We start from the raw sequence: 72,089 nt of genomic DNA on the forward strand, positions 1-72,089 counted from the left end.
ACAGCAAAAGCATCAGTAAATATCAGTAAATATCAGAACCAACAGCAATTATCAGTAACAGCAGTAAAATTATCAGTAAATATCAGCAATTCTCAGCACTAACAGTACAATATCAGTAAATATCAGAAATTATCAGTAAAAAATTGCACTTTCAGTACTTTTTAGAGCCAGTAGTGATCATACGCGATGTGTTATTATATCCCTGTTAGTAAGACATAAATAAACTGAAAAAAAAAAATTAGGAAAGACACTGTTGCTTATTCTTGTGAATCAGTTGGTGGTCATGGATTTCTCAAACTATATTTTCCTTATCTAATAGAAGCTACAAATTAAGTTATAAAAAAGGCTAGTAGTTCAATGAAGCTACCAATAATGTTAAAGAATAAGCGAAATACTCAAGAGAACGTATAGCTGAATGACTGATAGACTCAAGTAACCTATTTTTTTTATTCAGTTAGATAATGTATAAGTATTTTACTCTTACTTTAAAACTTTTTTTTTAAATCTAAGTTAAGTTAAGTTAAGTTAGTATTGTTGAGACGGTTTTAATCGGATCGGTCAATTTTCCGTGGGGATGTGCACGTTTAAGGAATTATGAAAGAAACTTTTTATGCATTGACTGATAAATGTAACGCGTATAAAATAAAATTAAATTCCCAAATGTTATGATTCAATTTTTTTTTTCATTTCGTAAATATAAACTTCTATGATTTTTTTAGTTGCTTCTTTTTTGACGTTTTGAATTGTGTGCTTATTATTGGAAGACGTGTTATTATAATTGGAACACTGCATGGTAAATAAACTTTGTCAGTGTTCTTAGAATACAAGGACGTCCACATGCACATGTGTATTAATGACATGAAAGCTGGGACATAAAAATGTACGGTGGCAAACAAACACGGGGTGGATACCAATCGTAAGCTAGCTTCATATTGCAGCGATGATTTTGTTTTTATTAAACTGTATGTTTGTTTTTGAATTTTTCTGTTCTTTGTCTTGTTTTATCCCCGTAAAACAGACACCTGAATACAAAGCTTGTCAGCATTTTAAAAACAAAATACATGCACAACTTCACTATTAAAATGAATCACTGACTTACTAAAACTAGCTCCTGACAAATAGTACAAAAGGGTAAATGAAAAAAAATATGAACTAGATGCTGTCATTAGACAGTAATACCCGCACCATGTGTTTGCCCCTAAATAACACTGTTTTGTACCAGTTTAATTAAAAATGAAGGCTATATGCAAGCTCCGGTAATACAATTAAAATTTATAATTTTCATAACTGAAGGATGAGATCATTTCCCATATGATAATTCACATCGTGACATGAGCAGCACTTTATGTGCAATTTGGGGTAGAACTGTTTGCAGTGAATTTTCAGTTAATCAATAATCTTAACATTTTATGTCATAGAAAGTATAATGGTCTACATAATTAGTACAAACAAAATTAAAAATTAAATTATGCCCCTTCCCCGTGGCGGTTGCCGGTTTTAGATTTGCTTCTCTGTGCCTACATGAACATCATCGTGTGTACAGATATAGAGAAGGGGTGGGAGTGAGGGGTCCAGACCCCCCCCCCCCCCCTCCCCATTAAAATTCATTTATATCAATTGTAAAATTACCAAAAATACACCTTGGACCACAATGCTCTTACAGACATGTAAACGCTCGAACCCATTGCACTTCAATGTTAGGTAACATTTTTTGGGGGGTAGATATTTAATCAATATTTGATATACTTTATTGTTTATCTCAATAGAAAGTATACATGAACATCACAATATGCAGGTGTCCTGCACCACCTTAAAGCTGTTATTTACCTAATAAAATAGTGCAAGTGGATTTGAAGAATAGGTCATAAAATACATGCATGTTACAAATGAATTATCTTTGTCTGAAGTTACGTACACAACACTGGTCTGCATGTCTCATTAGCGGGTACTAGTTTTACCCAGTTCTTCGATTAGATGGGTTCACGTGTATATATACATGGGTGTTGCTAAAACGCGGAACGGAAAACGGAATGGAAGGTAAAACGGAAAATCTTATCTAATGTTATTTACCTCATAGATTTGTTAATCATGCTAAAACGATATACTTTATGTACCTTTTTAATTTTTTTTGAAAGATTAGCAATATTAGATTATTTATTCAAGAATATTTATTTCCTCAAAATTAACAGTACATGCATTGGCCACTATATTCTGTCCCAAAATATCCTCGATTCACTTTTTGCTGTATATTTATATATACCTTAGGGTTCAAGCAATTCTCTTTTAGAAGCATTAAACATTCTCATTATTCTTTCTTTAAAACGTCCCTTTTAGCTTATCAGCTGGTATAAATACACGGCTAAAAATAAAGAAGTCTACGGGGTTTTGCATTTCAACAGACCCGGATGATAGTGTTGAAAAATTGTGCAAGGTCTTCTGAGTGACTTCCAAATGGAGAAAAGATGTCAACATTTTCCATTATAAATCGTCCAAATGTGCTGCATGAATATTTTGGGATCGACAGACTATAGTCCCAATATATAATCGGAAAATCAAACCAGGCGACGTCTAGAGCTCTCTATTCGGATCATATGTATACATATAGCTGCTGGAATAAACAACTGCTTAGTAATACAAACATTAACAAAATTGCATTGCTAAAAATACTAGTTTCATAAATTACTAGTTTCACAAATTACCGGGTATTTTAGTGTTTACTGTATTTTAAATTTTAATGTCGTCAGTCCAACGGGTTTTTTTCTTCCATCTCAATGATACTGTATCGTCTGTATGATAAAAGATCGTCTAGAACACCGAAAATTCAATTTTGATTAAGTATATACATGTACATCATATTTGAAATATAAAAATACTCAAAACACGCATAAAACGCTTTCACTAACTGCGCACGTTACGCTGATATGCCAGCAATACCATATAAGAAAAATAAGTAAAAAGTTATAGCTAATTTGCTCGTTTAATCATGTTAATGTTTCACAATTCGTATACATTTGATTTTTCTGTTTCCGTACTCAACTAAAGCCGAATGAATACAATACTATAATTGATATACATTCATATGAATATTAATAAGATAACAAAATGTTGATAATCATTCATTAGATATAAATAAAAGATACAAAGTAAATCGTTTCTGGCCAGTCTATACCCTTTTTAAGCGATAAACGTGATGATATTTTCCATTCCGTTCCGCTTTCCGTTCCGTTTTCCGTTCCACGTTTTAGCAACACCCATACATACATGTCTGTGTTTTCCGTATGCAGAAAAGGATTAGTTAAGATCAGCTAAAGGAATTCATTATTGTGTTTTAATTGGATTATCATTATGATGTTGACCAATTTAGGTAAGCATAATACATGTAGTTGCAGTAGCACAATATAATGAGATGCCAGCATACATATATAAGTTCTACTTTCACTTTCTAAATTTATGTGATCTCCCTTTGACAGCATACTGTATCATCACCTTTTAATATATTTAAATAAGCTTATCATCGTTACCTATCCTATCGCATTTGTAAAGTTTCTGTCATTTTTGTTGCAAAAGTTTTTTTTTTTCATTTGTCAGACTGCATGCACTATTGAGTTGACCCCATATTGACCCTGTATAAACAATTTCTTATTAAATTTGTGTATTACATGTAAGTATGTGTAGACACGTATCATTTGTATATGAGTTATAATAGGAGGGAAGGAGTATATTTCTTTCTTAATGTATTATAATGCATCAAATACAATGTAGGTCATGACCTTATGGGACTGTTCTGACCCCACGAAACAGGAAAATACAAAATATCTTCTAATGTCATTATGATGCAGCAAATGGTGTAAAGTACATTAATGACCCCTAGGGGTTGTCCTAGCCTAATGATGTCACTGCTTTGTTTAGGAGACTTTACAATTGCCCCAAATAGGCGAATACACATGGAAGTGATGCATATAACATTTTGTTTATAAATCTTAAAAATTGAATTAAGCAATTTCCAAAATGTTAATGTGAATCACGAGAGAAAAAGCAATCAAGAAATGATTTAAAATTTGCTACTGTACACATGTAAGAATGTATTAAGAAGACTGAATCTTTATAACCTGGTTAGATTGGGGGGGGGGGGGGGGGGTGAATGTGGAGTATAAACATTTATAATTTGAATCATTTATTGTTATTATTTTTAACTTGTCAATGAATACTACTTATTGATCCCAAGGTAGAAATATGACCTCTGATCTCAATAGATCATTTGTCAATTATGCAAAGTGTAATATATATTTTTTTTAAGAATAACATTTTTTACCAGTTTATAAAAGTTTTTAGACACCCAAATTATATTTTGATTTTAACAGATCATTCGACAAGGGGGGGGGGGGGGGGGAGAACAGTTTATATTTGCTTTTGTTTGGGAGTGGGGGTTCCAAGTCATATATTTGACAATTTTTTAATGTAATTTAAAATAAGACTAAGCCATACTACAGTCATGAACATGAATAGAATACAACAAAACACAAACTAATACATGTACATGTATATATACATAGGAAGTATTACAAAACAGATGATTGATCTATATCTGGGTTCTTAAATTGAATCATATATCATGTACGTATTATATTATTGTTTGTTTGTTCAAGGTATTTAAGATGGTATGTAGGTCATGACCCCAAGTGCTCTTCCTCATATTATTAAAAATCATAAAAACCATTGAGATCCCCACCTTAATCCAAAGATATTATTCCTCCTTAGGTCATGCAGGCGCATCAGATCATTATGGCATGTAAGTCATGACCCTAAGGGGTCATCCTGACCCCCTTAGAATCAGAAATTGTCAATTATCTTTAAATTATTGATGTTTGATGATCCTATCTCTATTTAATCTTTATTATTAAGTCTCCCGAATGAAATTTGGAGACTTATTGTTTTTGTACGGTTCTTAATACATGTATTATTATTCTTTATCTTCTTTTTCTTCTTTCCCGCTCTGAACTTGTTTCTCGGAGATGGCTGAACAGAATTGTACAAAACTCTAGGATATGATAGGCCTGCATATGTAGTTGTGCACCCTGGTTTGATTTTTCTCATTTTGGGGGGTCTAACATTGAACCTTGTAGGAAGAATCGTAGACTCAATTGTACATGGTAACTTGAAAACGGACAAAGATACTAATATAGGGTTTTCATAATCATATATTGGCTGTTACTGGCAATATATAGGGTTTATTAGATCTCACCCCTGGGGTCATCCCCACCCCCAAAAATTTGAAATTACCATATATCTCAGAAACTGTTATAATCATGACCCCTAAACCATATATATTCATGTTTCTGATGTCAAGGGGCATCAAATGTTATGTAGGTCATGGGCCCTGTGGGTGGTCCTGACCCCCTCAAACAGCAAGTCCTTTAATATCTTCAAAACAGTTGATATCCCCACCCTTAAACCATATACATGTATATTCTTGTTCCTTGTGTCAAGGGGCATCAAACGGTATGTAGGTCATGTGCCCCGGGGGTGGTCATGACCCCCCTTGAACAGGAAGTGCACGAATATCTCGAAAACGGTTGAGATCCCCACCCCTTAACCATATATATTCTTGATCCTTAAAGGGAATCAAAAGGTATGTACCGGTAGGTAATGGGCCTCAGGGTTAAATTTAATTTTTCAAAACCGTAATGCACATCTATGGAACAGTTCCTATCATATCCCAAGATATGATGTGTCTATCCATTAAATCATAAAAGGAGTTCTAGGATCTATGTATTTTTGAAGTGATAAACGTCAATTTCTGCTACTTTTTGACTCCCTGAATGAAATTCAAATTTTGAAAACCTTACTGCACATCTATAGGACAGCCCCAATTATATCCCAAAAGATGACGTAGCTACTCCAAAAGTTGTAAGAGGAGTTCTGGGAACCATATTTTTTTTTGGCCAAAAAACGTCATTTTTTGTTGCCCACTGATCCCCTTTACAAAAAAAAATTCTGGAACCTGAATACGCCTCAATATGACACCCCCAATCATATTCTAGAAGATCATTTGGCTACTGCCAAAAAAAATGACGTTTTTGAAACCATTTTTAGCCATTAAATGACCCCCAGGACAAAATTGAAAATTCCGAAACCTTATTGCGCATCTATAGGATACCCTAAAACATATTCCAAAAGATGATTTGTCTACTGTTGAAAATGTAGGAGGAGTTCGAGGAAGAAGGTTTTTGTGAAAAAACGTCATTTTTTACCAATAATTGACCCCCAGGACTAACAGAGAATTTTTGAAACCTTTTTACAAAACAACATGATACCCCAAATCAAACTCCAAGAGTTCAGTTTGCTGGTTTATAAGATGTAAGAGCAGTTTGAGAAAGTAAAACGTGACAGACGGACGGACGGACGGACGGAACAGGGTAACAACAATATACCCGAACTTTCTTTAGAAAGTCCGGGGATAATAAATTGAATTTCAAATTCTATTCCAGCGTTTTCTCCGGCTCAATGAAATAAAAAAAAATAGAGAAATGAAAAAGAACCATACCTACTCGGCCAATAATCAGATGTTTTCTGATGTCCTGGACCTCTTCCTTCAGCCTTGACATGAATTTGGTTTGCTCATCATATTCTTCGTTGTAATGAACCTTTTTGTTTTCAAAATAGTGTTTATTTACTCACACAGAACCTCCGTCAAGTAATTCAAAGGAGGCGCATAAACTGTTAAATTATTAAACAGAATGACGAGTGAAAATCTTAAAACATGTAAATCAACTAGGAAATGTATCAACATTCTACTTATAATCGATCCATTAAAGATACGCACTACTTCTTTTCTTTTTGATTGTAAATTGTTTAATTTTAAATATTTTTTATGTATAAAGTAACCCAATCTAACTTAAATTCCAGTGGTTTATTTATCATTTGATAACATTTTTATTTGACAAAGTGGACAGATACATGTACATGTACATACGTCATATAAAATCACGATGACTAATTAGTTTTGGTTTCAATTTCAGAATTCAAGTGTACGGATACATACGTTATATAAAACACGATGACTAATTAGTTTTGGTTTCAATTTCGGAATCAAGAGTACGGATATATATACGTTATATAAAACACGATGACTAATTAGTTTTGGTTTCAATTTCGGAATCAAGAGTACGGATATATATACGTTATATAAAACACGATGACTAATTAGTTTTGGTTTCAATTTCGGAATTCAAGTGTTCGGAAACATACGTTATATAAACGTGATGACTAAATAGTTTTGGTTTTATTTTCAGAATTTGAATGGAAAATAAAACGAAAAAGAGCCAAAAAATGTTGGATAAGTACGGTGTTACTAGGTAATAAATACATACGAGTTCTCACGTACATTTAATCAAAGCATCTGGATTATGTTGTTTGTCTCGAAACTTATTCATGAAATTGTAGCCTTTGCTTTTTTCCCTGTTATTGACAACACACATAAAACAACCTGATTTGTGTTATATATATATATGAATATATAAATATATATATATATATATATATATATATATATATATATATATATATATATAAAACACAAATCAGGTTGTTTTATGTGTGTTGTCAATATTATTGATTATTATTTTATTGATATATAAATATCTTTTAACTGATAGCTTTTTATGACATATTTATAAGTACTACGCATTAGGTTGTTTTATGTGTGTTGTCAATAACACTCTATCTGTTATGAAAATAACTACATAAAGTATGCAGGTACTTTCGATTTACCCATTTTTGTATTGACCTACAACTGCACTGTGCAATATATTATCCTTTACTTAATAATTTTTCTGATATTAACATCACTTGTATACATATTGCACACTTACATTAACTTTGCGCTAGTATTCAATATAGATAAAACTGGACTTTGATTGAAATACTTATTTTTAATACAACATTTAGCTTTTACATTACTTATATTACTAATAAATTTTTTTAATATAAAACATGTTTTTACGTAAATAAATACATATTATTACAGAGCAAATACTTATGTAGCCCAATTATCACTTAAAAGTTTATACTTACTAACTTACCCACTTTAGGACTGAAGAAAATATTTCCTGTAATGGAAGACTGATTTGTAATGCAGGGGTTTTTTAAATGAGGTAAATACAGCTTTTGTAATGGTTGGCCGAATTGGAATGTAATGGGTTTAAAAACTAGGCACATTACAGCTATCTAAACTTAGAGGTATGGAAAAAACCTTTATAATTAGGTAACAAATGAATGTGAAGTGTTATATAAATATACATGTTTGGGAACAATTTAGGACATTAATCGAAAGAAACGTCCACTCTAATAAAATTCTACTACTTGAACATTTTTTCGAACACCCAGATTATGAAAATTTTCTTAGATAGTTATGTCGACGACGATAAATCACATCTTCTATGATCAGTTTTGAAAAAATGCAATATTGCCTAGAGAAAAAAACCCCCAAATTTTGGATTTAAATTCAATTTGGCTAACTGTGAAAAAAACTACTGTAGTAAATTGTTAAATCCTGATGCTATTTGACATCAAAAGTACCTCTGCATTTACATGCACGGTAGCTCAAATGTATATGCACTATACCGAGTGTTTCTTAAAGTTTGTTAAAATTAGGTATTACAACAGTCAATGACAAGCATAGAGTTTGTAGTGTACATTTGGTGTAAATCAGGTAATAGTAGGTACAATACTAAAAAACAACCAAAAAACAAGCGGCCAATACGCCTTAACGGTCACCTGAGTATCATAGCCCATAAGAAAAAATTGTGAAGGAGTCTCATAATTAAGGATGATTATTTAATCATTTAATTGAGTTTCCTCCCTGCCTGAATTCTTTTGGAAAGACTTTAAATCATAGAGTTTAGCACAAGACCAATCGCTCGTATCAGAGTATATGACTAACTATTGAAAAGGCACACAGCTTCCATACAAAGTATTTATTTGCCGGGTATTTTAACTTTTAAAATAGTTGTTATGTTAAAATGTTTTCATAAATAAACTAAAACAAGGTGGTTAGTATACCACTTACTGCTTTACTATTAACAAGTCTACTTGTTCATTTTAAGAAATTTAAAAACTGTTTTTGTTTTAAATGATGAATTTACTTGTATAACTATTTTGATCATACAACTTTATATTTATTATATTTAATGATTGATTACTAAATATGAACAAGCAAAGGAAGATAACTCCATTTTGAAGAGGCAAGAGAGCTCAACTATTTGTTATAATCCTCTTCCCTGAACTCCTTTCAAATGCTTTGAAATTCACAACACCATATCAATAACTCAGATGGACAGCTTTATTATTTTTCTTTTCTGGACATATGAATTAGCTCTTTTTTTCACTGAAATTCCCGAGCAGAATAAAATAAGACAAATACATACACTCCTACCAAGCCATAACCCTTGCCTTACATGCAGGTGACAAAAAATATTATTCAAGACGAAAGGATGATTTTTTTCTAAATATGCAGTTTTTATTCTGTTCTCTGTCTGTATAGAATAAGATTTTTAAACATTATATATATTAACACTATATGGCCATATTGCCCCCCCCCCACCCCCGACGACCTGAACCCCTGACCCAGGGGCCATGAATTTCACATTATAGGTAGAGTAGTTTGTGGACATTATAACCATGTATTCAGTTTTTCTCCACATGTGTGGGAGTAAAGAACAAGATTCTAAGAATTAATACATTTTTCCTACTCTGGAATCATTGGATTTCATGGTGGCTCCATTTTCGTGGAAATTGTGGATAACTCTCATCAATGATTTAACATCTCCCACGAATTCATAAACTAGGGTTATAAAGTCATATCCCTCTTGTATGTATACGAAAATACACGAAATCACGTCCCCACGAACCTGTAAAATTTAAGCAATCCACGAAAATTTGCCCCCACGAATTTTAATGATTCCACAGTATAAAGCTTAATTTGCCATGACTTAGGGCCTAAACCCATGTCCCTGAGGTCATGAAGTTTACAATTTAAGCAGAGAAGTACGTGGACATCAAAGCCATGCACTCAGTTTTATTCAAATATATATTGGAATAGAGAAAAAGATTGTCTAAGATTTAATACATTTTCACTATATGCCCAAAGTGGCTCCACTCTATAGCCTGAACACCTGACCAAGGGGCCATGAATTTCTGAATACATGGTTATGATATCCATGAAGCCCTCTAATATATATATATATATATATATATATATATATATATATATATATATATATATATATATATATATATATATATTGCACACTTACATTAACTTTCACTACTGAATTCAAAATCCACTGTATATTCGCTGTACCCTACTGTAACTCCACTGTACACCCACTGTACAGAGCTACTGTACCACACTGTATCCCACTGTATCCCACTGTACAGAGCCACTATAGGCCACTATACTCCACTGTACCTCACTGTACCTACCCACTGACCAGCACTGTACCTCACTGTACACCACTGTACGGGGCACTGACCAACACTGTACACCCACTGTACAGAGCTACTGTACCACCCTGTATCCCACTGTACCCCACTGTACAGAGCCACTATAGGCCACTGTAGGCCACTAAACTCCACTGTACCTCACTGTACCTACCCACTGACCAGCACTGTACACCACTGTACGGGGCACTGACCAGCACTGTACCCTACTCTACACCACTGTACAGGGTACTGACAAACACTGTACACCACTCTAACCCACTGTACCTATTTTTTAAGTTAGTTATATGTTTGAACAATGAATTGAATATTTACTTTATTTGAAACTTAATCTGGATTTGTTTTGATTCTTTCCTATTGCTTACAAGAGAGAAAATGGGCTTCTATTTCTTTAAGTTCATATATAATTACATGCGCGGTCAGATTTTTTTCAGGGAAAGGGCAGGGATATCATCGATTGGATGGCTGTATAATGTAAGTTTTAAAAAATTGAATTATCCTCTGACCCCCCCCCCCCCCATCCTTTGATCCGTGCATGTATCTCAGAATCCAATTATCATGCAAAATATAGCAACCTATCCAATTAAGAGATATATTTCAGTATCAATGTTTAGTAACTAAATATTTAGTTGTTTTTTTTTACAATGAATTTATCAATTTTATCAATAGTGTCAAATAAATATTAGTTTACATGTAACATTAAAGTTTTAAAATTCAGATGAATTAAAACTATGCATTTCATTTTATAGATAGTTTTATGTTCACTGAATTTTAAAATTGTACTGTAACATAATATATGTAGAGGAGGGACAATTTTTTCAACTATAAAAAATATCAACCATATTGCTCAACATATTGATTTTTTTTTAAAAGGGAAAATATAACTGGTCTGGACTTTAAAATGTCTTTGAAGTTTTACTTCACAGGAAGATCAGTGAGGCAGTGTCTGAGTATAATATACATACTTTCAGTAGATCAAAAGGTATGAATGTCGCAATATTCAACCTTGTAAATTGTCAGTCTGACACCTTGTGCAATATATTATGTAATTCCCTTATAGGGGTATTTGTGGTCTTTAGAGTATTAAATCCAGTTGAAATCTATATTTTTAAAAATATAACATGTATGAATAAACGAAATTATCTTTACATTTATCATTTTAGATGCGTTTTTTTTATTATTTAAATCAAGTCGGATATTAAACATTTATAAATTCCCCCTCCCCCAGCAGTCGCTGATATCAAAATAAGTATAGTGTTAAATCAAAAATGAAATGTGGTGATAACGAACAGTGTTCAAATAATATTTCACTCTGTTACGGTACTTTAAATTATATACTTTTGAATTTGAACACTGTTCGTTATCACCACATGCCATACATCTACATGTATCTTCTCTTGCACAGCAAATAATGTTGCCATGATATAGTTACAAAGTTTCAATAAGAAAAAATATATCCTCTCTCTCTCTCTCTCTCTCTCTCTCTCTCTCTCTCTCTCTCTCTCTGTAATGTTGTAACTATCCTCAAAAATGCTTATGGACCAAATTCAGAAAGGCATAAAAAACCCAGTATTTTTGCTGCATCACAATTTAAATTTAGCATCTCTTCAATTATCAGCGACACCTCAATTATTAGGCAAACATATTTATTTTCTCTTTCCGTAACATGTGAATTGTGTACAGGTTGGATAAATAAGAAAAATATTTTTTATTATTTAGTAATTGAAAATACGCAAATAATATTTGAATCATGTTAAATGTTTATGACCTATTAAATTCCACGAAGATAAATGAGCATGCAGCACAAATCATGCATATAAAATTTTCTTTTTAAAACAAACTTATGAGCTATTAAAGCTGTATTTACTGGTTATACAGACAATTGGAACTTGTTCCACGAAAACGTCGATCAATTGAGAACGAACTGCATTAGTTGTCATTGTATAATGGCTGCCACTTTAACTGATCGTATGGTTTTCTTACATTATTATATTTGTTAAAATTTACGTCTTAAACAATGTCAAGTGCTAAACACAATGTACCGAGTTAAATTTTTGGGGGGCAGAACTAAATGTAGTTGTAGTTTACTTTTTTTTTATTGTGCTTTACACACTTACAGACGGCATGTAACATTTCCGTATAAAATCGCTTCGTGTTGTCTTTAGAACAATAAAATATTCAAACAAATACCAATTCTAAATAATTATTTATACCTTGTGTAATATTTGATTCCTGTGTTAAGTGATTAACAGCGTTCACGACCGCATGCGGATAGACTTCCAGCCTCGGAGGCTTTTACACCTCTAGAAATTACGCCCTGCCCTCACCTGAGATTTACCACCTGGTAAAAATGTTCGGCCTTTAAATGATTTTTCGTTTTTTTCCCTTCATTAACAGCAACCAGTATATTGGTATATTGAATCATAGCAAAAACGATAATTTCTATCATCTATATTCTCTCTCTCTTTTTCTCTCTCTCTCTCTCTCTCTCTCTCTCTCTCTCTCTCTCTCTCTCTCTCTCTCTCTCTCTCTCTCATGAATTTTCTAGTGCTAAAAATTGAGGCCCGGAGTCAGAAAGGAATAAGCACGTTAAAATCCCCTTACGGCATCACAACCGCCAGTTCCAGCATATATTTTATTATGAACTTTTCTACGACTACATATGATACCATGATAAGTGATATACATGTAATCTCTCTCTCTCTCTCTCTCTCTCTCTCTCTGTTTAAAATTTAAAATGCATTCTGCAGTATATTTTATTTTGTAAAATTAAAACTCAACATTTGCTATGAATTTTTAAATATTTTAATCAAAAGAAATCAACTAATGACCTAGAAACTCTCACGCTTTATTCCCACTTTCTTCAATATGTACCTGTGTAGTCAAGCGCGCAGTCATGATACTCGGACATGTGAACACGAACATGAATATATTTTGTGGATTCAGTGTTTAATTAACTGTTTTTCAATGGGTTAAAGACAGCTCATGAGACACAGAGAATTAACAACCCGATCATTTAAACAAGGGCTTGTCGTATATCATCAATAAGGAATGATCATGTACCTTGCTGGTGGGGGGTGGGGTATTTTCCAATGACTGACAGAATAAACATACTGACATGCACTTTTTTTAATAATCAGATTCAACATGTAAAATTCAGAACTTTCACCTGATAGCTTGGGAAATTATCATAATTTTGTGACCGTAACACCCAATAACTTACAATAGACGTTAATAAATAAAACATCCTAAAAAAAAATGATGACCTGTTGCATTCTTCTGTCTCGTTGTATCTAGACGAGTATGCATAATGTTAATGCTATATACAGCATAGTAAAAATAAATATTGAAGAAAAAAATATACTGAATATTTTAAAATCCGATTTTTTCTCAACTAAATAGTACAGTGGCGTACAGTGGGGTACAGTGATGGTCAGTGCCCGGTACAGTGGCGTACAGTGGGGTACAGTGATGGTCAGTGCCCGGTACAGTGGCGCACAGTGGGGTACAGTGCTGGTCAGTGCCCTGTACAGTGGCGTACAGAGGAAGTCAGTAGGACTGTGCAGTGGTGTACAGTGGGATACAGTGTTGATCAGTAGAAATCAGTGAGATACAGTCAATGTACAGTTGATGTCAGACAATGTCAGTCAATTTTTGGGAATATCAGTGGATTTTGAATTAGTAGTGTTTGTGCTAGTATGCTTAAATTACTTATTTTCAATACAACATTTAGCTTTTACATTACTTACTAGTAAAATTTCTTACATAAACCTATATAAACATGTTTTTAAGTAAATAAATACATATAATTACAGAGCAAATCGATACTTATGTAGCCCAATTACCACTTCAAACAAAACAAGAGGCCCATGGGCCACATCGCTCACCTGAGGAACAATAGGTATGATAAAATCAGCTTAATGGAGTCATAATACAAACTATCTGGACAATGTACAATAATACATGTTGATCCTGTATAAATAAAATCCATTTTCCCCTGGATATTCTTATGTTTATAATCATTAGTCCCTTTTCTAACAGGACGAATTTATAGTCATATCATATGTTGAGTATTGCAGTTCTCATAAAGATCCTTAACAATTGTTTATATATGGGATATAAACGTACATAAACTCTGAACCTTCTTGTGAGGCCAAAGAATTGTCCTGGGGCCAAAGGCTTAACAATTATTAAGAATCATCTGGCTGATTAGTTTCTGAGAAGAAGATTTTTAAAGATTTACCATATATATTCCTTTGTTAAACTTTGAACCCCCATTGTGGCCCCACCCTACCCCTGGGGATCATGATTTTCACAACTTTGAATTTACACTACCTGAGGATGCTTCCACACAAGTTTCAGCTTTCCTAGTTGATTAGTTTCTGAGAAGAAGATTTTTAAAGATTTACCATATATATTCCTATGTAAAACTTTGACCTTCCATTGTGGCCCCACCCTACCCCCGGGGGTCATGATTTTCACAACTATGAATCTACACTACCTGATGATGCTTCCACACAAGTGTCAGCTTTACTAGCTGATTAGTTTCTGAGAAAAAGATTTTTAAAGATTTACTCTATATATTCCTATGTAAAACTTCGATCCCCCATTGTGGCCCCACCCTACCCCCGGGGTCATGATTTTCACAACTTTGAATCTACACTACCTGAGGATGCTTCCACACAAGTGTCAGCTTTCCTGGCTGATTAGTTTCTGAGAAGAAGATTTTTAAAGATTTACTCTATATATTCCTATGTAATAAAACTTCGACACCTCATTGTGGCCCCACCCTACCCCTGGGGATCATGAATTTCACAACTATGAATTTACACTACCTGAGGATGCTTCCACACAAGTTTCAGCTTTCCTGGCTGATTTGTTTCTGAAAGGAAGATTTTTAAAGATTTACTTTATATATTCCTATATTAAACTTCGACACCCCATTGTGGCCCAACCCTACCCCCGGGGGTCATGATTTTCACAACTGTGAATTTACACTACCTGAGGATGCTTCCATACAAGTTTCAGTATTCCTGGTCTTATGGTTCATGAGAAGACGATTTTTAAATATTTACTCTATATATTCCTTTGTTAAATTTCGACCCCCAATTGTGGCCCCACCCTACCCCCGGGGTTCATGATTTTCACAAATTAGAATTTAAACTACCTGAGGATGCTTTCACACAAGTTTCAGCTTTCCTGGTCTTATGGTTCATGAGTAGAAGATTTTTAAAGATTTACTCTATAGATTCCTATGTAAAACTTTGACCCCCCATTGTGGCCCCACCCTACCTTCGGGGGTCATGATTTTCACAACTGTGAATTTACACTACCTGAGGATGCTTCCACACAAGTTTCAGCTTTCCTGGTCTTATGGTTCATGAGGAGAAGATTTTCAAAGATTTACTCTGTATATTCCTATGTAAAACTTCGACCTCCCATTGTGGCCCCACCCTACCCCCAGGGGTCATGATTTTCACAAATTAGAATCTACACTACCAGATGATGCTTCCACACAAGTTTCAGCTTTCCTGGTCTTATGGTTCATGAGAAGAAGATTTTTGAAAATTTCTCGAAAATTTTCATAAATTCCTAATTATCCCCCTTTGCAAAAGGGCGTGATCCTTAATTTTCACAAATTTAAATCCCCTTAAGCTAAGGATGCTTTGTGCCAAGTTTGGTTGAAATTGGCCCAGTGGTTCTTGAGAAGATGTTGAAAATGTGAAAAGTTTACAGACAGACAGACAGACGGACAGACGGACGGACAGACAGACAGACAGACGGACGACAGACAAAATGTGATCAGAATAGCTCACTTGAGCTTTCAGCTCGGTGAGCTAATAAAGATTACTAAATTACCCACAAAAAGGTCTTTAGGACTGAAGAAAATATTTCTTGTAATGGTAGACTGAATCGGAATGCAGGGGCTTTAAAATTAGGTATATACAGCTTTTGTAATGGTAGGCCGAATCGGAATGAAATTGGTTTAAAAACTAGGTACATAACAGCTATCTAAACTTTAATATATGGAAAAAACTTTATAATTAGGTAACGAATGAATGTGAAGTGTTTCATAAATATACATGTATGGGAACAATTTAGGACATTAATCGAAAGAAATGTCCACTCTAATTAAATTATATCTACTAAAACATTTTTCGAACACCCAGATTATGAAAATTTTCCTAGATAGTTTTACATAATCTAAAAGTGTTTAATATGATAAGACACATAAATTTATTTAAAAACTTTTTTTCACATATGATAGTATAGGTTATCATTGTCGACCAACACAAATTACATCTTTTATGATTAATTTTGAAAAAATACAATATTTCCTAGAGAATAAAGCCAAATTTTGGATTTGATTTGGCTAGCTGTGAAAACAACTTCTGTAGTGAACTAAATACGACCTCGTTACGAGTTGGTCTTCCGTCCAATTTTTTATTATTAATTTAAATGATACCATGACCTATCGATACAATTTCAAAATTAACACCCCACCCCCGAAATTTTAAGATAGTAAATAAAAATCCCTAATTACGTCAAACATGGACCTGACGATGACTTCTTCAAAATGATATTGTAGCGATCAACAACTTTGATTCTATAATGCATAACAAAATATTTATCGTTTTAAAGTTATTCGTAATAGACTTGGTCCCTAAATAAAAGGAAAAACCAGCCCCCTTTTCTTGATTTTGTTGGATAGAACTTTTGATCTACTACTTTTGCTCTATATGTCTTAACAAAATATCAACCGATAAAAAGATACTGATCAAAACGTATGAAAATTTTGATTCAAAACATGTACCCCATTTTCGTGTGGAAGCGAGCTCTAAGGAATAGCGCCACTTGTGCAAAACACCTATATAGTGCACAACTTCAAACCATGGTCTACCAATCCTGAAAATTTCAAAGTTATATCTTTAATGGTTCCTTAGATCAGCTTTGCACAAAATTAGTTGTAAACAATTACAAAATCTACCGTTAATCCAGACCGGATGTGACGACGACAAAAACATATAAAATTCAGATAATGTCCCATCATCTGTGAAAAAATTGTTGAGATCGGTAGAGTAGTTTTCGAGAAATCGCTTGCACAAAATTTAAAAATATATATAACTAGACACGATCTCGTTACGAGTAACGAGTATGTCTTCTGTTCAATTTTCAAACGATACGATTAAAATATCAATAACATTTCAGAATTCCCCCTCAAATACTCCTTTTCAGATAATGTATACGATTGTCAATATCCTTTAGAGTGCTTAAAGTAGTCCGAGTATCGCACTACGTCATAATACGGGTTTTACATTATTGGTTCGACTTTTACAAAGCGTTTTTGATACCCGGTATTGATTTTGCTCTACATCGCTGTTGTAAACAATGGCAATAATAAGCAATTAGAACGGTAATAAATGTTTTCTATGAGAGATAGAAATGATTCATGTTGAGAAACTCGATTCTGTTAAAGTAAAATGAAAAACGAAGTTTCTGAATAACCAGGATCTCAGGTATGCTTATATCTTCTTTGTTTTGACCCCCCCCCCCCCCGAATTTTTCTTTTTCTTTTACTAAAACCGGTTTTAATTTACAGACAGGAGCTATTTCGAATTTAATTAATCGTCAATTAATTCATGTTTAAATGATATCTAACATTGTTGACAGATCTAGGCAGAAAACTGTAGCAAAATGTGATTTTTACGGATTTTTTCGTCAGGGTCTACTTGGTTTAGAGCTTATAGCGTGAAAAGTAATCCGTCAACATATAATTTATTTTACCAAATCTTTTTTCTAAGATATCAATTTATAGAATAAACACCATGAATTTAAGTTTGAGTCCATGAAATAGTAAAAAAAATTACCAAACGCGATACTAGCATTGCATTTTATAAATTCTATTTTGATACATAAGGTCCATAAAGCGTACTTACTTACAAAAATTAGCGCAAAATTATTGATGAGATAGGGCTTAAATAAATATTTATACTCTATTTTGTATGTTCAGTTCTAATTTTCCAAAAATTGGTATTTTTTAAAGGAAAAACGGACGTCTGGCAAATTTCATAATTGTCAATAATTTTCGCAAGGGGGTACACCCGTCTGAGAGGTGATAACAAACAAACTAGCATGTAAACATACATATTTTCTTTTGTATATGTATTGCTAGAATGTATATTTATCATTTAAAGCTAAGCTTTTAATGATTGAGCCCATTTAGTGCCGAGTATAGGACTACCTTAACAAAGTCTTTTGCTTTTTCACATATTGCACATTAAAGATTTAAGAGTTTAGTCCCCTAAAATCCATAATTATGTCATCAATGGGTGTGGCAATGCGTTTTACAAACTGATATTGTTACGATCAACAACTTTGTTTCTGTAGTGCATTACAAAATCTTTTTCATTTTTAACTTATGTGAAAAGGACTTTACGAGTGAATTGGCCCCTAATGTAAGAGGCCAGCCCCTTTTTCTTGAGTTTAATCAAAAGGTCTCACAAATACTAACAATTTTTATTCTTAGACGTATTTAAAATTGTTGATCATTTTTGAGATACCGATGATTGAATATTTTAGGGGCCAATCCTCTAGATCCTTAATGGGGATAGACATTCATTTGGTGTTTTGATTGATGGAATCAATTAGAATTATCAATGCAAGCATTTTCTCTTCTACAAAGCTTAACAAAATATGTCTCCTTCTCTAGATATATTGCGTCAAATTTTAAGTACGTTGGCCCCTAAAAATCCCAAATTACGTAATAAATGGGCGTTGCAATGATTTTTCCTCATATATATATTGTAACGATCAACAACTTTGCTTCTGTAATGCATTACACAATCTTTATCATTTTTAAGTTATTTATAATAGAGTTTAAGAGTGTCTTGGCCCCTCATTTAAGGGGCTAGTCCCTTTTTCTTGAGTTTAATCGAAAGGTGTTACATATTCTAACATTTTCTGTTCTTTTAACTATTTGAAATTGTTGATCATTTTTGAGATACACATGATTGAATATTTTAGGGGCCAGCCCTCTAGATCCTTAATGGGGCCAGAGATTGTTGTTTTTTGGATTGAATGAATCGATGAGAATTATCAATGCAAGCATTTTCTCTTCCACAAACCTTAACAAAATATGTTTCCTTCTTTAGATATATTGCGTCAAATGTTAAGTACTTTGGCCCCTAAAATCCCTAATTACGTAATAAATGGGCGTGACAATGATTTCTCTTGATTGATATTATTACGATCAACAACTTTGCTTCTAAAATGCATTACAAAATCTTTATCGTTTTTAAGTAATTTGTATTAGAGTTTACAAGTGTTTTGGCCCCTAAAAAAAGGGACCAGCTCCTTTTTCTTCAATTTGTTGAAAAGAACTTTTGACTATCTACGACTTTTGTTATATATGTTTTAACAAAATATTAACTGATTAAAAGATACAGATCGAAATGTATGAAAATTTTGATGCAAATTTCGTATCCAATTTTTGAGCCTAGTCGAGCTCAGGGAAATGGCGCCACTGGCGCCAAAAAACTACTTCGGCACAACTACAAACTATGGTCTACCTATCCTGAAAATAAAATAATTATATCTCTGATAGTCTCTGAGTTTATGTATGCCCAAAATTTTGAAAAAAAGGTTTGAATTGGTGCATGACATGGAGGTTTTGATGGAAAAATCGCTTCCGGTTTTATAATGAAATGTGGATCCTTCTGTCAGATATGGGCATGTACTACATCTGGGTTAGTCGCATTTTGAAGTTGCTCCAACTTATGCCACACTTGTCCTAGGCTATTTAAAAGAAAAAGTTTATTCAAACATTCAAGACAGATTTGATCACGACTATGAAACCTTCATAAGAAAGTCATGGACACGTTATTTGGACGATTTTTTTATTTTATGGGACAACAGTGAAAATCGGTTAACTGAGTTTAATATCCTCAACACTTTGAGCACTACTCTGAAATTCACTATGGAATCGGTCTATAATATGCTACCCTTCCTTGACGTTATGGTACTTAAAAAAGAAGACCAAATAATAACGGATGTATTCTACAAAGTAACGGATACAAAGCAGTATCTTTTATTTGACTTGTGCCACCCTAGACACACTAGGAATAATATTCCATACAATTTATCAAGGCAATAATCTCCGATACAGATATCTTAGACTTTCTTCTCACAGAATTACAAGATTTACTATTTCAAAGAAATTATCCCATACAACTGATTCAAACCGGAATTAACAAAGCCAAATATCATGAACGAAAGGATTTACTTTTAGTTAAAATTAAACCCGTCAAAAATGTTATACCCTACGTTTCTACGCACAACCCTCGAAATCTAGAAGTGTTCAACATCATTAGAAATAACCTACCTATCCTAGAGGAGGATCCAGACATGAAGAAAATATTAAATACTTCACAGATTATCACAAGTAAACGACAAAGCCCTTCTCTTAAATGTATTCTTACCAGAGCATCGTTTTCTAGTAAAATCCAGGAACCAGCCATCATAAAAAATGCGACAAACCAAGATGTAGTACATGCCCATATCTGACAGAAGGATCCACATTTCATTTTAAAACCGGAAGCGATTTTTCCATCAAAACCTCCATGTCATGCACCAATTCAAACCTTATCTATGTCTTACGTTGCGCTGGTTGCGGTGAAAATTATATTGGTCAGACAGGAGACACATTGAGACACAGGATGACCGTGCACCGACAAGAAATCAGGGAACCTAAATATTAATGTACGTTCGTCAGTGAACATATAAGGACATGTGCCAGGAAAATTTTTTTACCGTTTTTCCTTTTTACAAGTTTCTGAGGGATACCACAGAAAAAGAACGTGAGGCAAACGAAAAACTGGTTATCAACAAATATAGACCTGTTTTAAATGCCTAATAATTATATAATGTATCAGATAAAAACTGTTCCCACAATAATTTTATAAATTTCTATTATTTGTATGCAGAATTTTATTTTCCCGTACTTAATGAATATCTTTATATTATGACGTCATAATCAATTCGGCTACATAACGTAACATAATACTAGCATTTTATGACGTCAAAATATGAAATATGTATTCGTATGTATGTGTATTTGTGTAACTTAGCAACATGTTGTCAAACTTCAGGCCCCGGGGCCACGAACGTCTTGAGTCGAACTCAACGGTCTTTTTCTACTCAAATCTGAGAATTTTCTCAAATCTCTTGAGTTTCACTCAAGAAAGTGTGCCACGAAAATAGAGTCTCACTCAAGCTGAGAAAAGTCTTGAGTTTTTCTCAAAATATCTGAGATTGCTTAGCACCTGTCTCAAGCGTTTCACTCAGCATTCAAAATGGCTGCCAGACGTATCCTTCTGTGGAATATGATGCGAGTTCCGAGGCGAACAGTGCGAGACCGTAGCAATCCCTTAGAGCTTTTGTCTGAGGATGAAATTTTCATGAGATATCGCTTTAGATCCGCCACGATCTTCTTCATTTGTAGCTTGATTTCGGACACCATCAGCCACCAGACGCAACGAAGCTGTCCCTTACCACCCCTTCTACAAGTCTTGGCAGCTCTGCGGTTTTATGCCACTGGGTCTTTCTACCAGCTGATCGGAGATTCCCTCTGTGTATCCAAATCAGCTGTTGGACGTGCAGTTCGAGCAGTTACCTCCCTTTTATCTGCTTTATCTGCTAGATTTATAAAGTTCCCTTCACAAAACGACATTTCATCTATAAGAACCAAATTCTATCAATTGGCTGGTAAGATTAATTACATTAATTGAATTAAACTCATTCCATCAATACAGAAAATCATATCTTACCATCGTTTAGGGCCGTTCCTAGAGCGAGCGTCTTGTTTTGTTTTTTCCAAGGGAGGTCACTCTAAATAAATACGTAAAGTATGGAAAGGCCATAGGACAATTATTAAATTTTTTAAGGCTATGAATTTGATAAATATTATACAACACTATATTTTAAACGACCTTATATATGCAGAGAGGGCTGCAGGAAAACATCTACCCATTGATATTATATTATAGTCTCTCACCTTTAGCCTTATTAGCATATTTTGTCAAAATAAATATAAGATAATTCATAAGAGAAAATAATGAATAAAGTGTGGTTTTATCGAATATAAACGTTTTAGAAAACTTGAGCACAGAAGAAACCAAGCTGCGTATTTTTAATTTTACTGGGAATGTTTTTCATATTTGTGAAAAAGAAAATCGGAATGTGTGAATGTAAATTTAAAGTTATAAATTCATATTATTAAATGGTTTCCAAATGTGGTATGCTGTGTCGATGGGACTTTAATTCGTATTCGATGTCCTGTGCAAAACGAGGCAGAGTTTGTTTGCAGGAAAGGATATTATGCTCTAAATGTCCAGGTCATACATGCAATAATTTCCAACACATATATGAAATTCATTCTCTCTCTCTCTCTCTCTCTCTCTCTCTCTCTCTCTCTCTCTCTCTCTCTCTCTCTCTAACAGATTTGACATATCGTTATGAAAATGAATTTATCATTATTCTAATATCCAATCCTAAAGCCATCCTAACTATGGTATAACTATCCTCATTAAATGAGTATAAATTGTAGATGGCTTGCGATGCTACATATCGTTTTGTAAATTGCGTTGCAAAATGGCCCGGAAGTGTACACGATTCCCGTGTATTTAAGGAATCCTCACTAGCCAGAATATTTGAGACTAGTAAGTATATAAATTCAAAAATCAATTTCTTTCATAAAAACAAGAATTTAAAAGGATGACAAATAAAATATACATGCCTATATATTTTTCATACTTAGATGCGCGCACAGGTTTGATCTTAGGTGATTCTGGTTATGCCCTGAAAAGATATTTGATGGTACCCTATGACTCCATCAAACAGAGCCGAAGAAAACTTCAATAGTGCATTGTGTCGTACAAGGGTAACGATTGAGCAAGCGTTCGGTATCCTCAAGAGGCGATTTCCTTGTCTTCAAATAGGTAATATGCTCAAATGCTTAGAAAATTAGCATGTTATTTACATGTACATGTATATGTACTCATAATACTTTTTCAAGTACAAGTCTCTTACTTTTTGACTTTGTTTTATTTGTATTTAAAGGATTACGAGTTCAGCCAGAACAAGCTTGTTCTATTGTGGTGGCCTGTGTTGTGCTGCACAATCTGGGCATTGAGCGACAGGACATCGTTGACATCCCACCGGTTAACAGACAGATAGTGGACGAGGTCGCATTGCCAGCTGTGAACGGAGGTCGGAATGAAGGAAAGGCAGTGCGGGACCATATTGCACAGACCTTTTTTGCAAATTGATCAACTGGTAATTATCTTAATAGAAAACACACACCGATAAATTCAGAAATTAGATAATTTATTGTTCACTGATTAATTTCTCCTTCTTTAACTTCAGAAGATGAATTTCTTCTTTCAGTTTCTCCTTCTTTAATTCCATGATTTCCATATCCATCTTTTCCATTTCCTTCACCAGTAGCTGTTTTTGTAGATCCACCAAACTTTGCTTTTTGCTGGATGTAGATTGACCACCATGACTCACAGTCGGGGTTTTGCGAGCCGGAACGGTGGTGCTCAGAGATGATGACGTTGACTGGTGGCACTCCACGCTCGACTCGAAGTCCATTACATCTGAATAAAAAGCAATCTTATGCAATAGAACACTAGCGTTTAATGTCATTTTTTGTGGGTTTTTTTTTTTTTTTTTTTTTTTTTTTACAGTTGACATGAATACATTAAGCACTTGGTAAATCGCCATATTAGTTCCGATCGCTCCTCAGCTGCCACGTACTAGAGAACTGTAGCAATATTAACGTTTATTTAAAAATAACTCACAATTTTTTTTTAAATGCTACAGAACGGGGTTGTGCTGAACATTCACGTACATGTATTTATCGCTCAAATGTATTCGTTATTCGTAACTTTGTCGTAAGCAAATTGAAATTGTCGCGTAAAATTAACGCATGTAAATGTTGAAATATGTAATGGCTTATTAATCAGATTAAAATTTAATTTCCGAATCATTACAAACGTAGATAGATGTTACGTTATTCATCGGTAAAACGATCTTTAAGATTATTGATAACTTAAAGTGAATTATTCACAGAATTTAAAACGTGCAATGCAATCAAACAAATATTTCTATCGTATCAACCGCATAAAAAATATGTTAAGTACATTAAACCAGTATTGTATAACGTTTTCTTTTTGTTTCTAAATATAATTAAAAAGATTGTACGTGAAAAGAACAAAATAAATTAATATACGCAGCTTATTTACCACAGGGGGTATTTACCACAAACTGTTTAAAATTATAGTATCATACATAATTGAAGTAGACTAATAGATTGTGAACAGTAAATTTTGCGCTTTATTCTTCTTTAATTTGTTAAGTTAGGTCGTGTCTTTATCAAACAATGATTCTGACTGCTTTAAAATCATAATATTTTATTGGCTGTTGACCAAAAAAGATTTGTGACCATCCAATGAAAAAAATACACAGAGTTTGATTGACAGGTTAGCCAGCTGCAGGTGTTACCCGATGTCCGAGTTAATGTGTAAATTAAAAAGAAACTACTTGCTTAGTACGACATGACAGTATCACTTAGTGTTGATTTTTTGTAAAAAAAAAAAAAAAAAAAAAAAAAAAAAAAAAAGATAAACATACATAGGCGTAACTATAGAAATAGAAAACTAATATTATGGCGGTAGTGGAGATAAAACGGATATAATGGGTATTCATACATTTATTTTAGCTTTAAAGTTGCACCTATGTATACCTCCAGTATCAATGCCAGAGTCGAGACCCTGAAGTGAAGGTCGACCGTCCATTGAGTCGATGACGGCTCGTTCTATGGGGGTGGGGGACTGGGGTTTCGGTCCTCCACCGGTTTTAGGCCTCTTCATCTGTGAAATTTTATCCTTAGCTGTACATTAAAAAAGTATCAATTAGGTTATCGCTCCAAACTTTCTTTCATTTTTTATGACATAAATCAAACTTAACACGCAATAAAATGATTCTATAAATATTACCTCTGCATTTCAAATTTGCATACTGTTTTCCAGCTTCTTTTCCTGTTCGGACATAAACACCAACTCTGAAATTATAGTTTTTAGATTTATTTTAAACTTAAGATTGACCATTGGCATTTTTTCTTACTTTAATAAAAATCATGCGCAACGAAAAAAAAAAATGAAAGAATTCAGAAAACGTTTAACGAGATACTTTGAGATTTAATACATGTAACTACAGTAACATACGTGTAGCATATTATTCTATACAGTATATACAATGGTATAATATTCACTAGTTATTTATTCCTTAAGCTTAATTGCTTATAAAAGCAAATTGTTTTTAATGCATTTGAAAATGACGAACCGAAATCTACGCAATTCAAACAATTTAACGTTAGCGGGCCATGTACATATATCTGCATGTACCTTTACACCCGCATTAAACCCCAAAAAAGAACATTTTATTGTTCTGAGATTAGGGTTTTTTAAACCATAATTAAAGTTTTGAATTAATTGTTAACGTGTTAACATGGTTATGTTTAAAAATTCAATGTCATTATTTTTTGTTTGTAAAACAGGGTTACCGCTTTTCAAAATAGAAAGTTATTCAATGTATTGATTCTTAAATGCTTAAAATTTATTAAACGTACTGGGAAACCGCTTTTGCCACATCTTCCCATGCTGTCTCCCGTTCTTTTTTCCCTCTACCACACCCCTTAAACTTTCCAAATAAAGACTTAATTCTCCTTTTTGGTTACTTCTTCCAAGAGAACACTCTGTTCGAGATCTGTCCATGTTGGTTTCCTTTTCCGGGTACTGGAGACGAGCGGCGGCGATATCGTACAAACAGTTTCTTCTGTATCTGCGATGCTAACATTCGGCATAAGAATATCGTACAGTATGTCGACTTCGTCCATTTTGACAATACAGGCGTCCCATACAGACGATTTTTAAACGTCATCAAAACATAAAATGACGTCACAATCGATATATTTCATACAGTGAAACAAAAAATGAAAGCAAATAAGATAAGGAATGATTTTATTATTCAGTTACATATTTTTTTTCATGCATGACCGCTTATGTCATTAAAAATTATCTGAGTTCTATACAGAGTTTTGTCACTCAGTTGAGTTGAGTTACTTTCGTGTTCGTGGCACACTTTTTTGAGTCAAAACTCAGTAGAGTAAAATAAATTTTACTCTACTCAGATTTGAGTTGAGTAAAATACAACGTTCGTGGCCCCGGGGCCTGATGATTTAAAATGAAACTAGTTGAGTTTATTTCGGTGTTGTGATTTTTTCATATATTTAAGCATTGAATCGTTATTTTTTGAAAGATATAGTCTCATAACTGCAGCGGTGTGTGCATACAAATTGAGTAACGAGCGTTTTTTTCTGGTTGTTCTGAGTATATTCTGTGGTATTTTCTTTGCTTCTTCTATGGTCGAATCTATTAGTTTGTCAGGATAATTTTGAGCATTTAGATACCTTTTCAATTCCATCAATCTTTGGTTTTTTTCTTCACTTACAATAGTGCAAATTCTTCTTGATAAATTGTAAGGGATATTTTTTTTGGTGTGTGTAGGGTGACATGATTTAAAATTTTAATACTGATGAGTGTCAGTGGTTTTGTAATAAACATCTGTTGAAATTTTTGATTTGTTTTTTAAAACCATAATATCCAGAAAAGAAATATAGCAATCACTGAATTCCATGGGGAATTGAATATTTGGATTGAAAGCATTAGAAAAACTATGAAATTCATGAAGATCTTCCTCGGATTCTTCCCAGAAAATAAAGCAGTCATCTAAATATCGTTTCAAAGAATGTGTAAGGTGTTCACTAATTTGTTTGTCTATTTCCTTTTTAACTTTTTGATACACAATTTCATCAAAATATCAAATTACTAAAGTACTTTAGGTGGGCGCCATTTTTATCCTCATTGCAGTTCCCTTGATTTGTTTGTAAAAATCTCCATCATAATTAAATGTATTGTTTTCTGAAATAAACTGTATTGAATCTAAAATGAAGTCTGGTGAAAAGTCTCTCGGAATAAGCTATGGGTGTTTTTCTATCCAAAATTGTATAGCTTGTTATCCAAAATCATGTGGAATATTTGTATATAAAACAGAAACATCAAATGTTTCAAGACGAGAATTTGGGTCTGTTGTTTCAGGAATTTTGTTGAGGAAATCCAAGCTATCCCGAATGTAACTAGAGACCTTTTCACATATAGTATTTAGTAAAATGTCCACACAATTGCTTAGACTATGTGTTGGGCATGATGGGCCTGCAACAGTTGGTCGAAGTTTCAGATCCAAGGGTTCAGTAGTAGTAATATATGCTCGATTCTGATCTTTAATAGCGGTTTTAATATGATTACTTTTATGTATTTTAGGAAGTTCAAATAAAAAATACTAGTTTTCATTTCAAAATTTGTAAGATAGCCAGCTTCTTATCTTTCAATAAATTTTCATGTTTTTTGCATAGGCGTTTCAAATCTCTCATGCTTTTCTTGTCGGGAATTTCTGTTAATTTTACATAAAAGTTTTCGTCACTTAGCTGTTGAAGAACAAGGGTTTTGTAAAAATTTTGTTCATACACAAAATTGCTCCTCCTTTATCAGCTTCTTTGAGAATGATTGTATCGTCATTTTGTAAGTTATGCAGAGCTTTCTTCTGTTTAAATGATGTTTTACATGATTTCTGTTTTTTAATGATTATTTTGTAGTTTTAGAGACTGTATATATATACAATGGGTAAAATCTGACACAGTAGAACTGGAAACATTGGTAGAGTGGGTTCAAAGCATCAAATGTATATTAAAATCTCGTATTTAACGACTGAGGTCACATGAAAACCACCTACATGTATCCTTCTGATTGCAGTAAAGCAGAAGTGAGAAAAGAACTAGACAGATTGCACGATCAGTATGCACTTGTCCTTGCTGATAAGGCAAGTAACAACATAGTCTTTGTTTGTAAAGCACATTATATTAATTGCATTTTCAAAGAACTAGGTTTTGATTCTACACATGGTAATCCTACTTACACTCATAGTAGCTTTTCCAAGCAGGAAATACTTCAAAACCAAAAATTTGTCATGGATATCTTTAATATCCCTAATACACAAAATAAATTTGATTTACCATATTTGTACTGGATTCCAAAGTTTCACAAAAGTCCTTACAAACAGAGATATATAGCAGGTTTCAGTAAGTGTTCTACCAAACCTCTCTTTACTCCTTACTAAAATTCTTACAGAAGTGAAGGAGAAACTTCAAGAGTACTGCACTCTAAAGACTGTAAAGAATTAATAGAGGTCACAAAATCTTATCAAAATCAATAGCATCAGCACGTACAATTTCAACGATTTTTAGACAAATTAAAATCTAGGCTTTTTGATATCATCGACGTTGTTTCTTCAATAAAATAGAGGTCGTAAAAATGCTTACCTTGTCATTGGAAACCTAAAAGAAATATTTTGTTGAAAACCATTTTGATTGCACATACAAGTACTCTGAAGTTGACATTAAAAAGATGATTGGGTTGCTGATAGACAACATCTATGTAGTTCCTATTTTATGTTTTGATTATTTGTGTATATTTCTTTATTCCTACTTGAAGAAGAAATTATATTAAATGATCAAATATGATTAACTAACGGGTAATTAACTAAAGCTTTTAAAAAGATATTAACTAGTTCTACAAATTATACAACTGAAAAAAAATTAACTTAGCACATATCTGAATGAAAAAAATAAATATGTGTAATGCACGGAATGTAAAGTAACGTCTTGACTTTCTCCCAGTTATAAAGGATATAATATATATACAATAAAGCATGCTGAAGTTTATTGTCTTCTGAATTTATAAGTTGTTTTATTGTTGTAATTGTCCCTTTAATTTCTTTCATTGCGTGATCAAGAAAATACATGTAATTACAAGGAACTGATTGCGCTATGTATAGCTGTCAGTACATATATATACAACACATACTAAACTTCAGAAGATCAAGCCTCTTCAATTAACCATTTCAACAGGGATAATGATCTGGGGAAAAAATGGAAGTAAAATGGTGAACTTAGCAAAGGCAGTTCAGTTTCAATGCCATTTTTTAAAATAAATGATGAATCAATGTAAAGAAATGGCCATATTAAAACTGTTGTCCCTGAAAATGGCTAATTAATGGTTTCAATCAATGGTTTGAGAAAGTTGACTCCAGAAAAAAATGAAAATAAATGGTTAATAAATGAAAAATCAAGGAAAAATAAATGAGAAATGGTAAATAAATGGAAAATTGACCATTTTTTGACTAAGGGTCATCACTTGGTGTTCGTCTTGAAATTCTGTTAACCACAAGTCTGTGTCTTTTAGATATGGCAAATCTTTCGGTCCTTTTTTGCTATGCGAGGACAAAGGAGGCACTTGTAGGATTTTTTACCAGGCACCTGTAGCAAAATAATTGATAAACTAATAAGACTATTCAAAGACTACATGTACATGTATATACTTATTTATTTTGGACGTTTCCTTCTTCCATATATAATTCTTTTTTTTTTTAGTTATTATAAGTAAGACTTCTTTTTTGTTATTACTGGTAATAGCGGAGATAAATGTGACAAAAATTAGTTATGCACAAACAGACACACAAGGGCAAAACAGCCAAATTATACTTTTTATCTCCTTCAAAGCAGGGGTATAAATAACAATACACATGTACACACACTGTATGCTGTATATACCATATCACTACTGAATATTATTGAGTAGATGCAAAGACTGATTAAATACCTTTAACTCTTATCAAATCAAACATCACTAAAGTCATACTCTGTAAAAGCTTTCCTTTTCAAAGAGGCCACGAAGATCCACCACATAGCATGATGCTATAAGTATTTGCAGTTACGAAGATATTCTGAAAAAAATTGTGTAAGAAGTAAGGCATATTAGATTTTACAGTACAGTTTGTAATTTAAAGTTCTGTTGTAACATTACCTTATGAATCCAGTTAGAGTCAGGCTTATTAAATGAAATTTGTAACTCTAAATAGATTAAATGGAAAGTGTATTGATTATGGTGCATTTATCAGTAAATAATTTCATAAAAAAGAAGTAAATACCAGGGATTCTGCACATTCTTATATTACAGAAACTTTATATTATTCATATGTTAACATTAAAATTATCAATTTAAAGAATATCAATTTCTAATACTAGTATATCAGGAAAAAAAATTAGGTTATCAAAGTTTATTTAAGGTCAAGATCTAGTAAATGATTCCAGAGTGTCTTTTTGGTGCTAGAACCATTATAACGTCACAATTGATTTCATGAATCTTTTCCCGTATTTTAGGGCTTTAAAGGTAGAAAATAAAACAATATTTTGATCTTCTATATTTAATCACGGGGAAAGTAATCCCGATATCTATGTTCAATTTGACATCATTTTAAGAGGAGGTCAAGAGCTTGTTTTTTGCCGTTTTTGGAGAGACTGTAGGCATTCTAAATATATTTCATTGGTCAAAAATGGACACAACTCCAATATTTATTCCTAAATTCCTTCATATTTCATTGAACATGAGAGTTTAAAACATGATTTTTCATCGTGACTACCAAAAATTTAAGCCCCAGTACACCCTATGAAATAAAGATATTGTTATGAAGCATCATTACAAGAATTTATATCTTGAATTTCATAAACTTGTAGGCATCTTTCATTTATTAGATCTTGACCTTAACACGTTTTAGAATTTTGGATGAAGCATTATACATGTGTACATGTGTAATGTATATCAAAATTTGTACATGCACACAAACATTATACAAGCCTAATATTTAAATTAAAAAAATAAATTTAAAAAATAATAATAAAGAGAACCATACACATTTCATATCAAGTTCAAAATTAATTTGAATAATCTTTATCACTTTGTTTAACAATGTTTGATAAAAAAAGCAATTTGATAAAATGTTTTAAAAATGGAAATAAAAGTTTTATTTTAAAAGACCATTGGATTTGTAGATTTATAATTTTTTTTAATATCGTAAATAATATTAATTATTCACTTATTTTCCACATAGAAAATATAATTTCATAGTTAATTCAGGTGTAAATAAATGCAATATCCACCATTGCAATTTTGTTAGATTTGTCCCCCTTGTCGCTATTCAGAAAAGTGAAGTCAATTCTTTACGAACGGTTTTTTTATAATAACTAGCTAAACTATTTAACAACAATGACTATTGATAGTATTAAATCACCTTTCAAAATAATAAAACTACCTATCTGTTCATCAAGTAGTTTTATTCTACGTGATTCAACTACATATTCCTTAAACACCCATTGACATACTTTCAAGTCGAATTCTCCGATTGTAAACAAACTGTGAACGATTTCTCTATGAAAGTAAACAACACCGTCAATTTAATATGCACATACTTTTTTATCATTAACCCCTTTTATATGCCTACTGTACATTAAAAACACCACAGTTGCATTACCCTTGAGAATTACTCATAAAAATGATAAACTACTTGTATGCATGGTTATTATAGAAAGTTTTCAAACTTTAGAAAAAAGAGATACAAGTGTGAAAAAGACGTTTAAACTAAAGTTTTGTAAATACTTACACATGATATTGTAGCAAAATGATATCAAGATAACTCATATGAAGACATCAACACTCATCATGCTGATCAGTTCACAACAAGCTGACATACGACAATTTCTCCTCTTCCCGCGATAAGTCAAACGGTATTATTTCGAAGACCGCACATTCCTTGCTGATATTTTTTTTTCGTTGAATAAAATTTCTTTTGACTTTTTCTTTTAATTACATATAGAATATGTATCAGCAAGGAATGCACTATATAAGAAAAAAATGTCTCTAATGTTAAAAAAACCGGAATTAAATAACCGGGAAAACTACAAACAGATAGATAGATAGATAGATAGATAGATAGATAGATAGATAGATATATAGGTTTGACTTTTGTTATGTACATCCTATGTCCGGTTAGACCAAAAGTTAATACACATACGACTAGGGCAAGTGTCAGGGTTGACAATGGTTGGTAGATTGTTGTAATAAAATGCACTTCATTTTTCACCCAGTGAATAGGCCATATTTGGAAGAAAATGGTTTAAGTTCCTTTAAAACATTATATGGTTTTGGCTCTGCTCCGTAGTCAAAACCCCTATCCCGGCGAATAAAATATTTACAATCGGTGCAGTGAGCTTCCTGGTCGATATAACTAAATATTCCGTTGTTTAGCTCATCTGAGATGAAAGCTCAAGTGAGCTATTCACATTGTGTCCGTCGTCTGTAAATATTTTACATTTTAAACTTCTTCTCAAAAACGCTTGGCCAATAATAACCAAATTTGGCACAAAGTATCCTTATTCAAACGCAAATATAAATTGCAGAGATGAAAGACCGATCTTTATTCAAAGCGGAGAAAACTGTAGACAAAGGGGTTGCATTTTAAACAAAAATAGAATTCCGGGGTCCCCCGCCGGTCAAGCAGTATACTAGAATCGACCAAGGCTGATTTAGGAACTTGACCAAGGTATTAGTGGTATAAACATTTGGTATAAATTTCGTGTAAATCCGTCAAAATTTGTAGGCATGAGAGCGCTTAAAAGGTGAATTTTGGGATAAAACGGAGTCATTATTGTGGTCAAAGTCCCATAACTCCAACAAAAAGTATCGACCAATGCTGATGTTCGAACTTGACCGAAGTATTAGTGGTATAAACATTTGGTATAAATTTATTAAAAATCCGTCAAAATTTGTAGGCATGAAAGCGCTTACAAGGTCAATTTTTGGATAAAACGGAGTCATTATTGTGGTAAAAGTCCAATAACTCCAACAAAAAGTAACAACCAATGCTGATTTTCGAACTTGACCGAAGAATAAGTGGTATATACATTTGGTATAAATTTAATGAAAATCCGTCAAAATTTGTAGGCATGAGAGCGCTAACAAGGTAAATTTTTGGATAAAACAGAGTCATTATTGTGGTCAAAGTCCCTGAACTCCAACAAAAAGTATCGACCAATGCTGATTTTCAGACTTTACCAAGGTTATAGTGGTATAAACATTTGGTATAAATTAAATGAAAATCCGTCAAAATTTGTAGGCATGAGAGCACTTACAAAAAAGTGTGACGGACGGACACACGGACGGACGCCCGGCATTTCTATGCCCCCGCTCCGCGTTGCGGCGGGGGACAAAAATATTCTTATCAAGAACTACTGAGTCAAATTCAACGTAATTTAGCATAAATTATCCTTATGGGAAAGAAAATACAAATTGCAAAAATTAACGGCTAATTCTGTTTCACATTTGAGTAATTTACGAAATTAATAATAAGACAGAGAGAATGGGGGTCAATCAGTTTAACTTCGGGCTCGATATATCATATATCGAAAACCAGTTTAAAGGACCAGTTTATGTTAGAAGCAACCATCTTGAAAATGAACGGAGATGATTTTAGTTTGGTTGTTGTGCAACAGTTAACGTGCAAAGGGAATATTTGAAACATCCAGAATATATTTGTGCCGTTTATGGGAAGTGAATTAAGGTTAAATATTTCAGTGCATTGACATTTTCATTTATGACGGTGGTTTTAGCTTGTTTTAATTTTCGTTTAGAATGTTTAGTTTCTTTTTTTCAACTTAAGAGGAACCATCGTCTTTATTTTAGAATTTAAAATTTTTACGTGTAGACCGGTAAATCAGGCAGCTGATTGTTTACATGTAGCTACGCAAAATCTGATGCAACATATTATAAAATACAATTAATTATGTTGGTACATGTAATTCAGTACGATCTCTACGTAATGGTTGATAAATGCAACATGTTTTATTAAGATGCTCAGCAATTTCAATCTGAGCGGAGCTTATTCTCGCAGCTAGAAATATATAAGTATATATATGATATTAAATAAATTGAGTTTTTCTTTGTTTTAGTGCATTTTTCTCTTTTTCTAATTGTTTAACAATTTCTATAATTTTACTAACCTGAGAGTCAAGCATTGAGTTATAAGCAAAATACAAAGCTTTGTGCACAATGCTACTGTGTGTTTGTACACAAAGCTGAGGTCATGCTTTAGTTCGTTTATATTTTAATGCAGCTATGCTGAATAGGAAATACCAAGTTTAAAAATCTTAAGCTAAATGTAATAAACTCATGAGAACAAAACATGAAACCAAGCTCTGTATCTTGCTTATAATTCTACGATTGATGCTGAAATTTTGATTGAGTCTTGCTAAGAGGATGATATGCTGTAACTACTTTCTGGTGTCCCTTCTTCAACCATGAATTGCATAAAATCCGCACAAATTTTTAATAGTTTTTCGAACACAAGTAAATGAAAACGACGTCGTTTAAACAATTTCCTTAGTCCTGATACATTATCATTATGAGGATAAAAGCATTATCGATGTTCTTAGAAAATATTGCAACGGAAAATCATATTTGTTTGTAGACATTTGTTGTTTTTTATTAAAGATGAAAATAATGGGTGGGTCTTGGTACAATAGAGCGACATGCCTGCTAAAACATTATTTTGAATTATATCTCTTTATTATATGTGACACCATTTTTCAATTAGGTTTATTCTTCAATCTAGTGAGTAGGGATATGAAACGTCATACGAAATGAATCATGTCTGGTAAATGACAATCATTAATAATGGAGAAGGCTAATTAAATTTTTCAATGTTTTTAATTTACAGAATTAAGCCCATTCATTCTGGTGCATTGAGGTACACTTTTCTTCTTTCACATATAGTGTTTTTTTTAAAAATAAAATGGAAGTTAACCGTGAACAACAACTGAAAATTTAGTTATTTATAATGCATATGATCCTATTTCCGGTAAAAAAAAAAAACAAACAAAAAAAAAACGGTATTCCATAAGGGTAAATATGTCAAAGATTAAGTATATACAGAAATATGTGTAAAATTCGAATGTTAATTTTTGGTTAATCTACTGAGAGGCCACATGGCACAATATCCTTTGAACGCCCATATAAACCCAGTGTTGCTCCGGTGAGCGAAAATTCGAATGTTAATTTTTGGTTAATCTACTGAGAGGCCACATGGCACAATTTCCTTTGAACGCCCATATAAACCCAGTGTTGCTCCGGTGAGCGATGTGGCCCATCGGGCCTCTTGTTTAAATGTGAAAAAGTAGAGAAGTTTGTTTTCAAAAATGTTTAACATTTTTACTTTCAATTGCTTTTAGGGCCTCCGTGGCCCAAAAGTTATGAAGTCTTCTATTGATGGTCAGCGTACCACAATTATTTAGAAGGGGTTATGTCAAAATGAAAAATTTCCGACAATCGACGAAAAAAATGGCAATATGTCACCTAAATGATTCAGAAGTAAAAAACAAAACAAAATGTGTCATCATGCGAAATGCTCACTTGTCCGTCTGGTTTCTTGGTTTGTAGTTTTTGGTATGGAGATGAAATCATACGTGTCACTTTTAAATGATGTGCCTTAAAAATGAGAGTTAAGAAATTTTATTACTCAGATTAAAAGTTTGTATTACGATTATTATCAATTTTACAAAAACGGCACAAAATAGTCAAGAATATGCACTTACCATTTATACACCCACTCATGAAGTCGCACCATTGTTCCTTACAGTTACATGTAGAAGAGCATTTTGCGCCAAATCTTGGATAAGGGCATGTCTTACTGCAGTTTTTCCAGTAATAACCAGACGGGCAATCTTTTGAATGAAATAAAAATGTGTTAACAAATGGAGTTTACAATGGGTGATTTTCATACGAAAGACAAATAGGCCAACATAAAAAAAATAGTTCTATCTTGTAACTAAGAAAAAAGATCTCGTCATAACAAACCAATATATCGTAGTGACGAAAAAATATCTCGTTATTAAGAGTTAGTTATCTTCTTATTACAAGAACATATCTCGTAATTTCGAGAGAAGACTTCGTTATTTCAAGTTAATTATTTCGTTATCACAAGTTTTATTTCACGTTATTACGAGTTAATATTTTCATAATCTCATCATATTCTCATCATTCTCATATACAATATATATATATATATATATATATATATATATATATATATATATATATATATATATATATATATATAAGCACTAAAAATAACCAACGACACGAACAATTAGTAAAATATTGTCAAACTTTCGGGACAACCCGTTCCTTCTTGAGGACAATAAAATAAAAACTACATAAGAAAGAAGAAAAACATTTACAAAACTAGCACTAAACTACAAACTAAATAATAGCGAGCGCAGCGAGGCGGCGCGAAGCGCCGCTCGCGTAGCGAGCTCCATAGACAACGTGTACGAACGGAGAAAATTCGAGTTGAATGTGCACATTGTTCAAAGAAATTTTTATGAGGCCACGTGAAAAAGTTTTACATATCCCAATAATCCTTTGCGGTGCATAGCAACATGGTGGAACAGGAAGCGTTTCTAAGGAAAATTCTTACCTCTTAATCGTATACATGTCTATTTCATTTTGACAACAAAAATCCTTAAAAAACAACACATATGATCACGTAAAAAAATTGACTTTTTTAACTTTTGCTGACATATGACATCATTTCCTTCCCAGAATTAATCCGACAATTTACGAGAATTTTCGAGTACAAAAGAAAGTTAAGTATGACGTAACAATGATCTCGCGCTGTAATTTCCCGCGATACATTTGAAGGTGGATCAAGCATCTGTACTGGGTGTAACCAATCGTAACTACTCGGCCATTTCCGTCACCGCAAATAACTTTTTATCGGTTACGGAAAAGGGCGAGCGTGATCCGAATGGGGTGTAACGTGTAATATGTACTCAGTGTTAACGGCGACTCTTCAGCTGATTAGTTTTGTTTGGAATTTTTTTTTTTGCTTGGTAAAACACATGCAAGTTGCAATCTTAATTTACGGTCGTATTGATCCAATCATATATGCATACGTTAGAAACGTAAGTTAGGTGACAACAAATTATTATTAGAACTGCATGCAGCCACGTACGTCATTTTGTAATAAATAAATAAAACAAAACAAAAAGAGAAAAAATAAACTGTTAAAACATCTGCATGTATTTGTTAATTGCATATGTGGTCAAACCTTTAGATATACATGTATATTGGATATCCCATACTAAACAAGGGGTGGGGGGGGGTGGGGGGGGGGGCACATGTATACAACGCATACACAAGTTAAAAAAAATTGATGTTACAGAGAAAAATAATTAAAACACACTAATAGATAACAATAAGGAACAAGAAAAAAAAAAGAAATATGAAAACATGCACGCAACCTATTGTTTACTGATTTTAATTACCATTAGGCCTATTAAAAAGTAATATGATTGTATTTACATAAAAAAAACTAAATCGGCTTTGTATTTATCAAAATATTTAATAAGTATGTTTAACATTTAATCAATGCTCAGTGGTAGTTTGTTTAGTGTATTAGCCTATGATGGGACAATTAGAATAAATGTTTGATAACTTCGGGTTCCTTGCGGTGGTAAAAGATTTCGAGACAAAGCCAAAGGTCTTAGGTTGAGGCAAGTTCACCGTGGCACGGGTTGAATTAGATATGTGTGGTTCCTACTGCGCTCGCCCCAACGGTTACACCGTAAAACATATTATATAAAAAACTAGATAATGTATAAACACCGGATCAAAACGTGGCAGCTACATCTTTATATTTAGGAATTCGAACCCGAAAAAGAAAATTCCCGTCCGACGCAGCGGACGGTCTGTGAAGAAGTGCTGAAAGATAACGCGAACGAATTAACTTTCTAATTGGGGGTTGCTGTTAATTAAGTTGTACTAGTAAGATAATTCGTAGTGAAAGTTTGTAGGGAAGATTGGCCCTGTAAAAGACCACATAAATAATCATGAATGTAAAAACTAATGGAAGTTAAATAAAGAAAAAGAACAAAACCGATTAAGGAAATAGCTAATAATTTGAATAATTAAAATGATTAATAGTTTGTACATGGGCCCAAAAAGATGAAGATGGTGATATTGCTACGAAAAACAAATCAGTACTTAGTTGATGTTCATTTTGGTGAAGTCACTTAATGTGTTAATGCCGTCAGGGCGGAATGACTTCAGTCTATGCATCCAACATTTTTTTTTTATTTTTTCTCTCCGCATCTGTCCAGTTAGGGTTGTGATCAATGACCAAAACCATCATGTCCTCCCATTTGTGACCATCTAAATTAAAATGTTCCCCGACGGGTTCTTTAATTTTCTTAGTTTTGATAGTCGAACAATGATTATTGATGCGCCTGCGGAGGTCTCATGTTTCCCCTACGTATTGTTTCTGACTAAATTTACAATTGATGAGATATACACAATTGTCAGTACGACAAGAAGTATTTGTGAAAATTTTGTAAGTACGGCCAGTGATGGGGCTAGAGAAGTCGTCTGCATCAGAGCTGTGTTTGCACAACAGACATCTGGTTCTTCTTTAGGACTGCATTTAGGCCCCTAAGGACAGGGTGGTAAGTAGTGACAAACGGGACCTTGTTGTCTTTGTTTTTAGGTTAATATTTCAAAAGGGAAAAACGATCCTCTTTAGCTAAATCATCAATTGCATTCTGTACAGAGTGCAAGTTGTAGCCCCTGGCACATAAGTGGGATTTTAGGAGTTGACTTTTCTCAGAGTAGAGTTCTTGAGTTGAACAAATACGTCTGACTCTGGTGGCTAGGCCTTTTGATATGCTTCTAAACGTATAAGGTGGGTGGCAGCTAGACGTCATTAAATAGAGGTGGGAATCTGTAGGTTTAGTATGAAGATTGAAATCGAGTTTACCATCGACTAAAGTTGAAATAGTGTCAAGAAACGTGTTGTTAAATGAGGAAATTTCAGTCGTAAATTTGATAGAATGATGGAAAGAATTGACAAAGGTAATAAAATCATCGAGGTTGTTTCTGCTGTCAACCAACTTCATTTCGATGTCATCTATGAAGCGCAATCAACTAAGAGGTTTGAAGGGTGACTGTGTTAGTAGGTTGCGCTCTAGATTACCCATGAATATATTGGCATAAGATGGTGCCCATAGCAGTGCCACTGACTTGAAGGTAGTGTTCTCCATTGAACATAAAATTATTGAATTTTAGAACATGCTCTAGGAGCTTGGTGAGAGATTCAGTTGAAGGGATCTGAACCTCTCTAGCGTCCCATACCACTTTACAGGCTGCAATACCTTCGTCATGCGGAATGTTGGTGTAAAGGGATGTAACATCCATCGTCACGAGAATAGTATTATCTTGAAGATTTGAAGATGGCGTTTTGTTAAGATAATCCGTTGTATCTTTAAGATATAACGGTAAATTTTCAACATGTGGCCGGAGATGAAGGTCCTAAAGAAGAACCTGCCAATCCTATACAGCAATGATAAAATGGTTGAGGTTTTCACCCCCCCCCCCCCCCCCCCCCCCCCCCCCCCGATGGCAGCTTTCAAGTGGTAAGAACCAAACTAAAGAACCCTCTGCCTAATGGTGGCTTTAGAACTTGTTCTAACACAAGATGTCTGTTGTGCAAACACAACTCTTATGCAGACGACTTCTCTAGCCCTATCAATGGCCGTACTTACAAAATCTTCGCAAATACTTCTTGTCGTACTGACAATTGTGTATATCTCATCAATTGTAAATTTTGTCAGAAACAATACATAGGGGAAAAAGGAGACCTCCGCAGGCGCATCAATAATCATCGTTCCACCATCAAAACTAAGAAAATTAAAGAACCCGTCGGGGAACATTTTAATTTAGATGGTCACAAATGGGAGGACATGATGGTTTTGGTCATTGATCACAACCCTAACTGGACAGATGCGGAGAGAAAATATAAAGAAAAATTTTGGATACATAGACTGAAGTCATTCCGCCCTGACGGCATTAACAAATTAAGTGACTTCACTAAAATGAACATCAACTAAGTACTGATTTGTTTTTCGTAGCAATATCACCATCTTCATCTTTTTGGGCCCATGTACAAACTATTAATCATGTTAATTATTCAAATTATTAGCTATTTCCTTAATCAGTTTTGTTCTTTTTTTTTTATTTAACTTCCATTAGTTTTTACATTCATGATTATTTATGTGGTCTTTTACAGGGCCAATCTTCCCTACAAACTTTCACTACGAATTATCTTACTAGTACAACTTAATTAACAGCAACCCCCAATTAGAAAGTTAATTCGTTCGCGTTATCTTTCAGCACTTCTTCACAGACCGTCCGCTGCGTCGGACGGGATTTTTCTTTCTCGGACTCGAATTCCTAAATATAAAGATGTAGCTGCCACGTTTTGATCCGGTGTTTATACATTATCTAGTTTTTATATATTATTTAGTTTGTAGTATAGTGCTAGTTTTGTAAATGTTTTTCTTCTTTCTTATGTAGTTTTTATTTTGTTGTCCTGAAGAAGGGACGGGTTGTCCCGAAAATTTGACAATATTTTACTTTATTGATCGTGTCGTTGGTTATTTTTAGTGGTTTTTTATATCTCATCTTATATCCGTGTATCTTTTGATCCGACACTTTAGATAACGAGTGTTGTTGGTTTGATAGTGCTTCTTATATAATATCGACGTTGTAGAAATGAAAGGTCGTAAGTGTTAGATACGACCTTTTAAGCTTTTTGTTAGATTATAAAAATAAACAATTATTTTTATGACCTGAAAAAATCTTTAATGTATTCCAAATGTTTCTATGGTAACAAAAGAAAATTATTTGGTCGTATCTAAAGCGCCAAGATATGAAAAGTTGTAAGTGTCACATACAACTTTTACAACCATTTAAATAATTTTTAAAAACATCGTATGTGACACTTACGACTTTTCATAACTGTTAACTGATGCAAACAAAAAGTCAACAGAGATGCTGCAGCTTAGGAGAAAATGATGAATGTGATAAATGTTGAGTGAAAATTGAAAAGAAAAGTATATATTTGTACATAAAATAGTGTATATCTCACTCTAATAGTTTATACAATCTTTTGTAAAGTTCCTTATATAAATATTCATTAAACACTCATGAATGTGAAGTCTGTAAAGTAAGGTGATCAAGTTGTTTAAGTAATACGTAATCAATATGTCAGTGAAAGTTCGAGAGTGCATTTAAAATGAAAAAAAAATGTACGCAGATAAAAAAGTTAACGATAAAAACGATATAATTATCTTTAATTTGATGTAAAGACAAACCCCACATTGTGTACAAATTACCTACGACCTTCCATATTTTAAATACATGCATTTCAGATTAAGCTTGTGAATTTTGTTCCTCAAAGAAGAACATTTTAACCACTGTCGAGAAAGAGTTACTATTACTAAAAGAAAACTATCAGAGGTCATACACAGCTATTCATGAAAGAGACGTACAACCTTATATATACAATCTTTGGATCTGCCACCTGTTAAATGACATCAACCGGATAGATATTTTGAAACACAGGGAAAAAGGTTTGAACAAAGAAATAAGGGAACATCTAATCAAAACTCATGGTGCAAAATGGCACTCCTGAAAGAAGCTGAATCTGATGATGAAGACATTTCACTCAAACAATTGAAAGAAAAATTACGATCAAATAAAAAGAATGATGACGACATTCCACTGAATATCCTTGCACAATCAATTTAAAAAATCACATGACAATGAGAGGCAAGAGAATACTAAATGCAGTAATACAAATGGCATAAAACAAACTGCAGAAAACGAATCAAATCTGACGGAAGATGGTCAACAACAATCAAAAAACACCTTTTATGTTGATCATTCAGATTATTTCAATACAGTAGGAGAAAGCTGTGAGGATGAAGAGGATCAAAACCCATCAGCAATTACAGTTACTGATGAGGATGAAAAAAAAATAAGTGAATGGAGTGTGATGTTTGCTTTGATCTTGACGAAACTTTTGTTCTTAACAGTGAAAATGATTCATTAGAACTTGAGAATTTGAATTTATTGATGCCACTGTTTGAAGAAACAGCCCTATTAGATACATAAGCTGTACATGTTATAATCGAAATCCAAACAAATGAAACAGATAACACAGAATTTGAAATTGAGCATTTGGAAATTGATCAAGCACATGATAAGTTTTCAGAAGACAACTTGGATGACACAGAATCTATTAACGACAATGAAACTGACAATGCATCCGAATCAGGGAGTGAGGAAACAACAGTAACTAGATCTCGGCGTCCACTCAAAAATCCAGAATCGTGGAAACAGAATATAAGAAAGAGGAAGAGAAACGCAGGGGACGAATATACTTCCTGCAAGGGTGAGAAAGTTAGAAAACAAAGTCTTAACAGAAAAGATTGCAGGTGCCGATTCCAAAGCTCTAAAAAAGTTAATGAAGATGATCAGCTGAACATATCTAGGCAGTATTATGGCTTAGGATATGGTGGACAAAGAGATTTTATCAGGCAATATGTAAAAAAGGAAACAAAGGCTAAACGCACAACAGAGATAGAATCAAGAAGGAAATACTCATATCAATATTTTCTTGAAAATAATGATGGAAGAGAAAGAGTATGCAAAACATTCTTCTTAGACACGCTCAATATAGGGAAAAAAACGGTGTCGTACACGTTAAACAGAAGTGACACAGTGCGATGTGTGGACAAAAGAGGCAAAAAACCTGGAAGTTAAAGAATCTCTGAGGAAAACAGAAATGTCATTAAAAAGCATATTGAATCCTTCCCCACAGTCCAATCTCACTATTGTAGGAAAACTACAAGCAGAAAATATCTGGAAAAGCACCTGTCAATTAGAAAGATGTATGAGCTATATAAGGAAAAATGTATTTTCGAAGAAAAAGAGCCAGTAAAATATTGGCTACATGACCACATCTTCTGCACTGAATACAACATAGGATGTCATCGTCCAAAAAAAGATGTTTGCACATTTTGCGACGCCTTTGAAAAAATAACACAAAAAGAAAAAGACGATAGGAAAAACGAACATCTTAAGCATTTGGAGAGGAAACAGAACGCAAGAAATCAAAAGAAGGAAGATAAAGAGAGAGCACTCAAAGATAAAAATATCGTAGTGGTAAATTTTGACCTACAGAAAGTACTAATTACCCCTAAAATGTTTGTGAGTGATGCATACTATAGCAGAAAGCTATCCACCTACAACTTCACAACATTTGATCTAGCATCGAGGAAGGTACACTGCTATGTGTGGAATGAAACTGAGGCTAAAAGAGGAAGTTGTCAAAATTTCAACTTGTCTTTACATGCACAACAGAGGAATTGGAGACAAAGATAAAATCATATACTACTCCGACAGCTGCACAGGGCAGCAAGGAAATTTGCAATTCTGCATCATGTGCTTGCTATGCGTGAACAACTTTCAGATCAAAGTTATAACGCATAACTATTTTGAGAGAGGGCATTCTCAAATGGAAGGGGACTCAGTGCATGCAGCGATTGAAAACTCTACCAAAAGGTTGGAGATGTAATTCCAGATGATTGGATATGAGGAATTAAATATGCTAAGCAGACTTCTCCAAAATATGCCGTACATGAAATTAAGCACTCAACGATTTTAGATTTCAAAAAGTGTGTATCTTCTGTGGTATCAAATAGAAAAAAGACATAAATGGGGATCTTGTCCATTGGAACAGAATTCATTCATTTCAATACAAAAAAGAATGTCCGAATATCATCTTCTTCAAGTACGATTTTAAGGATGACTACAGAAGCCTAAACATTCACCAAGGTAGGCGGAAAATGAAGTCTCTGGAAGGTTATCGTTTAAAACCACTCTACAGAGAACGGCTTCCCATTTCTGATGCAAAACGCGCTGATTTGATTGGCTTGTGTAATAAGGGACTAATTCCATCAAAGTATCACAGGTTTTACCAGAGTCTACCATATGACAGCAAAGAAGTGGACAATCTTCCAGAACCTAATACTTCAGATGAGTCAGAAGTGGATGATTGACGGTGTTTGCGAAAAAAATTAGAATGCTATTGTTTGGTTGGTAGAGAATTGTTTGATTCATGAACAGTTTAAAATGATGGGAAAAAATTAAATAATTTCAAATAGAGTGTTTCTGTTTCTGATTAATATTTTTAATGTTAGAATCGTATTATATTATTCACAGTTGGTATGTTTCATAGTTTAATTTTTTGTTAATAAAGAATTTATAATTTCTCTATCTTTTAGTGAAAAAAATATTTTGAAATGTTTTTTAAAAACATTGATAAAATACTAAATAGTGTAATCATCTACAGAGGCATTGTAGCTGTATGTCGTTAAAATGTAGTAAATATAAACCATAATGTGTTGTAAAAAGATAAAATAACAAAAATGAATAATTATAGAGAAAACTGAAAGGTTGTTTGTGATACATAAGACCATAATTTTCTAATAACCAACCAACCATAAAGTCGTAAACGTCAGTTACAACTATTTATATCTCTGTAATCAAGCATTAAAAAGTCGTATCTGATTTATTTTTTATTTATTTTCAATTCTTGCATATAATTTCCAAAAAAGTATGCTGTATTTTAAATTCAATAGCTTATAGATTTTACTATTATATCTTAAAATGGTATCTATTTGAAATAATATTACAAGTTTTTCATTTATACTGAAAACTATGAAAATTCTAGTTACAACCTTTCATTTCTACAACGTCGATATATATATATATATATATATATATATATATATATATATATATATATATATATATAAAACAACAAAACTCCTTATCTAGAGTGTCAGATCAAAAATAAGTGCACAGTTTTCGAATCTACATCATGCATCAACGTTACAAGTCCAAATGATTTCACAATTAGACCCATATTTGCAGGACCAACCTTTGAAACCCACAGAATAAGTAACCCATTGGATATTCTATTGAAACCCTATGTTTCCAAAGTTCAGAGTTATATATATGAGACACTGTGGATTTTCTTAATACATTCCTGAAAAAGCAACCCTCAATCTATTCTTCTTTCAATTGATGTCACTAACCTGTATTCCAACATTCCACATGATCTTGGACTTATTGCCATAGAAAATGGGTTGAAAAACTTCTTAATCTTTTACTTGACCGATTTTCCAATGACTTTTTTAAAAAAAAATCTTGCCTAATTTACAACATTGTTTATCGAGCCTACTACAAATATTAAAAGAAAAAAGGTTAAACTGATAAACAGCTCAATCTGTTTGAACTCTTTCTCTGTGGACCGGAAGAGACAAAATGAAACCGCTTAAACACATATTCAAATAAGTATATATCATCCATAAAATTTTCAACCTTTGATCACTTATAGTTTCTAAGATCTCGTGCATACAAAATGTGTTTTAAAAAAGCTACCTGAGATAATTAAGATATATCAACGGAAGTAGAATTTTTTTGTTGATATAAGATTTCATAGATAACCTTTCTATATATTTATATACATTTTTATATTCTTTGGAAAAGGAATTATTTTGGAAGTGCTTCCGGTGACGACCGGAAGTTACGACAAACAAACTAAATAGTTTAAACACATCTACAACTATAGATCTATAATCCCAAAATGTTTGGATGTTCAGGCCATTACCGTTCCGAGATCTCGATGAGGCAAGCCTTTTCGACGCAGGACAAGAAATGATTTTTGACAAAATATATATAAAGATATTATCATTATATTTCTTTTCAGAAAACTTCACGTAAATCTATCAAGCCATCTCGGAGAAATCTTGTGGACCAGAAAAGGAAAAAAAGTAATAATAATAACTAGACTCTTGTTGCTATAGCAACAAAAAGGTCTTCCGTTTCTCATGTGTTAATATGTCACAAAATGCAATGTTATATATATATATATTATGTAAAAGAATGGATGTAATGTATTATGTAAAGACATTTATCAGTGATTATTTCCAAGTAAAACAAAACGTTCTTTGACAACCGGAAGTAATGCCAGTTCAAACAGAACATAGTAAACAAATTTTCATACATTTTTTGTGTCTTTCCTCAAAGTTTGGTTAATCAAGTTTTTTGTTAGTTATGAGATCTCGTAGAGAAAGGTTTTGACACGGGACCGGAAATTGACAAACGGAAGTGATAAAAGAAATTTAAAGTAGATATGTTTGTACATTTACTAATGGTACGTTACTGTTCATCACACTGGGTAAAATTTGTTATAAGATATAAACTTTTAAAAAAAATGTCTTTTGCTTGAATTCTTAGAGTGACGGACGACCAAATAAAAACCCGTTAAAACATGTTTAACAAACGTATATCATCCGTTCAAGATTTTGTATCTCTATCTTTTACAGTTTTTGAGATCTCGCGTGTACAAAGTTTTTATGAAAGAAAGCTATCTGAGATGTTTGAGATGTTTCACCGGAAATATATTTTTTTCGTTTTGTTAACCATGAGTACAGTACAGCTCACGAGTATCCCGACAAAAACACCGACCACCGTGTTTGAAAGTCCACGCTGAGCGTGGAAGTGTCGGTACCTTTGATCTATTGTTCTCTGTTACGGCCACAGGACGAGAAAAAACACGGTGCGACACGGTGCAACGCGATGCAACACGGACAGTTACACGGTGTAACACGCGGTATTTACCTGTGAAAAAAGGAGGATTTAGGAATAAAACTTATAAAGAATAAAATATTTATTGATGTACGTAAGAGAATTCAAGAAAAAGACCCAAAAAAATAGAAATAAATAAATAAAATTTTTAGGCAGCAATTTTCAGACGTATGCGATTGTTACGGTTGATTTTTGTTGATATTAAGAACAAAAAAAATCGATATCGCCCACATATCAATAAAATCAATTAAAACACTAACACTTTCTTTTCCTTTTTAAAATTCAAATACACGGTTCCATAAGTTTTTGTTTAGTTCGTTTTTAAACGTAGTAGTAATCGTAGTCACTGTAGTTTGGCATTTTCAATATAGTGCATAGAATCATAACTGTGATCTTCTCTCACTTATACTCTATTCAACGATAACAAATATAACTGGTTGTTGAAAACAACTGTACTTTCTCTAAATATATAATTATACAGCTTTATATTCAATATATTTTCAAATTTTCTTTCTTTTAGACATATGTGATGTAGTTTTCCATGTAGTACCGCACAGTACATATTCATAGCGCTTAGAGTCCGTGGATCGGTACTTGATAATTTTTTTATTTCATCTTTATAAGCAACTTGAGTTTTGAAATTATTTGTGTTCCAAGAAACTACTCAGTATTGCAATAATAACTGTTTGAATGTTTAATGATCGTCATATAAGAGAGAGAGAGAGAGAGAGAGAGAGAGAGGTACCAGTATGAGTTTAATTTTAAGTACATTTTACTTGTAATTCAGTGTAATAAGTTAGATTTATAGTTTCCATTATATTGAACCCTTTTCCCTAAAATTGCGATAGAATCTATGCAGAGTCCACGTGCTATCCCTGTCAATCAAATCAGCCCGCGAGATAGACCACGTGCTCCTTCCATGATAAGGAAAAAATGTCGTTCTATTATTGTTTTTTAAGTCCGCAATATAAAAAATGTTTAGCAATGAAGTATTTAGTGTTTGAAATGTTTAGTTTCTTCCTTCTTATACTGCATGTATGAGGGTTGTAATATTGCGTTGTAAAATATCTCTCTCTCTCTCTCTCTCTCTCTCTCTCTCTCTCTCTCTCTCTCTCAGAGTGTACTTTTGTGCAATCATTTTGAATTATAAAAGTTCTATTTGTATGAATTTAATTCATATATTTTAGATCCATAATTTTAATAACGATTTTAACACAATAACTATAAAAGTTTGTAAAGTACACGATGTAATAAGATTTTTCGTTAAAATTTCGACGCTATTTCACATCACACATATTGGTTATAAAGTAAATAAAGTGGTGTTTGTTTTAAATGCTTGCAAAAAGTTACCGGTATTATCTCATTCATCTTTTTAATCAATCAAGTTTTTTCGTACATACATGTATGTGTACCCGGTAAAAAAAATTCTTATCGCAAGTTAATACTTTGTGAAATTCCCGCATTTATAGAGTTGCTGAATTGTTCTCCGGATCCACGCGCCGATAGTCTTACGTGTAGTTGTTTGACGTGTACATATCTACAGACAATTTGTTTGTTTGTTAGAGATTAGAAAAAATCATGGAACTAACAAAGTAGAAGTAAGATATATTCAGACCATACACACGACGGGTTGTGATTAGTTACCAAACAGGTGTCCGTGGAATGGTGTGAATAACGGCATCTCGAGTACACCTGTTCAGACTACAAATATACACACAGTTAGTTGTAAATTACAATGACACCTAACAAGACAGACAATAACACCTGTTGTGTATAGAACCCAAGACGAAAGACAATGTTGTGTATCTGATCAGCTTCCGCACAGGTGTATCGCACGAGTGATTTCTCATTTGAAATCACGAGGCCATTACCAGCTATACGGAAATAAAGTTGAAAGTTATTTCATGAAATGCGGGTATATTTTTAGTACCTGTACAATGCTTGAATATAATTCAACAAGAATTTGTACATGTATTTAACTATAAACTATAATATAAAAGTGATTTTTTGTTTATTTATTGCTACATAAATAGCTGAAGTCCAAATTATTCGAGTCACCGGTAATGTGGGGTTGTTATTTACTACAGCACATCAACGTGTTTTAAAAAAAAAACATGATCTGAAGTGTTTTCATTTTTCATTTGTAATTAATTTAAAGTAAGACTGTTAATTAATTAATAAATCAGAAAGTGTTTTCAGATAACAGAAAATAAGACGTTTAAGCTCCCGACATTTTAATCGGATCGTCAGTTACAACATCACGTGTGTTTAGAAAAAAACCACGATTAAATTGATTTGAATTTTGATTATATTTTAACTGATTATTAAATATATTTGGTGAATTTATTTCAATTTATTTAAGAACAAAAGAATTAATAAAGGTACCCATTTACGTAGAGTTTTCGGATCACAAAAAATTAACTTCACGTTGACAGCCCCGACAATTTTCCGGGTCCGTTCAACTTTAGTCGACATTCTTTTTTTTTTTTAAATATGAAAAGGATCTATATGTTTCAAACCTTGTTCAGCCATAATTTATTTATTTCTAAACATACGCTATTTCTATCAACGTCTCAGGTAACGATATTCACGGAGTAACACAGTGGCCACGGAGTTACACAGGCGGCCACGGTGCGACACGGTGCTTTTTCTTGAATTTTCCAAAACACATACACGGTGTCACACCGTGTACACGGTGCGACACAAACCGTTTTCCACCGTGTTTTTTACACGGTGGGTGTCGGGATACTCGTGAGCTGTACTGTAGATGACGATTTGTATTTCTACTGCTAAAGTGGTAATTACATGTTAAATAATAAAAAAAAAAATGGATGTTCTTCCTGTGACGACCAGAAATTACGCCGGATAAAACGAAATAGTGTTAACACATATAAGTACACAGATCAATCATCCCACAAAGTTTGGTTGTTCAAGTCGTTTCCAAGTAAATCAAAACAAAAATAATACAAAAGGTTAATTTTTGAGTACTTTCTGTGACGACCGGAAGTTATGTCAGATCGGACAAAATGGATGTTCGGGTCATTGCCGTTTCTGAGATTTCGATGAGACTAGCCTTTTTGACGCAGGACAGGAAACGGACGTCAGGAAATAATTTTAGACAAATTTTTTGACAAAAAAAAAATCCTCGAGATATGATCATTATATTTCATTTCAGAAAGTTCACAAAAATCTATCCAGCCATCTCTGAGAAATCTGGACCAAAAAAGGGGGAAGTAATTAATAATAAAAAAAAACCTATCGACTCTTGTGGTTATAGCAACAAACAGGCCTTCTGTTTCTCAGGTATTAATCTGTTACAAAAATGCATTACTCTTGTAAAAAGAAAATGAATGTTATATATCCTGTAAATAGTCTAGTCCTAATTTCTAAAAAGAGCCCTAGAAATACGTTTTAAAGGCAAAAAATTATTATTTGGTCCAGCATGATTTTTTCTAATGATAAAGTATGCCGAGTCTGAAAAAATATGCTGGCCTTCATGAAAATGGCGTTAGGAAGGTCAAAATGGGATTCAAAATGGCGGACAGCCAACTTCAAATTTTTCTCTTAAAGTCTCTTCAATGGAAAAAAAACAATGACAAACACTAATGAATTGATCAAAAAAAATATTTCATCATATCCAATGTGTGCTAAGTCTTACAAATTATGCTGGCTTTCCAAAAATGTGGTTAATTAGGGCAAAGTGGCGAATGGCTTAATTCCCGTTATATTTCTGAAATGGACATAAAGCGTGAGACAAACAATGAATATTCAGTCCAGCTAAGTTTTTAGTCATAACTTAGGTGTGGATAATTAGGAATAATATGCCATTTTCAAGAAAATGTCATAAATTATTTTTAAAAATGGCGATTCATAAAAGTGGACATCCGGATTTTATATTTTTTCCCATTTGTTTATTTTATGGTGAAAAAGCGAGAAACAAACAATTTTTTAAAATAAATTTTCAAATCATAAATACGACGTGCTAAGTCAGTGGAATCATGCTGGTTTCCACTAAAGCGATGCTTTTTATGTCAAAACGGCGGAAAACCAGATTTCATATTTTTTTCTTTAAAGTTACTTAAAACGGAAAAAAGCATGAGACCAACAAGTTTAATTTTGTTCAGCAAAGTTTATCAATATAACTAAGGCATGCTGAGTCTTTAAAAATATGCTAGCTATGACGAAAATTCCGTAAATTAGGTCAAAATGGCGATTTAAAATGCCCTATAGCCAGATGTCATTACATTCTAATAAGTTTTTTTAACAGAAAACAAAGCATTGAAACATCGGTCTAACAACAAAGTTTTTATTCATAATTAGAGTATACTGAGTTTGACGATATATACTTACTTTAAACATCAAAGTACTGACGGGAGTTCATGTTATCGCTTATCATTTATATTAAAATCAACTTATCTTGCATGGCAATTAGTTCCTACTGTCTGTATTTGAATTACGCGTTTTTTTATTAAGGTCTTCCGTTTCCAACGGAAGACCTTATAGTGATTGTTAGGCTTTTTCTTTCTTTCTTATTATTATGGTCTTCTGTTTCCAACGGAAGACCTTATAGTGATTGTAATGTTTCTTATTAAGATCTTCCGTTTCCAACGGAAGACCTTAGAGTGATTGTAATGTTTTTTAAGGTCTCCTGTTTCCAACGGAAGACCTTAAGCTTATAGTGATTGTAGTGTTTCTTATTATTTTTTTTTTCATTTTTTTTTTGTTCACAAGATTTCTCAGAGATGACTGGATAGATTTTCTTGAAATTTTTAGGACTGATAGAGACTGATAATCTCTAGGCGTTTTTTTTTTCATTTTTTGAAAATTCATTTCCGGTCATCCGTTTCCTGTCCCGCAATAAAAAAAACCGTGTTCCCTCGAGATCTCAGAATCAGTAAAACACTTCAACATTTAGACTTTGGTGGATGATATACCTATGTATGTAGATGATATACCTATGTATGTAGATGTGTTTAAACTATTTTGTTTTGTTCGTTGTAACACTTCCGTCTCTTCCGGTCCACACAGGAAGAGTTCAAACAAATCGAACTGTTTATCAGTTTAACTTTTTTCCTTTGATATTTGTAGTGTGCTCGATAAGAAATAAAGTACAAAGGGCAGGTATACAAAAAATATTTAATACAATATAGATTGAGTACTCCCGTTTGTCCGTTTTCTCTCCCGATACAAAAAACCTTATTTCCACGAGATCTCAAAAACGGTGACGACTTGAACAACCAAACTTTGTGGAATGATAGACCTATGTATGTTGATGTGTAAACATTATTCTGTTTTGTTCGGCGAAACATCCGGTTGTCATCGCAAGCAATTCTAAATATTTTTTATTTCTTAATTTATATATTATACATTGAATGAATATTACAGTATACAATCTTCGATATTACATCTACATAATGTTGAATTAACAAATAGATTTTATTTCTGGTGAGATATATTGAATATTTCTAGGTAGCTTTCATTTTTACAAATGTGATGCCCGTGAGATTTTTCTCACTGTAAGTGATTGAGACACGAAGCTTTCACGAATGATAGACATTTGATTGAAGATGTGTTTTACGGGTTTTATTTTGCCAACTGTCACTTCCGGTTCTCACCGGAAGGGTTCAAACAAATCATGTTTTTAACAAGTTTAACTGACTTTCTTGGATGTTTCATCTAGCCTTTATAAACAGTGATGTACGCTAAGCAAATGTACGAGGAATGCCAGCTTTTGTTTTTATTTATCACTTTCGTTCGTCCGTTTCCGGTCCCGAGACAAAAAATATTGTTTCAAAGAGATCTCAGATTTGGCAGAGACGTGAACAACTAAACTTTTAGGAAAGATTGACTGATGATTGTACAAGTGGTTACATGTTTTGTTTAGTTTGGCGTTACTTACGGTCGTCAAAGAAACTACTTCAAAAATTGATTTCTTTTACATTCTCGTTGTTTTACATGGAAGTAACGTCTGGATATATAATTAATAATAATTATCATATCCAGTAGTTTTTCTATGCAAGCGAAGCAATGTCCTTCAGTTAAATTGAACCATGTATATCATAACGGAAGACCTTTCTGTTGCTTTCAACAAGAGTCTAGTTAAGGTCTTCCGTTTCCAACGGAAGACCTTATAGTGATTGAAGTGTTTCTTTCTTTTTTTTTTCCCCTTTTTTGTCGGCAGAATTTCTCAGAGATGGCTTGATAGATTTTCGTGAAATTTTCAGGACTGATAGAAAATGGTAATATCTCGAGGCGTTTTTCTCATATTTTATAAGATTAATTTTGTCGTAACTTCCGGTCGTCACCGGAAGCACTTCAAAAATAATTATTGTTACGTATTAAATTCATTTTCCATAAAATAAATATATAAGTATAAATCTATACATAGGTCAACTTTGCAATATCAAATCAACAAAAAAATTCTACTTCCGGTGAGATATCTCAATTATCTCAGGTAGCTTTTTTATACACATTTTGTATCCGTGAGATCTCAGTAACTATAAGCAATCAAGACACAAAACTTTAAAGGGACTTGGACACGATTTGAGATCAAAAGTTCTATTTCTATTTTTTATGTATAAAATGGTTAACTGGTGCATTTTAAATGATTGACCAAAATATTGAATGTTAAAGTCAAGTTACAAGCGAGATACAGAGGAAAGAATTGGTTGTTATGTAAACAAAGCTCGAGTCTTTTGTTTACAAAAATGTAATGTGGGGAATTACCATTTCGTAGACAAAATGACATGCAAAAAACAATTTAAACTAATTCAATATCTTCATAAATACTATTTTCAACAAAAGAAAGATACATTTGATTGAAACTTACTCCAATACAACACATTTGTAAAAAATGACATTTTCGAGATTTGTTTACAAAACAAACAATTATAAACTCTGTATCTTGCTTATAACTTGATATTTGACTTTCAGATTTTGACATAGCATTGTAAACTTCTATATTTATCAGTATACATGTACATTGTAAACATTAACAATGGGAAAATAAAATTTGAAAATTTTAAGTCAAATCGTGTCCAAGTCCCTTTAATGGATAATAAACATTTGTTTGAAAATGTGTTTAACCGGTTTCATTTTATCTTCCGTCACTTCCGGTTTACATCGGAAGAGTTCAAACAAATCGAGCTGTTTATCAGTTTAACTGTTTTCCTTTGATATTTTAACTTAGATAAATGAACAATTATTTACAATAAGCAAGTATACAAGAAATATTTAATATAATTTACATTGAGCACTTCCGTTTTTCCGTTTCCCGTCCCGAGACAAAAAACCTTATTTCAACTAGATCTCAAAAACGGTAACGACTTGAACAACTAATCTTTTTGAAATGATAGACTTATGTATGTACATGTGTTAACATTATTTTGTTTTATCCGGCGTGACTTCCGGTCGTCAGAGGAAGTACATCCAATTTTGTCTTTTGAATATATTTTGGTCTTTAGCATGGAAGTAACATTTTAGCAAAAGAAATACGAAAGGTCATCTTCACATGGTAAATAAACAAAAAAAGTTCTACTTCCGGTAAGACATCTAAAAAATCTCAAGTAGCTTTCTTTTATAAAAACAAAGTACCAACAAGATCTCAGAAACTGTGAGAGATCAAGACACAAAATTTATGTGGATAATGGACATTTGATTGAACATGTTTTCCTTTTTTAACTTTATATTTTAAAACATTTTTTTTTCAATTTGATGAACAGTAACGAACCGTAGGTAAATGCACTTAAATATCTACTTTTAATTTCTTAAATCACTTCCGTTTGTTCATTTCCGGTCCCGAGACAAAAACCTACAGAAACCTTTTCTTAACAAGATATTATAACTAACAAAATGGTGAACATCCTAACGTTAAGGAAAGACAAAATAATAAAAAAAAGATATGATTTTTATGTTATGTATGATCCGGCAAAACTTCCGGTCGTCACAGAAAGTACTCAGAAATTGCTTTTTTGTCTTTTTCTTCTGTTATTTCTTGGGAATTCCTGTACAGTATATATTATATCCATTTTCTGTTTACAAGAGAAATGATTTTTGTACAGATTTAAACATGAGGAACGGAAGACCTTTTTGTTGCTATAGCAACAAGAGTCTAGTTTATTATTAATATTTTCCCCCCTTTTTTTGTCCACAAGATTTCTCAGTGATGGCTGGACAGATTTTTGTGAAATTTTCTAGAATAAAAAAATAATGACAATATCTCGAGGCGTATTTTTCATTTTGTTAAAAACCTTTTCCGGTCGTCCGTTTCCTGTTCCGCGATTAAAAAGCTTGTACATTCAAGATCTCAAAACGGTAAAGACTTGAACATCCACACTTTGTGGGATGATAGACCTAAAGTTGTAGATGTGTTTAAACTATTTTGTTTTGTTCGTCGTAACTTCCGGTCGTAACCGGAAGTACTTCAAAATCAACTACTTTTACGCATTAAATTCCTTTTCAATAGAATAAATATTTAAGCATAAATGTACACAAAAGTAATCTTTGCGATGTTATATCAACAACAAAATTCTACTTCCGGTGCGATATCTCAAATATCTCAGGTAGATTTTTTGAAACACATTGTGTACAAACGAGATATCGGAGACTATGAGTGATCAAAGCACAAGACTTTCATGGATGATAGACATTTGATTGAGGATGTGTTTAACCGGTTTCATTTTGTCTTCCGTCACTTCCGGTCTACACAGGAAGAGTTTAAACGAATCGAGCTGTTTTTCAGTTTAACTTTTTGTCTTTGATATCTGTAGTGTGTTCGATGAACAATAAAATACAAAAAACAAGTATACAAAAAAATTTAAAAAAATTTACATTAAGCACTTCCGTTTGTACGTTTCCTGTTCCGAGAAAAAAAAACCCTTATTTCGATGAGATCTCAAAAACGGTGACGACTTGAACAATAACACTTTGTGGGATGATAGACTTATGTATGTATATGTGTTTACACTATTTTATTTTGTTCGGCGTAACTTCAGGTCGTCACCGGGAGCACTACAAAAATAACTACTTTTACGCATTAAATTCGTTTGCCATAGAATAGATATATAAGTATAAATCTATCCATAGGTTATCAATGCAATGTTATATCAACAAAAAAATTCTACTTCCAGTGAGATATCGCAAATATCTCAGGTAGCTTTTTTGAAACACATTTTGTACAAACGAGTTCTCAGAAACTATAAGTGATCAAAGCACAAAACGTTCATGGATGACAGACATTATAATAAAAGATATGTTGAACCGGTTTTATTTTGTCTTCCGTCAATTCGGTCCACACAAGAAGAGTTCAAACAAATCGAACTTTTTATCAGTTTAACTGTTTTCTTTTGATATTTGTAGTGAGCTCGATGAACAATAATGTACAAAATGCAAGAATACAAGAAATATTTAATACAATTTACATTGAGAACTTCCGTTTGTCCGTTTCCTGTCCCGAGACAAAAAACCTTATTTCGACGAGATCTCATAAACGGTGTCGACTTGAACAATACAACTTTGTGGGATGATAGACCTATATATGTTCATGTGTTAACACTATTTTATTTTGTTCGGCGTAACTTCCGGTCGTCACCGGGAGCACTACAAAAATTATGTTTTTTCTTTATTTATTTCTTTGACATGAAATGAATATATCAGTATACAATCTTAGATGTGTCATCTTTATAATGTTAAATTTTCAAATAACTGTTACTTCCGGTGAGATATCTCAAATATCTCTATGTAGCTTTCTTGTTTACAAATTTGATGCCCGCAAGATTTTTGTCACTGTAAGTGATTGAGACACAAAGCTTTCATGAATGATAGACATTTGACTAATGATATGTTTAGCGGGTTTTATTTTGTCAACTGTCACTTCCTGTTTTGACCGGAAGGATTCAAATAAATCATAGTTTTAACATGTTTAACTGGGTGTTACATCTAGCCTGATAAGCAGTGACGTATGCTAAGCAAATGAACGAAAAATACCAGCTTCTTTTATAAATCACTTTCGTTCGTCCGTTTCCCTTCTCCAGACAAAAACTATTGTTTCAAAGAGATTTCAGACTTGGCAGAAACGTTAACAATCAAACTTTGAGGAAATATTGACTTATGATTGTATAAATGTTTAACCTGTTTTGTTTATTTCGGCATTACTTCCGGTCGTCACAGAGAGTACTTCAAAAATTGATTTCTTTTTCAATTTCGTTGTTTTACATGGAAGTAACGTCTGGATATATCATTCACAATAATTATCATATCAGCTATTTTCTCTATGTAAGAGAAACAATGTCCACGGTTAAATTGATTGATGTATATCAAAACGGAAGACATCTTTGTGGCTTTTGCAACAAGAGTCTAGTTATATGAATTTTTTGGATTTTTCGACAGGAATTCAGAAAAAAACACATATGAATCATGTTTTGTAATGTTTAAAGATATATTTCAAACTATGTATTAGTAATCGAAACAATTCTAAAAATCGTATGGATCCAAGCACTGATGACATCGTACTCTAGTCTCGTTCAACCAGACGCTCGGTTGTCTGCGTTAATTTCCGACAACCAAGAGAGCCTCTATGCTTGTTGGAGATTGACGGAGACAGCCGAGCGTCTAGTTGAACGAGAATTTATTAAACTCTGGCGTAAGAACACACGAGACTACAAAAATATCTATATTGTTCGTATGATATAAAATCTGACTATTTTCAAAGTGTTCATAGATAAGTTTTCTTGAAAATCAATGCTTCAGCGTACATTACATCAAATTTTTCTATTATTTTTAGACTATGTCTTGTCAGCGGTGACGATTTGTGCTTAGGTTCAAACACTGTTTCACTTTCGGTTTGTCAGAGTAACTGCATAGGAGAGTTGATTAAATCAACTCCCGAAAATGCCGTTATTTGGGCCAAAATGGCGTTTTAAAATGGCCGACAGCCAGAATTCAATTTCTCTTTTAAAGCCGTTTACAGGGGTGAAACGTACAAGTATTAATCTGGTGGTACACAATCCGGAATTTTATGTTTTGTTTCTGTTGGTTCCTTATTTAGTAACAAACTGGAAATTGTTAGAACGTACTTGGAACGTAATTCGAAACATGCTGCTGCCCCCAGGACTCATTTTTACTTACTAAACCCAGGTGTTAGGTCATGCACGGAGTAAGTTTTATGTATACCTTTTCACAGTAGTGCATATATATCATGTTTTGTTGGTTAAAAACTTAAAAGTAGTTTTCATGAACATTTTATCGACAACAAACAAATGTAAACAAACACAGGGGGTCTCAACAATTTATTTTGGTCTTGTGTATTGTAATAAGCTCATATATTATATTGAAATATTAGGTGTATTTTGACATTACATGTAAATTAAATGGGTTTGATTCTGTAATATGTATTTAAATATTGTTTTATTGTACTTGTTACAGTTTTGTACCCTCTCCGGGGGTTTTGATCGCAAGTAAAGTTTGCACAGTACAAAATCCTGGCCAGACTTTTAGAACAACGGAATGGCTGCGGGAGGGCATGCTACGATTACATGCCTTAAAATCAAGAACCGGAAGAAGAAGAGAAAATTCGGACCCACACAGAACAAGTTCAGGAGAATGTTAGAACCCCTTCAGGAAAAGTGGAACCGAAACTAGAAAATCTAGCCACAGATAAAAAACCCAAACCAAAGGGATCCAAGACATCAGTGAAGAAAGCTAAATCAGTGGGATCCAGAAAATCATGACTTTCTAATATCTCCAGTGTTAGTACTCTATATCTGAAGCAGAAGACTAAAGTAGAAGAAGCCCGTGTTAGACGGAAGTACGCCAAACAAGAAGCAGAATTGTTAAAGGAGAGGGCTGCGCTGGATGCGAAGATGAACATTCTAGATAAAGAAAGGCAATTTGAGGAGTGCATTCAAGGATTAAATGCCTTAAATGAGTGTTTTGACTTAGAGCCGAGCGATGAAAAAGACGAAGAGGAGGAATCTAATGACAGTGATACTACCGACAACCGTGAGACTCGTTTTAAGCAATATGTTGAAGAACAAAATCGTATTGCAGGTGCATATAGTTCCCAACCTAATCACCAGGAACCTGTCTCGTATGATAGAACCAACATTATTCATTCAAACCATGCAGTACCCTCACATACAGAAATTGTGCCAACCACTACAGATCAAGGAAATATGTGTGAAGAATTCTCAAAGTTTATGGTAAAGAAGGACATGCTACTGAAAAGAATTCATGAGTTTAATGACAGACCAGAGTTTTTCGGTTCTTGGAAAAATACGTTTTTCAACATAGTTCATGAACTTAATCTAAGTCCAGCAGAAGAAGTAGATTTACTTGTGCAGTATTTAGGACCAGAGTCGAAGAAAGCAGCTCTAAGTATTCAGTCCGCAAACTACAGCGACTCACGCCAAGCAAAAGAAAGGATCTGGCGAAGATTGAATGAACGATATGCTAGACCGGAATTGGTGGAATCTTCTATCAAACAGAAGCTAATGTGCTTTCCCAAAATCACAGTCAAGGAAGTGAAGAAGTTATATGACCTTGTAGACATTGTCGTAGAAATTGATTCTTTGAAGAATGATGAAAAGTACTCAGGTCTTTTTGCCTCCTATGACTCTTCAGCTGGAGTGAATTTAATTGTGAATAAACTTCCATATCAGTTATAAGAAAAGTGGACCAATGAGGCGAGGCGAGCAGATACAAAAAGCAACATAACTTGGCTTTTCCACCATTCCATTTCTTTGCAAGCTTCCTGGAAAGAATGGCAAGAGTGAAAAATGATCCATCTTTCGTTTATGAAGTTGCAACTTATAAACCGTATAAGCCAAGATCTCAAACAACATCTCACTCTATTTTTGTGAAAATAGTGGATGTGCCAGTCATGAACTCTTCGACAGAATCAAAGACTTCTTCATTTGTGTTATGTCCTTTACACAACACAAACCATACCTTGAATAAGTGCCATCAGTTTCGTGAGAAACCACTACAGCAACATATTACAGTTCCTAAAAAGTAAAGGACTTTGTTTTAAGTGTTGTGGTCAAAAGGGTAACCTTGCTAAAGACTGTCGCTCAACTGTAGTGTGTAGTGTATGTAAGGGAACCAACCACCCAACAGCGTTGCATGAAAACAAACTTGCCACCAGTGATCAAGATTTTGACAAAAACAATCCTGCGCGGATTAAGACTGAAGAAGTGACATCAGCATGTACTATGTTATGTGGACGGGCTGGTGCAAGCAAATCGTGTGCATAAACAGTATTAGTAAAAGTCTACCCAAGAAGAAATCCAGAGAAGGCCATATCTGCGTATGCTATTATAGATGAGCAGAGTAATCGCTCACTAGCAAGGTCAGCTTTCTTGGACTCTTTTGGTATCCCTGGACCTGAAATGCCTTACACTTTATCATCGTGCTCAGGAAATACAACAGAGTATGGCAGAAGATGTTCAAACTTTACTATAGAATTCTTTGACTCAAGCTACATGGTTGATCTACCTACGCTCATAGAGTGTGACCAGATACCGAACATAAGGGATGAAATACCATCTCCAAAAGTAGCTGAAGCTTACAGTCATTTAAAAGACATTGCTGAGTTCATTCCCCCTGTTCAGGAAAGTGCAGAGATATTGTTGCTCATTGGAAGGGACCTGCTGCCCGCCCATCATGTCTTAGAACAACGCATTGGACCTATGCATGCGCCGTTTGCACAAAGGTTGCGGCTGGGCTGGGTGATTATCGGCAACATCTGTCTTGGTACAGCTCATCAGCAAAACACTATCTCAGTAATGAAGACCTTTACACTGAAGGATGGAAGGACTACTCTGCTTTAGCCATGTAACAATAGCATTCATGTTGAAGATAATTGTGTTTTCTCCAGAACAAGTGAGGACAATTTACCTGGACTTTCTATAAACGACAAAGACTTCTTACATCTCATGGAGACAGAAATATATAAGGCTCCCGATGGATCCTGGACAGCTCCTATACCCTTTAGAAGAAATCGTCAACGTTTACTTAATAACAAGTCCCAGGCCCTAAAAAGAGCTCAATCCCTGGATGTCAGCTTAAGGAAGAACCCTGAAAAGATGGAACATGTTATCGCATTCATGAGGAAAATCCTTGAAAATGGACACGCTGAACCAGCACAACACTTAGACTCCCATGCAGAATGCTGGTATTTACCACTATTTGCGGTGTATCATCCGAAGAAACCGGGAAGCGTTAGATGTGTTTTTGACTCTTCAGCTAAATATGAAGGGATTAGCCTCAATGATGTCTAATTAACAGGACCAGATTCTGTTAACTCTCTGTTAGGAATACTCTTGAGATTCAAGCAACATCCTGTTGCTGTTACTACTGACATAGAACAAATGTTCTATCGTTTTTCAGTTCCAGAGAAACATAGAGAACTCCCCATCTTTTCTGATGCTTCGCAGAGAGCAATTAGTGCAGTCGCATATCTGAAGATGTACAGCATCAATGGATATCATCATGTCAGTTTCATTCATGGAAAAGCAAAGGTTGCCCCTTCTCAAGGCCATACCATTACAAGACTGGAATTATGTGCAGCCGTGCTTGCCACTAAACACAAAGACACCATGATGCAGCATTTGTCTATACCTATTGACTCTATCGCTATGTACACAGATAGCCGAGTCGTGCTCGGATATATAAACAATGAACACAGACGTTTTTATGTATATGTTAGAAACCGAGTAGACATGATTCGTCATTCAACAACAGCAGACCAATGGAACTATGTATCATCTGAGGACAATCCAGCTGATATAGGTACCAGATCTATTCCTGCAGGCGAAATAGGACACAGTGCTTGGTTACAAAGACCGTCAATTTTGAAAAAAAAAGACGTTTAGAGGAACTTAGAGAAGCTCCGTATGAACTAGTAGACCCAGATGAAGATAGGGAAGTGAGACCTCTGGTTATATCTTCGAAGAAAACTTCCGCTGAACAACATTCATCATTCGGTGTTCATCGATTTGAAAGATTTTCTACTTGGTGGAGCCTTCTTCGAGCCATAGCTAGGATTAAACCTTTGGCCATGTCTTTCCAGAAATTTCAGAAAACTTCAGAAACATTTGTGTCTCCTGTCACACCAGATGAACTCTCTCAAAGTGAACTGTTTATTGTAAAGCAAGTTCAACGGGAATGCTTTCCTAAGGAAGTTAGTGCTCTTATGGAGGGGAGAGAATTACACCGAACAAGTTCTATTATCTCTCTGTCTCCAATACTCGATTCAAGTGGAATCATGCGAGTTGGCGGTAGATTACGACATAGCAAAGGAGCTGAATATTTGGAAGTTCATCCAGTAATTATACCAAAAGGCAGCCACGTTAGTGTCCATCATCAGGGACGCCACATCACGGAAGGAAAGATTCGAATGACCGGTTACTGGGTCGTTGGTTGTAAGCGAAAGGTGACATTTTTCATCCATTCATGCGTTACCTGTAGAAAGCTAAGAGAAAGATTCGGAACGCAAGTTATGGCCGATCTACCCGAAGACAGACTTACTCCCTCTCCACCTTTTTGCATTTGTTGGAGTGGACACATTCGGTCCCTGGAATGTTGTAGCGAGAGGGACCAGAGGGGGGCAGGTAAACCAGAAAAGATGGGCAGTGATATTCACATGCCTCGTGTGTCGCGCAATCCACTTAGAAGTGATAGAAGAACTGAGTAGCAGTTCCTTCATTAATGCGCTCAAACGCTTTATGTCAATTCGAGGCCCAGTACGACAATTCAGGTCAGATCGTGGGACAAACTTCGTTGGAGCGGTTAACGAATTGAATATTGATTCAATATCAGTTGAAGATCCGCCTGTAAAGAACTTTCTGACCAAGAACCAAGCGATATGGATTTTCAACCCTCCTCATGCCTCCCACTTCGGTGGGGTATGGGAGAGGATGATCGGAGTTACAAGAAGAATTCGTGACAGATTGTTGTCACGCACTGACTCGAAGGGAATCACCAACGAAGTTCTTGTCACATTTATGGCTGAAGTATCCTCAATTGTAAATTCAAGACCTTTAGTTGCTGTTTCAACAGATCCTGACGACCCGTCTGTTTTGACCCCTAACATCTTGCTTACTCAGAAAATGGACAGTAGTATGTTGCCAAAGGACTTACCAGAAATGGATCTCAAAGAAGCTTACCGATCTCAGTGGAAACATGTTGTTGTCTTATCCCAAGAATTCTGGAAAAAATGGCGGATGCAATATCTTTCAAATTTACAAAATAAACGCAAGTGGACAAAAACGGAAGTAAACCTTACAGAAGGGGATATTGTGTTGTTAAAAAACAGTGAAGTAACCCGAGACCAGTGGCCCATGGCTGTTGTCGAGAGAGTATTTCCTAGTGCTGCTAATCGTGTATGCAAAGTACAGATTTGCGTTGCAAAAGACAGGAAGAGTTTTATTCGCCCAATCTGTGAACTTATTTCACTGATGCGAGAATGAGTAATCTATTTGACATGTGATTTTTTGTATGATTGACAATAGGTTTTAAGAGTTGTGTAATTTGCATTGAAAGAATTATTATGTTAGAATCAACATTATATTCTTATGCATGTTAAGTGTAGTGATTTCAAGTAGAATTCACTAGGAGGGGAGTGTGGTGGTACACAATCCGGAGTTTTATGTTTTGTTTTTGTTGGTTCCTTAATAGTAACAAACCGGAAGTTGTTAGAACGTAATTCGAAACATGCTGCTGCCCCCAGGACTCATTTTTACTTACTAAACTCAGGTTTTAGGCCATGCACGGAGTAAGTACTATGTTATGTGGACGGGCTGGTGCAAGCAAATCGTGTGCATAAACAAACACAGGGGGTCTCAACAATTTATTTTGGTCTTGTGTATTGTTATAAGCTCATATATTATATTGAAATATTAGGTGTATTTTGATATTACATGTAAATTAAATGGGTTTGATTCTGTAATATGTATCTAAATATTGTTTTATTGTACTTGCTACAGTTTTGTACCCTCTCCGGGGGTTTGGATCGCAAATAAAGTTTGCACAATTACATTATACAAATATGCAGATAAAAAATTAGATTGGAACACTTTAATGAAGAAAAAGCACAATTCCATATTTTACTAAAAATTGTTAATTTTTTCCGTTTTCTCTTATTAAGGCGTATACCGGTGTCTTATTTAAACATTTTGTGTTCATACTTTTCAATATCTGTCTTGTTCGTAACCTTTCTGGGTTTTTTTTAAATTATACTTTATGTATCGATTTCTTCGTACTACAAGTTCATGAAATACAACAAATGCTTAAAAAGCAAAGTTTGAGAGAGGAGAAATATTTCTGCCCTATAAAACTGGTCTTTTAGGCTTTAATGACATCGATGTCATAAGCGTATATGATAACAGAGATACAATCAGATACTTAGGAACAGTGTACGACATGAAGAACTATTCTAGTTTATGTTTGTCTCTTCCTTTACTACCTTTCCAGCAAATAAATCTAACTAATATATCATCACATACACTGGAAAAGCTCGTGATTTTAAAATGACCCGAGATCAACATATCGTCCAACTTTATATATAGTAATAAGTATGCGCATTATGCTTTGGGCAACCCAAAAAATTTTACTCTATTTAAAGTAAATCCACCCTCCTGTGACGTCATATATTTTACATAAACCATGAATTCATTAAAATTCTTGCAGGAAGATTTGTAATTTCTAAGTTATTATAGGTGCACATCAAAAACTCAAATCATTGTTAACTTGGAGATATTTAATTAGCATTTTTCATCCTTATATTCGACATAATTCAATAATGACAAAGGGAAATAACTCTTTTCTATTTTTCTTTAAGTGATATATCTAAATACTATAATTTTTCTAATGTAAAATTTTTCTTCTTTTTTTAAAATTAATTTTAGTGTTTTTGCATAGTGAGCAATAAAATTGAAATAGATAAACAAGTATCCATCCACTTTTATTTCATTTTTAAACAAGGAAAAGTGTGATTTTTAGATGATAATTTCAGCCTTTGGTTTGTATTACCATACATCTTAAAAAGTATGGATACATATATATTTTCTCTATTTTTTTATGAAATTTGAGTCCAATAAGTTTAACAAAGTTAAGTTTTTTAACTTTGAACCCATAATTTTATAGGTACAGAGTTACCTTAACATTACTAAGGACAATTTATATATTGCATAAGGAATCAAGCTGTCTATGTCTTCGTTAGAGATAAAAGAACTTCTTGAAAAATTGTTAACGTGTTTGGCCAAATGTGCTGAGGAAAGTATAAAAATGTGTGTCCATACTCAGAGGAAAAATTGAGGTTTTTTTATGCTAGACCATGCCAGTGTTAATTTGCAACATATCCTCACAACTTAGTTTGCTGATGGATGCATGAACTTTAATTTGCTTTCTTCCTAAAAATGAAAGCCCGGGAATAACCATTCCTTTCCATACCCCTCTTTTATTTGAAATTAGTTTACATTGTATCTTATTTTTTCCCGACTTGGCTGAAATACATGATTGGTCTTAATTCATTTCAGACTTTCTGTTTCTGTAATCCACAATTAACTAATTTCTGAGCACGTGCAATTCAAATCAAGCATTTGCAATTCAAATCAACAGAAGAATGCGCATCAATTAATCCAACGTGGCCTTTCAACACCTTCAAATGGCCGCTTGCAACAACAATTTGACCTGGCTTTTTTATTTCTTGGTCAACGCTATTTGTACAAATTTGTATAAAACCCCTGTCACACCGGAGCTGCGTCCTTAAATAATGTAAAACGCCAAGGTGAACGCAGTAGAGTCTCCTACAGCGCCGTAAGAGCGCAACGGCATCTTCGTCCGTCGCGGTGGGATCGCCTGGAACATTGAAGAACGCCATGCGACGGCGCGCACTTTGAACATGCACAAAGTACGCGCCGTGGCTCGGCGTTCTGATAAACACGCCGTAGGAGCGTAGTGATAGCTCCCTAAGATCTCCAACAGCGCCACGAGAGCTCCGTCGGCGCGCTCAAGGAACGCAGCTAATCGCAGTGTAGATGCAGTGATGAGTCAATTGCGCTTGCACGGAGACCCCACGGAGTCATTTGGAATCTCACTGCGTCTCTATCGCGCTCTCACTGCGCATCCACAGCGTTTGAACAAGTTGTTTTCCATTTGGCTGCGTTCACACAGCGACCCCAAAGAGCTGTTGCTGCGTTCATCGCCCTCTCGTGACGTTTCTTCTGCGTTTATACCGCGCTCCCACGGCGTTTCTAGTGCGTTGTCATCAAGACCACGAAAACTCGAAAAAATGGCTGTTGTACAATAGCAAGCGATGTAATAATTATCAAACTGGATGTAAATGACTATGTCAAAAGTAGCATTTGATAATATTCCAACATATCAATGGACGTAGATGGAATTCATGCCATTTGGTTCTGATGTTTTCAAATCGTTTCTATGTTTTCTAACAACTTATAACGGATCTTTTTTGTAGACCTGACTACTAAGAGTTTAATCCAAGTTCTTCACAAATTGTTTAGAAGTGACTATGTTTCAATTACAATGAACCTTTTCATCAAATCAAAACAATTTTTCAATCATTAGGTCTTTCCACCTTTCAGGTGAAAGACCTTTTGTATTTCTTATGTTTTTTATTTTTTTTTTTCTTCTCTTTTTTTCCAGGGACAGCTTTTTTGTTTCTAGAGATATTGAAACAATTTTTTCTTTATGTTATTGACCATTAAAAGTTATGGTACCAAATGACCCTTTGCGTGATCACTCCCATAACTTACAAAGTTATTGCCCTTTGAGTACGAAGTAGTTGTTATCGCTACTCCTCTGAAACCATGAGAGATAGAGACTTGGAACTTTTAAAAATGCCTTCATTACACTTAGAGGGTTCTTCAATCTATTCATACCGAAAGGATCTGAGGCCCCTTCTAGTAGTTATTGTCCCTGAAAGTATTTACATTTCTATAAAATCACTTTCAACTTTTTTATTATTTGTCATAGAGACTTCGGACTACTTGGGATGGAAGCGTCTACCTTGGCCGAACAAAATGACATAAAGGTCAAAGATCAAGGTCATTTGGAAATCCGTTAATTAATGAGTTTTTAGATCTCTTGTTTAGCGTAGTAAAGAAAAACTTTTTCATGGATGTAGTAGGACATCTTAAGACATTTCAAAATATAACCCTTTGACCCTTACCATGTAACAATTATAGAGTTATTGCCCCTATTGTACAAAATGCTTGTTATCGCTACTCCTCATTAACCGTTAGAGATTGAGACTTGAAACTTTTACTAATGTATTCAATATACTTATACGCTTCTTCAATCAAACCGACAGGGTCCAAAGTCCCTTTCTAGCAATTATTGCCCCTGAAAGTTTCGAACATTAAATTCAATAAAAAACCACAAATAACTTTTGAATCAATGATCATAGATACATCGGACCACTTGGTATTGAAACGTCTACCTTGTCAGATGAAAATGACATAAAGGTCAAAGGTCAAGGTCAAGCAATAGAAAATTGCAAACTTAATAGTTTGACACTTTTTTTTATGAAGAAACGCAGAAAATATATTTTATTCTATTGAAGCAATCTTATTTCAAACTTTAAAAAAATGAGGTGGAAAGACCTCTAATTGTTCGAGAACAATTAGTCTACTAGTTTGTTTACTTGTTGTAAATTCTTGTTTTGTTCCCATACAATTGTACAAATTAATATTAACCTACAAAAAAGTAAAGAACGTCTTGTGCACGCAGTCAGCGCGCAGAGCACGCCGTGGACGGGCGGTAAAATCTCCTAGCACGCCATGAGCGCGCGGCGGAGATTCAGCAAGAGCGCAGTTAATCGCCAAGTAGAACTCCGTGGAAACGCAGTTACACGCCGATACGACTCATTTTGTAAAATTTTCAAATAAAACTGCACATTTTTTCTTAATTTTTCTTGCAATCCTACGGCGATTCCATGAATTTTACAACGCCGTGAACACGCCGTGGGGACGCAGCTTGGTGTGACAGGGCCTTAAGCAGCACTTTTTTTCTTAGATACCTGATTAACAAATAATGTCATCTAAACGAAGCGCTATGGGCCTATCTATTTATTGCGCATCTCATTCTTGTAAAAACGGCAGATATAAACCATACGGATGTCGTTTGTTTTCCAGCGCACCACATTCATTGACAGCGTTTGCTTATAAACTTTTTAACACGCACCTGTTAAGATTCGTCGTGGCCTAGTGGTAAGTGTCCTGAAAATGTAAAGATAAGGATCGGAGTTTTAAGTGAAAAGAATTTTAATTGTTCCAGGAACAATTAGTCTACTAGTTTTATACATAAACCACATTATGGGGCCCCGGTATTTGACCATCCAGCCTCCTTAAACTACTTTAATTTGTGAATAGAACACTTTAATCAAATTTTCTAGAAACCCAATTTTCAAATAGAAAATGAAACGATTTGAAAGCAGATTTGTACAAAAATCATTATTCATAAAATAAAATAAGTGGTAAAGAATTGAAATATTTCAAAAAACGATATCACTTTTAGTTAATGCATTTATCAGAATTACATATATAACCAACCTAAAACTATTCAATAGCATGACAGACCACTAGTTTTATCTTTAAAAAAATATTACAGTACATTTTACATAAAATATACTGAGTATGTGTACATAATACAAAAATAACAATATCTTTTACAGTGCGACCGTTGGGACGAGCGCAGCTTATGGTTAAATATGTTTATACATGTACGTATCGTGATATAATAAACCAATTAAAAAATAGTATGGTTTTATAAATGGATGCAAATAAAGTAAATGGACTTTAAACTAAATTAAATAAATCAATCTTCTTTTCATTATTCATAGTTTTTACACTACTGTATATAAGCAATACTTCGAAGTTTTTTTTTTAATTTATGATTTTATGAGCACTGTACATGTAAAACTACGTTGTAGGTAAATCTAAGGTACAATGCCGTTGAATAATGGAGATTTCAACACAATACTCAAAGCAGTGGTTTTTTTCTTCATTTTTAAAAGTGATTGTGCGTCAGTTTACTTCTCAAGGTTTACATCTCAACGTTTCCCGCTTCACATTTTTTAACATCAAATGATTTAAGGTGGGTCGCGGATTTGCTTTCGTCATTAAATTCTGTAGTCAATTTAGACAACTCGAGAGGCTGTTTTGTTCACATTTGTTTATGACGTCATAACGGAGACATCTCAAAGTTTCCCGCTTTACATTTTCTAGCGTAAAATGCTAATAGTTATAATATAGTAATTCGATTTAGGTCTATAGTGTAAATACTGTAGTAGTAATTCATACCAAGTCTTAGTTTTCATGTAAGAATCGTAAGTTAGAAATGCAGATTGGAAGCAATACATCATATTTACGTAGATTATTACCAAGAATTTGACTGTTACTTTTTAACTCTATGTGAAACTGTACATAAAAGCTCAGTAATGACAGTCATGTATTCTTGAACTTTTGAGAGGGGGAAAGAGATCTGTAAAATAGTTTGGGTCGGTAATAAAGTTTACAAGCGTTAATAGTAAGTATCTCGTAACTATTTTGACCGAAAATAGGGAGGAGCAAAGCCGGGGAATTAAATTTTCTAAATAAGTTGTAAAGATTTTAATAATCCAAATAAAAGTCCATATCTTACGGATATCATCCGTTTTCTAGATTTAAGACTACTTGCATATATTATCATTAACAAGAAAGTGGAAATGGGGAAGCCACTTAAAAATTTTTTACCAGCCTTTCGTCAAAATTTTAGATATAAAAAATATTCTCTGATTTAGAATAAGAGGGCAAAAGTAATTTTAATTTAATATCTTTAATAGCAACTAAACAAATCTGTTACCATTTTCAAAAGCCAAGAATAAACAAAACTCAATGATATATGATTTATTCATATAACTTTAGTGTAAGTATGATACATTTTACGATAAACACGGCGCCTTTTTAAAACGAAACGTCGACATTATACGAAGCCTTAAACGCGGCGTCATAAACATGACGGACAGGCTTAACTGGATTTTAACACAACCAAACATTTTATTTTTTTTTTTTTGGTATAAGTATTTATTACAAAACTTTCCATTCCCTTTGTTTAGAATAAGAATTTCGTATTAACTAACCGGACATAGTTAGGGAATCCGTACTGCAGAGAAATACTCGAAAGCCAGTAGAGGTAAATGAATATCATATATTATTTACATCCACAAAGTATGATTCCCTCTATTTTATTACGAAAATGGATTGTACATTCATAGCTCTGTTGAAATTGACAGAACTGAAATATAAACGATCCAGTTCTTACTAGTTTATCCATCGGTCGAAACCTTCATCAACCTAAGAAAAATCCCGGACTACACGAAATAATCATGGTGATGTCAGAATCAAATTCCAATAGGAGACGATTTGGCTGTTTCTTATACCTAACGTACTGATGTACGTAACAATGATTTTGTTAATTTTTCTGACTTTTTTCAACCAATTTATTAATTTGTTGATAGAAAGATGTAAATATAAACAATAAATTAGTCGAAAGTAAGAAAAGATCACGGAAGACAATATGTCTAACGCCTGTTCTGGTTTTACGATTGATTAAACTACTTCGATCACATATGATGGATATAAATGGACTTAAACATAAACTGTTTACTTAAAGAGGAAATCATTAGTGCTTTCATCAATCCTTTCAATACATGTATGTCGCCGATTATTTTCAGTTATGATCTCAACAAAAATCCACTGTAAAAATTTTATATATTCATTTACATCTAAATAGTGTATGTGTGTTGTTATTTTCCATTTATTTATATATCAATTTATTTATTTTTCGGTTGCCATTTCTATTTTCCTTTTGGCTTCTCTTACGTATACAAAAAATTATTTTAGATTTTTATAAGATAAAACCTTTTTCACCGGTAAAAACCGCGTGTTACGCCGAGTAACTGTCCGTGTCGGATCGCGTTGTTTGATTAACGTTGTTTAAATGTGCAATTTTCTAATCCTTTTTTCTAAAATTTACATTGTTCACAGTTATTAACCGTCACCATTTTCAGTTTATGAATTTGTTCTGATACAGAAAATAAGTATGTTAAATATAAAAGTGGTTAATGCATGTGAAAGGTTTTAATTTCAGCAAAGATTATTCATAGCGAGCGCAGCGAGCTCCATAGACAACGTGTACGAACGGAGGAAATTCGAGTTGAAATCTGCACATTGTTCAAAGAAAATTTTGTGGACCCGCGTAAAAACGTTCTACTATCCCAGTGATCCTTTGCGGTGCATAGCAACATGGTGGAATAGGAAGTGTTTCTACGGAAAATTTTTACCTCTACATCGCATACATCTTTTTTCGTTTAACAATAAAAAAAATCCTTCTAAAACATTACAGTAAACAACACCTAAGCTTACGTAAAAAAACCTGAACTTTTGCTGACATATGACGTCATTTCCTTCTCCGAATTTGTCCGACAATTTACGAAAACTGTCGAGCGCAAAGGAATGTTAACTATGACGTCACAAAGATCTCGCGTTACATTTAGAGGTGGATCAAACATATGTACTGGATCATGTAGGAAGTACTCAGTATCAGTGTTAACGGTGACTCTTTGGCTGATTAGTTTTGTTTTGATGATTTTTTTGGCTTAGTAAATACACATGCAAGTTACCTGCTAAATTTATTGTCATATTGATCCAATCATATATGCATACGTTAGGTAGGTGACAAAAAATTATGAAGAAAGAAAAGTCTAATCATTATTAGATCTACGTGCAGCCACGTCATTTTGTAATGAATAGATAAAAGAAAAGAATTAAACTGTTAAAATATCTACCGGTACATGTAATTGTTATATAGTTGCATATGTGGTCAAATGATATTGGATATCACACAATAAGAAAGGGGTGAGGGCACATGTCTACAACGCTTATATAGCGTACAAACATGAAACAGATTTCAAAC

The 72,089-nt window shown here is 33.6% G+C and overlaps 2 pseudogenes; one reads left to right on the forward strand and one right to left on the reverse strand.

The window, feature by feature from the left end:
* The first annotated feature begins 22,631 nt into the window (after nt 1–22,631).
* On the forward strand, nt 22,632–24,137 carry LOC128183388 (putative nuclease HARBI1; annotated as a pseudogene).
* On the reverse strand, nt 23,884–26,455 carry LOC128183379 (uncharacterized; annotated as a pseudogene).
* Between the last annotated feature and the right edge of the window lie 45,634 nt (nt 26,456–72,089).

This window comes from Crassostrea angulata, chromosome 5 (assembly GCF_025612915.1).
Source record: "Crassostrea angulata isolate pt1a10 chromosome 5, ASM2561291v2, whole genome shotgun sequence".
Lineage (NCBI taxonomy): Eukaryota > Metazoa > Mollusca > Bivalvia > Ostreida > Ostreidae > Magallana > Magallana angulata.